Below are 72,089 nucleotides of genomic sequence, written 5' to 3'. Positions count from 1 at the left end.
GGAAATGAAAACAATATATGCTAGCAACCACTAACCAAATGGATCATAATTATGATGATTAATTAACAAATCAATGGCTTACAACTTACAAGGCACTTTATATGATGAATGCAATGTCTCTTTTAAATTAAGAACATCTCTATAAGTGATTCTAGGAGAAGTTTCTGCAGTTCTAAAAATTGATACAATGGTTTTGCACAAATGAGATGGTTGGTTTTTGAGCAAATGAGTGGTCCTCCTACAGTGCACTGGTTTTTGGAGATTAATTAAAAAAAATAGTGAGACGCGCAATTGCGTCTCAATGTCCAACTCAGAAGGCGTGTGTGTTACACGCGCCTGCTAGGGTGTTTCAGCTAGTGGCCACTCTGAAATGAAAAGTCATTTGGCAACGGCCAAATTTCTAGTCGGTCCCAATGGCAACGACCATATTTTGGGTCGTTGCCATGAGCAACGGCCAAATAAAAAAAAATTATTATTATTATTATTATTTCCTATAAATACATGTCTTCAATAATTTTTAAACACTTCTCATCCTACTCTCATTTCAATCCTATACTACTCTCAATTCATTCATATCACTCTCTGAATTTATACATTTCAAAGCAATTTCTATTGCATACCACAATGGAAAGAGTCAATTCAAGTAATCAAAATCTCCAACCCAATTTTTCTTCTTCCCAACCATCTAGACAAAATTTTGGTTATAAGGGTGGCTAGATAAGTGGATCACGACACATGTCTCAGATCGGACGGACGGGGAGCCAGCCATAACTGTTGACAGACAAGACGGTTATCTCCTCGAAAAGGTAACCAACGAGAATCAAGGAGACGTTATGATTACGCCGCATTGATGGTGACTGTTGTAGAACCAGTCGGGAAAAGTGAGACCAACCGGGGAAACGTAGCCGATCGGGACGTATGAGCCTATTGGGTTGCGGTCCGACTAAGAAGCGATACTGTGTTTAGCTCCATTGCAAGATTGACAAGGTGACTGACTGCCTGCTCGTGAGTAATGCATTTAGAGGAAATCAATTGAATGATTACTTTCCCGAGTCATTGTCTTTCAAGAGCTCGAGAGAGTGAGGGACTAGTGATGGATATACCCCGACTGGGGTACCCGACCCGGGAAGAGCGGTATCTGGAGCCCGTCGACTTACTAGTCCGATGAATATGTAGCCCAAGTTTTACAACTTGTGTGGCTCAGTTCATGCAGGCAGTCGGGAGACCGCGCCCGATCGGGTGCGCCCTAAAAGGCGGTTACCATGCAGAATTTGGAATCTTGGGCGAAATTTGGGGAATCTTGCCTAATGCGAAATTTGGTAAGTTCTATGTCAGTTAGGCAGCTCCAAATTACCTTCCTAAATTATATTTGTTAAGAATTCCACTTATTTCCTTGTGTAAACTCATTATTCTTGTATAAATACCCCATTCAGGTCACACTGTTAGGGGTTCTGATTTGAATACAAGTATAATTGTTCTTTAATTGTGCTTGTACTTTCTCCTTAATATTTTCTCTAAGTTCTACGATAGTGTTAGCCCATCGGTTGTTAGCAGCTGTAAAACCAACAAAGTGAGTTGAGTTTGATTGGGATTTGGCGTCGCTTCTATGCATTTTGATTGACTTAGCTTTTGGAAAATGTACAGTTGGTGAAGACTTTAAAATGTGGACAGAGTCGTTACTTTTGACTGCTTTTATATTTATAGTTTAAACATCGATCAAAATAATTGTATGGCGAGTGTGTAGAATTATTCAACATAACATAATATAATGGAGTTGATGGAGAACATAAGATCAAACTCATCCCGATGAGAACAAGATTATTGTATATTATATTAGAATACAGTCAGGCGTAATGAGCGGCTGTGAAACAGAAATAGCTTCAGAAACAATCCGCTTGGAACTAGCAGAACTGTCATTGGCGGCCGCCATTGAGGAAACCTAGACAACAAATACCAGATGAAAACAAAATTTTGTATATTATATCAAAATACAGTCACGAACAAGAAAGATATAAATAAATAAATAAATATAAATAAATAAATATATATATATAGGGATGCACTTACATGCGAACTGCCGCCCAGGTAAGAAATGAGAACGCTTCACAGCCGTCCACGTGTCTAGATCAACGAATCAGATGCAATTTTAAAAAAATGACGCGGTGGCATTTTCGTAAATAACTGGAACTTTGGTGCACCTAGTTTCACTTACAAGTGCACCTAGTTTCACTTATAAGTGCACCTAGTTTAACTTACAAGTGCACCTATTTTCACTTAAAAGTGCAAGTAATTTACCTTATTAATATTCATGCACCTATTTTCGCAAATACTTTCACTTACAGATGCAAGTAATTTACCTTGTTAATATTCATGCACCTGGGTGCAACCTAGGTGCACCTAGTTATAACATAGGTTGCACCTAGTTATAACATTAGGTGCACCTAGTTATAACATTAGGTGCACTTAGTATTGATGCTCACTATACAATTCACTTGCACATGTAATACATTTTACTTGCATCTGCAATACATTTTACTTGCACTTGTGCAAGTAATTTACTTTGTTAACATTCATGCACCTGGTTGCAACCTATGTGCACCTAGTTATAGCATTAGGTGCACCTAGTTATAACATTAGGTGCACTTAGTATTGATGTTCATTGTACAATTTACTTGCACTTGTAATACATTTTACTTGCACGTGTGCACCTATTTTCACTTACAGGTGCAAGTAATTTACCTTGTTAACATTTATGCACCTGGGTGCACCTATGTGCACCTAGTTATAACATGACGTGCACCTAGTTATAACGTTAGGTGCAACTACATTCCGGACACGTGGCGCGCTGTGATTCGTCCGCATTTCTCTCCTGGCGGCCAGTACGCATTTGAACGCGATCCTATATATATATATATATATATATATATATATGTATGTATATACATACACACACACAAAGGTAGAATCACACTAGACCAAGGGTTGTAGAGTCCTAACAACCCCATGCATTGAATTTTTGGGTCTAGGTAGTGAAAAACTTCAAGTTAGAAAAATTCACATCCATAAAAATGTTAGTCCCGGTCTTACTGCCATTGATTTATTTATGTAGGAGAATTGTAATTAAGTGGCAAGAAACCAATTTATTTATTATATTCTAAACTCTGAATGAAATGCCGGATGTCACTTTCGTATTAATTGTCTCGAAATATAATTTAAACAAAAAAATTCATTCATTCCAATACACAAGTCAACTCTAGTCTAGGTCTTTGCCTCCTCCCCATCACCTTAATTAATTGCTACCTATAATTATTTACCAACTTTTTTAATTTTTTGTCTTAACTGAACCATTGAATCACGTCTACTTAAGGCAACCTCACATTGTCCTCAAAAGAGATTGTGAAATTATATTTAATTTGGGTCAGAATCCTCCCCTCCGTAAACTAATGGGTGTGTTTGATTCGCACAAGAAAATCAGAATCAGAATGAGAATCAAATACTTTGTAATTGTAATAGATTTTGGTGAAAGTATTTTGTATGTTTGGTAGTAGGATGGAATTAGAATAATTGTCAATATTGATGTTTGGTTTTGTATGCCCATATAATGAAAATAAAAGTTTTAAAAATATAAAAATAAAAAATTAAGACAATAATCCTAATATAATGACATCCAAAACACTAATATGAACAAAAATAAAATTAAAAAAATCTTAAAGAACTAATCTAAACTTAAAAATCATATTACCAATAAGATAGAATGATACTCGTTTTTAATTAGGGAATGAGTTTTTAAAAAAAGATGTAATCAAATCTTATAGTTGTGTTTTAAAAAGTTGTCAACTAAAAACACTAACTATGATTTTGATTATCATTCCTAGTGTATAAACTCATGAATCAAACACACCCTAACTTTAATTTTGCAGTAAATTAAAATTAGGATGTTAAATTGAGTGACGTATCACCCGACACCAATACGTATAAATCATACTAGTTTTATACGCGCATTGCGCGAATGGGTTAATGTCCGATGTTTATATTTAAATAAATATTTGAAAGTATATCAATGCAAGATTATATAAGAGAAGTTTATACATGGGTAATTGAATGTCGAATTTTTTTATTTAAATATCTAACTCAAAGTATATGAATCCAAGATAATATAGAAAATTCATTATAATTATTACTAAAATAAATGTTTGCAACCTTGTAAAATCGATAGTCTTAATATTTGGTCTAAAAATGATATAGTCTAAATAAATACTACTTTTAATTTGAATTTTTCTAAGTGTTCTTAATTCTCTTTTGAGTAACATTGTCATTGTCTTCATCTTTACTATTTGTTCTCTTCCTTTTTGTTGGTAGTGTGTTATTTGCAATTCGGATATTGTTGGTAACATAGATGACAACGTCATGCAATGAGATTATGATATAGGAGCTATGGACTTTCCTTTAGATGTTCTGCTCGGGGTTCATTTGGTTCAACCATTATTGTTGAATGAGTTATTGTGGATAAAGAAATCCCTAGTTTAAGAAAAAAGATTAAATTAATTTTAAAAAATTTGAAAATTTAAAACATTATGTATTCCAAAAATATTAAAAGGTAGTTTCTCGCTTCAATTTGCTGGGTAATGGGTTATTTGAGTACTTTCATTGTCAACAAATCCCCAAATAGTTAATATGATTGGTTTCAAACTATTCTTTTTTAATTTTTTCATGGTATTAAAGAAATACATATGTATCATTTTTTTGTGTAACTACTAATTTATTTAATTTAATAAGAGTAAAATAGAGTGATTCCGCTTCAATTTGTTGGGTTATTATTTGAGTACTTTCTTTATCAACCAATCCCCAAGTAGTTAATATAATTAGCTTCAAATTATTTTAAATTTTTTTTCATAGTATTAATAAAATACTTGGTAAATAAATACATAACATTATTTTGTACTATAACTTTGATATTTAATTACAAGATATTGTAAAAATAAGATAATGGACAATGTAATGAATATCAATTGATAAATTTGAATGTAAAGAATCTTTGCATGAGAGTAAATAAAGACAATATGACTAATGAAATTATTTCTCTTATTTAATTTAATTTTTTGATAATGAATAATTTTTTCAAATAAAGGTATTGTAGACACATAATTCTAAATTAAAGAAATACATATGTATAATTTTTGTTGTAGCTAATAATTTATTTAATTTAATAAGAGTAAAATAGAGTGAGAAACTTAATTATGTCAAACTTGATTGAGATGAGGTTCGAACCTAAGATCTTTCTTATAGAAATTAATGGGTAAGTTAAAAGTTAACGGAATATTAACGGAGAAGAGAATATTTAACGGAAAACTTAACGATAATCATAAAAGTAAGGTTAAATTAGGTAATCTCTATTAATAATATTAATCTGAATTATCTTAACCATCTATTTGATTAAATAATTAAATTGAACCATCCATTTGATTAAATAATTTGACCGCCATTTTTTCTACCCATTTTAGACCTAACTCTCTTTGGCTCTTATTAGTATAGTATATAGTATAGTAGATAGTAGATATATGAGACAAGTCGTCTAATTAACATTTTGAATTTATGCAGCCATATACATCACTTCAATATCTAAAATGTAGAATAAAGTTTGTTCATATTGCAGTACGTCTATGGAGCATGAATTTCTTCGTTCACAATTAAAAAATAGTAGTGTGAGATACCCTCATATTTTTCCCTCCAATTCATCCCTCATGGTAGGGCAAGATCTAATTGGTAACTAAATACTATTTTTAATTAATGGTGCTTACTAATTCATGAACGTAAGTACGTAACAATTAATGAATGAAAGTCACATTAGTAGAGAAAATTTATGATAGAAATATAGCATTTTCCATTTTAGAATTTCTTTTATAATACACTGTAGTTTCCTTTCAACACAGTACAACTACAATATCATTTCGATATAACTACAGTTTTATTGGACAATATACACTCAAATATGTGAAACTGTTATTCAGTTTCATTTTATATACAATGCAGTTTTCTTTCAATACAACTACAGTTTCATTTTGATATAACTACAGTTTCATTTGATAATGTCCCTGTTTGGTAAATGGCTATTAGCTGATTGGGTTAGAAGGTATGATTAGTTGATAACATTAGCTAATTGTAAAAAGTTGTTTGGTAATTAGCTATTAGCTTATAACTGTTTGGTATAATTTCTTTTCTCAAAAAGCTAATTGAAAAGACTGTTTTGAGTAGCCTTTTGAATTTTAGTATTTTGGAGTTACAAAAAACTTATTAACCAAACATTTATATTGATTTTTTAACCAAGTCAAACAACTAGTAGTGGTCAAATAAGCCAAAATTGGCTGATAGACTGATTATTTACCAAACAGGACCAATATAAAAACAAATATGAGACAGTATCTTTTGATATGAACTGTAGTATCCTTTACAGAGTTCTGTTAAAACTTACGGCAACTGTTTTTTTTACTTAACGAAACGTCGAGGTCGGCGTTTTGTACCGAATGCATTGTCGTATAATGACTGGTGGACTGCGGGGGAGGCTTACTCTTGCAGCTGTCGATAGATATAAGATATACCATACCCTTCCATTTTGAGAGACTGCGTTTTGTATTTATAGTAATGTGTAATTTGTAGGTGTGGAATGATTCAACAGAATAGGACTTGAGACTTGAGGTCACAAAACTCACCATTTCTATTTAGCTACTCAACCTTCGATCAAATTACTCGTACGTACAATTGTGAAAGTACCCTCTACTATTCATAACAGACACGTAACAGACGTCTTCAATCGTACGCGCATTGAAAATATTTAAAGTGAAGAAAATATAATTTTAGTGTCTCAATTATTTTTTATTAGCGGACTAGCGGTTTTAATTTCTAATTTCTTATTGTTTATATATATATATATATATATATATATATATATATATAACTCTTTAAAAAAGTTACAGTTTTAACCTTGGAGCAAACAAATTATTAAACTATTAAAATTTTATTTAGTATATAGGTATTTTAGTATTTTTAATGTTTTTTCTTTAATTATAATCTTTGTTTAGTCTAAATATTTCATTTGTAAAATAAAAAATGTAATTTTAAAAGGTAATGTAGAGAAAATATACTAACGATGTGCCACAATTGAAAATGAAAATTTAGTAAAAAATGTTGTCAAATCTCTATTTTGCATATGAAATATCAAAATTGACAATGTTATAAGGAACAAAGATAATAAAATTTTTAAATATCCATGTACTAAGTAAAATTTTAATAGTTTGGTTGCTCTAGGTGTTAAAAATGTAATTTTTTTGAAGAATTAGGGGTGTATATTGTCATAGTAAAACGTTAGGGATTAAAATCGCTAGCGACAAACAATTGAGGGGTTAAAATTTTATTTTTTTCAAAATTAAACATGTAAATAGAGCTCATTGATTTTTTATATTTTTTTTTTACTTACAGCATTATTATGATATTCCACTGCTGCGAGACTAATTCGCATCCCATCATGCACACAAAGTTAACTAGCTTAGTTTGATATATTCTTACTCGAGTGAAAGAATGCCAATAAATTGAGTTTGTTCTAATCGAGGTAATGGTCAAATTAGTTATATATACTTGCTTACTATGTAATAATTAATACTTTCTCCTTCATTTGTTTTAATAGTACTTACCTCTTTCATCAAATCTATATATATATATATATATATATATATATATATATATATATATAATTTAAAAGTAATTAATAGATGGTTAGTTAATGAAATTAATAGTTTTACAAAAATACGTCTGAGTTTGAGCAGGAAAAATTGCTCAGACACTTCTGCATTATATATATATATATATATATATATATATATATATATATATATATTATTTATTTATTTATGTATATATACTTATAGGTATAATACTATGGGAACAAAATAAATTATCATTCTTATTCTTTAGTGTAATTACTATGACAATTTTATGGTAATCTCTCTTTATATATTTTTATACTTAAAGTATAAACGTATAATTGTATAATATTAGTATAGTTACATATTAATTATTATGGTAGTTAAAGAATTAATTACACATATATTAGTATAATTAACTAATAATTACTATTTTAATTAAGTTAATAATTAAATAGATATTAGTATATTTACAATTATACACGGGTCATTGAATTTATTTTTATAATAATTACAATTAATTCATTCATACTTAAGGTATAAAAGTATAATTTTCAAATAATAATTGTCTAATAATTATTATGGTAGTTAAGCTCAACATGGATCGTTGGATTTATTTTTATAATAATTACAATTAAATTATTTCTCCATTTTTTCAAATTTATTTTACTAATAATATCATTACATAAATCATATTACATATCGATTTTTCTAAAATAATTGTAGACAAACGAGTCATATATTATTCAATTAATTGAATGATACTTTTTGTACTAATTTTAAAATCAAATAAATGTTCGCTTTCAAATATTAAATTTGTTTATAATTTCATTTTTTATTTAATTATCTAAATATATAATAAATAAATTTTATCCATGCATCGCACGTGTAATTTACTAGTCTTTAGAATATAAATAGTGAAGAGTTTTTAAGTTTGAGATTCAAATTTATCTACTATACTAATAAGAGCCAAAAAAAAAAAAAAAAGTTAAACCTATAATGGGTAGAAAAATGACCATCAAGCTAAGTTATTAAATCAAATGGATGGTTCAGATTGTTTAGATTTATATTTTTCCTTGAGATTTCCTAATTTATCCTTAATTATATGATTATCCGTTAAATATTCTCTTCTCTATTAATATTCCGTTAACTTTTAACTTACACATTCATTTCTATAAGAAATGTCTTAGGTTCGAACCTCATCCCAATCGAAGTTGGCATAATTGTTAAACATATACTACGAATATATAAGAGTATATTATTCAAAAGTAAGTACCCCACTTTATTACTCTTATTAAATTAAATAAATTAGTAGTTACAACAAAAAATAATATGTATGCATTTCTTTAATTTATAATTCGATGTCTACAATGCCTTTATTCAAAAAAAAAATATTCATTCAAAAAATTTAAAAAGAGATATAATTTCATTAGTTATATTGTCTATATTTTCTACAATGCAAAGATTTCTTACCTTCAAATTTATTAATTAATTATATTCACTACATTGTTCATTGTTTTCATTTTAGACTATCTTGTAATTAATAATATCAAAGTTATACTACAAAATAATGTTATATATTTATTTAACAAGTATTATGTTAATAACATGGAAAATTTTTTTTTTATAGTTTGAAGCCAATCATATTAACTACTTGGATATGATTTGTTGTCAAGGAAGACATTTAAATTACCAAATAAATTGAGGCAGGAAACTACCCTGTAATATCTTTGGGCTAGTTCACTTTAAAGTAAATTGTATTTCTTTATTAATATGGTTTAAAATGTATAAATTTTTATTACCTTATCTAATCTTATTTCTTAAATAAAATAGGAATTTCTCTATCCACAAGAATCCATTCACCCATAATGGTTGAACTAAAAGTACCCCGAGCAAAACACCTAAAGAACTGATATGTTTTTATGTTGATAATAATATGTAAATAATAATTTGATCATTATCTTACGTAGCTATATTTAAAAATCATTATTAAAACTGTTAATGTAATGCAATAGAACATTATTCTGCCACACTTACTCATTGGAAAAAAATGCTCAGACTACAACATTGATGGAATTAGTCTTTCAAATCCAGAAAATGAAGAAATTTCAAAAATAGCTACCATTGCAGCATCCATTAATCTTGTATGTAAAATACTTATTGTGCATCCTTTAAATATATTAAAACTAATATAAATTTGCAATTCATTTTATTTTTTACACTCAACCTATTTGGATTAAAGGCAAAATCAGAATCAATTTTCACAATAAAAATAATTGGTATATACTATGTAGGATGTAGCTACTATTTAAAAATGTTTATGCACAAAGTGACAAACTATTTATCTGCATGCATTGTGGTGAAAAGGCGGCAGTGGGTACTCCAAGATTAGTAACAATTCAACAACAAACAATTTACAAAAAAAAAAAAAAAAAAAAAAAAAACACACACACACACACAAAAAAAATCAAATACTACACTTTATATTAATTCAAAAATATGAACGTCAAAATGAACAAGTGTAAAATAGATGTGTAAACTATTGATGAAAATGGACATATTGCGACATCAGTATTCGAATTACCTGCAAAGTCATTGTTATTGAAACTAGAACAAAATGTACTACCCATTAACCTTCTACAAATATAATAAATATTAATATTTTGTTCAATACTTTCACTTGAGAATATAGGACACACATCTCACTAACACATAAAACATATAGGAGCTAGAAAAACTCTTACTGCCAAATATCAACAGACGCTTGCAAGATCAAGAGTTCATAGTACAACTAAGATCTCAGTCATATACATAAACACAACGTAACGATGCAAATTCATAACTTCTTATATTATAATCTAGCTCATTGCATGACGACGTTGCCCTGTATACTACCACCAGTAACCCAATTGCACACGACACATTACTAATAAATAAATAAAAAGAAAACAAGTAATGAAGATGAAGGCAATGACAATTCAATTCGACCTGAAACAAAATTAAAAAGACTTAGAGAAAATTAAACCAAAAGTAGTATTTATTTAGACTATTATTTTTAGACTAAGTATTTAGACTAGCGTCTAAAATTGCAAACATTTATTTTGATGACAATTATAATCAATATCTCATATATTATCTTGTATTCATATACTTTGAATTACCGATTTAAATAAACAAATTTAACATTCAATTACATATGCATGAACATCTTCTATATAATCTTGCATTGATATATTTTGAAGTATTTATTTAAAAATAAATATTAAACATTATCACATTCGTAAAATGTGCGTGAGAAACTAATATTATGATATAAAGTTAAAGTTAGGACTCACAATTTATGTTATCCTCCATGGCTCCATCAACACTCTCATGACTAGTACTAGTATACTTTGATCTAGTAAACACGGTAAGTTAGACACACATACATGCATCCTAGCTACTTAATACGTAGTATTATTGTACAAAGACTAGGTCTTCAGTCTTCGCTACTATGCTCCCCACATAATTAATGTATATTTTATTGCTACCATTTATCAAATGTAAAATTATTTAAGCTTCCTACATTTATTGGGCAAATTATTGTGTGGACCATGGTCACATAATTCTGTGAAACATTAATACAAAATATATTTTTAATATACAAAAAGTACATTATTTTTGTACTAAATGTACATTATTTAATAGTATAAAAAATAATATATTTTCAATACTCAAATAATGTACTTTATTCATGTACACAAATAATGTGCTTTTAGTATATTAAAATATATATATAAATATATATATATATATATATATATATTTTTTTTAACTCAGTGGGGTAGCTCAAGTGGCAAGTGAGTTCTCTTTGTGGGGAGGAATTTCGGGAGAACCCGGGTTCAATTCTCACAAGGCTCCCGTGGACCCCGGACCATTAAACAGACGGAGAGAAAGACCCTATAGATTTACCAAAATATATTATATATATTTTTTATTTATGGTCTACATAACTGTATGGACTATAGTGCATGTAATAATGTTAGCATTTATTGTACGTAGTTACATACTAACAACTCTTCCAAAGTTTTACCCAATGCAACACACACTAAACTAAACTAATTAAATTATGAAGTATTATATATTGGATGATGAAAAGTTACCTTGAAAAGAATCATCTAACACACACACATATATATATACTAGTTTTTCTTATGCGCGATGCGCAAAAAATAGGTGCCCAATATTATTATTTTGTATTAAAATTTTAATAAATTTAAAATTTTAATATAGTAAATAATAATAATAATGTAAAATATTTTTATTTTAAAAATAAATAACATATAACTCTAATATTTAATGTGTATATATTATTATTATTATTATTATTATTATTATTGAAGAAGATAAGAAAATATATGGTGGATGCATATGCATAGTAACAATAGTGGAAAAGATAACGAAAGTTATAATAGTAGGGGTATATTTGTCCAAAATATTATGTAGTACATAAATGGGGGGTATAACCTTCATTCACATTTATTATGTTTTTAGATATGTGTCCTAGCAACCACTAATCAAATAGATCATAATTACGATGATTAACAAATGCAATGCCTTACAACTTACAAGGCACTTTATATGATGAACGCAATGTCTCTTTTAAATTAAGAACATCCCCATTAGCGATTTTAGGGGAGGTTTTGGCAGCACAAATGGGAAGGTTGGTTTTTGAGCAAATGGTCCTAGCACTTACAATACACTAGTTTTTAGATATTAAAAAAAAAATAATAGTGAGGTGTGTATGTTAGACGCGCCTGCTAAGACGTTTCAGAGTGGTCACCAGCTGACGGACACTCTGAAATTAAAAGTCAATGGCAACGGCCAAATTTTTTGTCCCTGCCAAATGGCAAAGACCATATTTTGGACCATTGCCATTGGCAATAATGGCCAAATAAAAAAAAATTATTATTATTATTTTTAAGAAAAATAAAAATAACATGCCATGTCTTCAACAATTTTTAAACACTTTTCATCATATTCTCAATTCATTCATATACTACTCTCAAGTCATTCATGTCACTCTCTCAATTTATATATAGATTTCAAAGCAATTTCTTTTGCATACCACAATGGAAAGAGGCAATTCAAGTAATCAAAATATCCGAGCCAATTTTTCTTCTTCCCAACCTAATTTTTCTACCTCAAGTTTTCTTCCTTCGCAACTATCTACACAAACTTTTGGTTACATACCAAATTTTACATTTATCCCACAAGTCAAAAATTATCAAATTTCACCTAATTTTCAATCTCCACAATTTGCATCTATATTTCAAAATTCTCAAATTGTACAAGCTTCACAATTTCATATCAACATTCAAAGTGTCCATTTTCTGGACAACGTGCAATTTTTCAATTTTTTTTCATTTCTCATACAATCAAGAATGATGTAATAATAATTTCACCACCGACCAACTCAGAAAGTAATCATTAACAAGCACGAAACTTATCCGACTTTTTACTTTTCAAATAAACAATAATACCTTAATTTTAAAAGAACAACTATTACATTAAATATTTGTTAAAATGAAAAACGTAATGGATTTAAAATAATACCTATTACATTTTAGTAAAAGGTAATACTCTTGAAATGACAAATTTTATAGATCGAAAACTTACCTTATCACTTTTAAACCCTTTTAAAAGTGAACAATTTTTTTTTTGAAAGTAAAAAAAATGCTAATCCAACTTTTAGATTTGTCTGACACAAACTTGGGTGAATAACAAGAGATTAGCCGCCAATTATAGCTCCGCTAATTGCATTAGCCGCCAATTATAGCTCCGCTAATTGCATTAGCCGCTATTCCAAGTCCGAGACCTCCCACTATCTGCCCAGCTATTTTCCCTAAGGTAGACGCCTTGTGCGGAGATGATGTCTGAGGTTGATGTGCGCCGGCCGCCGGGTAATAATATGCCTGTGGTGAGGGGTATTGATGATACGGCGGTGGTGGGTGGTGGTGCACGGCAGCCGGTGGCGGAGGATAATATCCGGGCGGGGAAGGATACTGATGCAGCATTGCGGGTTGTTGAAGTGGTTAATAGTATGCGGGTGGCGGCGGAGGATATTGATGTAGCGTTGCCGGTTGTTGATGATACAGCGGCGGCGGCGGCGGCTGATGATAATATCCGGGCGGCGGATGCAGTGGAGGCGGTTGGTTATAATATCCAAACTGATGAGGTTGCTGCGGCGGCGGATAGATATACCCTTCCATTTTGAGCGGTGAAGAAGATTTGTAGGTGTGGAATGATTGTGGACTGCCTTTGTATTTATAGTAATGTGTAATTTGTAGGTGTGGAATGATTCAACGGAATGGGACTTGAACCTTCCATCAAATTACTCGTACGTAAAATCGGCGCCTACTATTCATAGACAGAAACATATATAATTCAAGTGGTAAAAAAGCGTTTTCTGGGAACAATCTTCGAATTATGGAGTTTAATTTTTACAAGTGACGATTCTCACTTTGTCAGGTTACTTCTTTCTCTATTTGTTTTAATGTGATTTATCTCTTCCATCAATCTCTTTAGAATAGAAATAGTTATTGGTTCTTAAATTTATGATTCTAATTTAAGATAAAACTAAGGTAGGATCCACGACGTATGTTAGCCTCCATCAACACTCTCATGACTAGTATTAGTATATTTTGATCTTAATAAAGTGGTTGATTTGGTCTTTCAAGGACTAAAATCGTCCCTCCATGTATAACTTGAGGATTAAAGATGGTCACGCATATAACTCAAGAACTAAGGGTGTGTTTGGTTGGCAGGTTTAGGTATCAGGAATGTTTATCAAAGTCATTGTTATTGTTTGGTAGACTGCAGGTTTTTAGAACACTACTTTGGGTTTTGATTACCCCCATTAATTACAAAACACATTTCCTAATAAAATAAGGGTTTCATTTCCCTTCATCCTCCGTTTTTCCAATTATTAATAATCATTCTCATTCCACCCTACTGCCAAACATGCAAAATACTTTCACCAAAACCCATTATTACTATTACTAAGTATTTGATACTCATTCCGATTTCGATTCCCATGTGCAAATTAAACACACCCTAAGTTTGTACCGCAAGTATTACTAATGGACTAAAACTGTAATATTCATATATATTGCTACAATTTATCAAATAGAAAATTTAAGCTTCCTACATTTACTGTACGCACTAACTACTCTTACAAAGTTTTACCCAACTAACACACACTAAACTAAACTAACTAAATTATATATATATGAAGAATTTATTCGATGAAAGTTTTGCAAAATAGCAACCTATGAATGTATATATGATGAATACTTTTTAATGAGAACACTGTACATGCTAGCAACCAGTCAACCACTAACCAAATGGATCATAATTATGAGAGTTAATACCTAATTTGGTCCCTCGATTATTAAAATTTCACTACTTTGATCTTCGACTTTTAAACTTGTTCAATTTCATTCTCAACTATGCAATTTTTACCTAAAATAGTCCTTTGTCCAAACCAAAATAGTCATGATTAAGATCATTTTTTATTAACAATTGTATACTTAAATTAAACAAGTTTGAAAGTCGAAGGCCAAAGTAATGAAATCCTAATAGTTGTGGGACGAAATGAAGTGTTAAGTCTAATTATGATGATTAACAAATGCAATGGATTACATTTTACAAGGCACTTTATATGATAAATGCAATGTCTCTTTTAAATTAACTGTCTTAAATTTGGGAGAAAAAAATCATTCATTCTAAATTAACTGTCTTAAATTTGGGAAAAAATAAAAATAAAAATCATCCATTCTAATACACAAGTCAACACTGGTCTAGGTATTCGCCTCTTTCCCACCACCTTAATTAATTGCTACCTATAATTATTTACCAACCCTTCATTGTCTCTCTCATCTACCAAATGACAGCTACGTAATACATCACATTGTCTTCTAAGAGACTGTTAGGTTATATTTAAGTTGAGTCAAACCCCACCCATTTTGTAGTAAATTAAAAGAGTAAATACCATCTAAGGTCTCTCGAGTTTAGTGATTTCACCATTAATAGTTCCTAACTTCCGTAATTACCATTCGTGATCCTCCGAATTGCTAAAAGTTAGCTGCTACAATTCTGTCGTTACTCCCGGCCGTCTAAAGTGTCAAATGCGAGGATATTTTGGACATTTCACATTTACCTTTCAATTTTATAAAGGAAAATGGCATTTTATTGACAACGAACAATTCCTATCTTCTCTCCCTCTCACGCTAGGTTTCAGATTAGCTCAATCCAAACCCTAAGAAGATCCTTTCTTCAACAAATTTGTTATGTTCTTCAATTAATTGCATCATCAATGTCAGTTTCTTCAAGCAGTTCAAGGAGGAGATATAATTTTGGTGACTCTATAGACATCTGTGAGTGTGAATGTGGGAATCAATTGATTATTCGAACTTCTTGGACAAATCACAATCCAGGCAGGAGGTTTTGGCGTTGTTCTTCTTCATCAGTGAGACTGAACCTTTTGTATTTTTGTATGTATTTAATTTTTTTTATTTGCAGCACTGTTCGAGTACATGGTGTTTTATTATGTTTTTTTTTTTTTGTTTTGTTTTAGAGTGGCGGCCGGCCGGCGGGTAATAATATGCGTGTGGTGAGGGGTATTGATGATACGGCGGTGGCGGGTGGTGGTGCACGGCAGCCGGTGGCTGAGGATAATATCCGGGCGGGGAAGGATACTGATGCGGTTGATAATATGCGGGTGGCGGCGGAGGATATTGATGATGTAGCGTTGCCGGGTGTTGATGATACGGCGGCGGCGGTGGTGGGTTATAATATCCAAACTGATGAGGTTGCTGCGGCGGCGGATAGATATACCCTTCCATTTTGAGAGACTGCGTTTTGCATTTATAGTAATGTGTAATTTGTAGGTGTGGAATGATTCAACGGAATGGGACTTGAGAGTTGAGATCATAAAACTCACCATTTTTATTTAGCTACTCAACCTTCCATCAAATTACTCGTACGTAAAAGTCCCCTCTTACTATTCATAGACAGAAACGTAACTGACGTCTTTAATTCCACGCGCATTCGATTTTTTTTTTTTTTTTTGTTTTAAAAGTAATTTAGTCTCTCAATTATTTGTTACTAACTATTTTAGTTTCTAACTTTTTATCGTTGTGATATATATATACACTCCTAACTATACTTTTTTTAAAAAATTACAGTTTTAATTAACTCCAGAAACAACAAAACTATTAAACTATTAAAATTTTATTTAGTACATGAATATTTAGTATTTTAATGTTTTTTCTTTAATTTATTATAATCTTGTTTAGTCTCGATATTTCATTTGTAAAATAAAAAGCATGATTTTAACAGGGTCATGTAGTAGGAAATGTAGTGACGATGTGCCACAATTAAAAATGAAAAATTTAACAAAAAATGTTGTCAAATCTCTATTTTTCAAATGAAATACCAAAACTGACAATGTTATAAAGAACAAAGATAGGATAGTGAAATTTTTAAATATTCATGTACTAAGTAAAATTTTAATTGAGTTTAATAGTTTGGTTGCTCTCTAGGTGTTAAAAATGTAACTTTTTTGAAAAGTTAGGGGTGTATATTGCCATGGTAAAAAATTATGAGCAAAATCGCTAACAACAAATAATTGAGGGGCTAAAATTACATTTTTCTCTAAATTAAACATGTACATACAGCTCCTTGATTTTATTTTTATTACATACAACATTATGTTATTCCACTGCTATGAGACTAATTTGCATCTCATCATGCACACAAAGTTAATTAGCTTAGTTTGATTCATACTCTAGTGAAGGCATGCCAAGAAATTAAGTGTGTTCTAATCGGGATAAAGATCATGGTCACATTAGTCATACTCTCTCACCATGTCATAATTAATATTTTCTCCTTCATTTGTTCAATGTGACTTACCTCTTTCACCAATATAATTTTTAAAATAGAAATGGTGAAGAATTTTTAAGTTTGAGATTCAAACTTATTAAGATAAAAGTTAAAAGTTAGGACCCACGATGTATGTTAGCCTCCATCAACACTCTTATGACTAGTACTAGTATACTTTGATCTAGTAAACACGGTAAGTTACGCACGCATACATACATCCTAGCTACTTAATATTATATATTGTACAAAGACTAGGTAGTCTTCCGTCTTCGCTCCTTTGCTCCCCACATGATTAGTGAACATTATATTGCTACCATTTATCAAATGTGAAATTTAAGGGTCCGTTTATTAACTGGAAATTTTTTCTAGTTTTCTGGAAATTTGAAAAACTGAAAAATCAGAAAACAGAAAACATGTTTATTAGCACAGTTTTTCATTTTCAAAACAGAAAACAATTTCCAATTTTCTAGAAAACTGAAACACTATAAAAAACTGTTTTGTAAATGGAAAACAGAACAACTATTGTCTATTAGATTATATGTCACTAAGCTATAACCACATTCTCACCAATATCTACTTACATATTTATTCATTATTATGATTACATTTATTATCATCTTCTTTTACTTATCATCATCTTCTATATTTTCTACTTGCATTACTTATTTAAACATAACTTATTTGATTATGCTTAAAATTATACATCATTCACATTATCAAAATTAAAAATTGAAATCTATACCACATTTTATATTTGGATTGAACTCAATTGATTATTGATTTGGATATTTTTAATTATGTTATATTGGATACAAGTTTGGTCCAGATATCGGATATCGATATTTCACATATATTACTATATTAGAATTCAAAATAAAAATTATATATTATATACATGTCATTCAAATGAATATATCCAGACATATTTTAAATATTAGTAAATATTAGCTCAAAAAATATTAATATTATCTAAACTAAATTTTATGTGAACTTAATAAGTTATTGGTTCAAATATATTTTTATTTATGTTATATACATATATAAATTTGGTTCGGATATCAAATGTAAAATTTTTACATATATTGGACTTAAAAGTAAAAAATATATTTATTCTATTTAAACCAAATATATTTTAAAATATTTTAAATATAAGGTTTAAAAATCACTCGAAAGTAAACTTATTGTTAATTTTATAACGTTAATCTAAAAAAATAAATTTGAAAAAATAAGTGTCAGTAAACAAATTTTCTAAACAAAAAACAAAAAATGGAAAACAGAGAATGCAAATTGGAAAATTAGAAAACAGAAAACAGAAAATAGTTTTCTGTTAGTAAAAAGGTCATCAGCTTCCTACATTTACTGTACATACTAACAACCCTTCCAAAGTTTTACCCAAGACACACTAATAAACTAACTAAATTTTGAATAAATTATATATTCTAGGAAAACTTACCTTGTAACAAATCATTAGCATTTCTAATATATATATTCGATGAAAATTTTGCAAAATAGCAACTTATGAATATATATATATATATATATATATATATATATATATATATATATATAATGAATACATTTTAATGAGAAAACTATATATGCTAGCAACAACTAACCAAGTGGACGATCATAATTATGATGATTAACAAATGCAATGGTACAACTTACAAGGCACTTTATATGATGTGTTGATCACGAAAGAATAGGGGCACGAGTCTAGAGTGGGAGGTGAATAGACTCACAAGCATTTTGAAAAATTCTTCACAAATAATCAATACTCTTCCACAAGGGATATGAGTAAGGATTTGGTCAGAGTTGATTTGCACAACAGAATAAAGACTTGATTTCTTTTAGGGTGTGTTTGGTTCACACATGAGAATCGGAATCGGAATGGGTATCAAATACTTGGTAAGGGTAATGGGTTTTGGTGAAAGTATTTAGCATGTTTGATAGTTGGGTGGAATGAAAATGATTATTAATAGTTGGAGAAGAAAGGAGGAAGGGAAATGAAACCCTTATTTAATAAGGGTATGAGTTTTCTCATTAATGGAGTATTCCAAACCCATAATAACATTCTCAAACCCTATCAACCAAACACTAACAATCACTTTGATACCCATACCTTATGCCTAAACCCACCAACCAAACACACCCTTAGATTAACTTCGCATGTTTGTTTTGATTTCGTAAAATGATATGGTTTGGTCGATATGATAAGATGCAAGCAGTAAGTAATGCATGTAAGACCGAAGTATCAGTTAATGGCTCAAATCTCGCAGCGGAAGCGTGGTGGGATTTTTTGCAAAATAGTAGGAGATACCGAGGGAAACGATGCCAACACGTGACAAAGAGAAAACTCTCCAATAACCAAATTAACTCAAACACTTTCAAAATTATATTCAAAACTAAAGTTCCAGAATACAAAGTCTGTTTAAATAGGTAACTAGAAAAGCTGAAGAGTTGCAAAATTTAAAAGCATGCATGGAAACTATAAAATGAACACAATGATAATTGGAAATATAAATAGCATTTAAAACTAATCCAAATTTCCAATAAAAGTAGCCACCAAAACTCCATGTCTCTTAGACTTCCTGCATGTGACCATTGTACTGTTGTTTTCTCAAATCATGTTCCGCATCATTCTCCCTTGGTTGCGAAAGACTCGTCCCGAGTCGTCAAATACAATGTTACTTCATCGGAGTAATATAAAGTCATGATGAGTGCCTTCAATTCTCCTTTTTTTTTTCGAACCTTAAAATACCCATATCTCTTAGGACTCAATCTGTGAGATATTTTTGCAGGCACATGTTCCTTTTTAAAAATAATCATAGCCTCCCCGTTAATTGTAAACTCTTCTTTGCAATGATAGGTCCGAGCCTTATGTTTAGAGTTGGCAGATTTTACCTTGGCTTTGGTTTCCCCTTGTATAATAACATTTTCTACAAATGCTTCTGACGAGATTGGAAGCAGAGAGTGTTTAGGGGAGAGAAGTTGAGTTCAGTTGCTCATTGAAGAAGAAGAAAGAAGATACTCATTTACAGAAGGGAGATACAAGCTTATATATGGTTTGCATGGCGGTAAAGGTTGTTATAACAAACTGGATACTTGAAGTTACCACACTACCCTTCTTCTAACCGCCTAGTGTATGCTAATACCCCCCGTAAGCTAGCGCATGCAAATCTTGCGTGCCCAACTTAGACTTGAAGTGTTGGAACATCGGGGTAGGAAGGGATTTTGTAAAGCCATTAGCCACTTGGTTTGCAGAAGAAACTGAGAGAAGCTTGATCAACCCTTGAGCTAATTTTTCACGGACAATATGGCAGTCGATTTCGATATGCTTTGTGCGCTCGTGAAAGACGTGATTTTCAGCTATGGCAACCGCCGATTTATTGTCACAAAATATGGTTGCTGGCTTGGCTGGTTTGATCTGTAAATCATGGAGGAGATAGGTGAGCCATTGGACTTCGCATGCAGCAGAGGCCAAGGCATGATACTCTGCCTCGGACAACGACCGTGAGACTGTAGCTTGCTTTTTGGATCGCCAAGAGATCAAAGCAGAGCCTAAGAAAGCACAGTAGCCTGTGATGGACTTTCGGGTCTCAGAACACGAGGCCCAGTCTGAATCGGAGAACATTTGGAGGTGTAGTTCTGTATTACTCGGATAAAATAGGCCTTGTCCTGGTGAAGCTTTAATGTATCTCAAAACCCGATGAGCTGCTGACAAATGAGTGTTCGTAGGGGCATCAACAAACTGGCTTAGTTGTTGAACCGCATAGGCGATATCCAGTCGTGTGGCGGTGAGGTATAATAGTCTGCCCACCAATCGTCTGTAACTGCTAGGATCATCGACCGGTGTACCATCACCATGAGCCAACTTCAGTCCTTGCGCCATGGGCGTATGAGCAGGCTTGCATTCGAGAAATCCGGTTTCGCTTAGAATTTCCAAGGCATACTTGCGCTGACAAATGTTTAACCCTTCTGCTGATCGATGAGCTTCAATCCCTAAGAAATAGCTCAAGTTGCCAAGATCTTTGATCTTAAAAGTATCATCCATAAACTGTTTGAGTTCATGAATCAAATCCAACTGTGCACTGGCCACTATAATGTCATCAACGTATACTAATAAGGCAATGAACTGAGCATTAGTCCCTCTGGTGAACAATGATGGATCAGATTTGGACTGCACAAAACCAATGCGAAGTAAGGCTGCATTCAATTTCGCGTTCCACTGTCGGCTCGCCTGCTTGAGGCCATATAAGGATCTTAGTAATCGACAGACTTGGTTCGGTTTGTCACTCTGGAATCCCGGTGGGAGGGCCATGTACACTTCTTCATTTAAATCACCGTGTAGAAAAGCGTTATTGACGTCCATCTGATGAATATGCCAAGCCTTAGAAGCAGCCACACTTAGAAATGTCCGAATTGTTGTTATCCTGGCCACTGGTGAAAACGTCTCAAGATAGTCCACACCCAATTGTTGTGTAAAACCCTTAGCCACAAGTCTTGCCTTGCATCGTTCAACGGTACCATCTGCTTTAAGCTTGGTTTTGTATACCCACTTGCAACCTATAGGTGCCTTTCCGGGAGGAAGCTCGGTTAGTTCCCAGGTGTTATTTTCTTGAAGAGCTTTGATTTCTACTTGCATCGCTTCTTTCCAACAATCATGTTTGATAGCTTGATTGTAGGTCCGTGGGTCATGAATGGTAGTAACTGCCATGGCAAATAACTTGTGTGCTGGAGTGAGACAGTTGTAAGAAATCACTTTTGAGATGGCATGAGGGGATGTTCTGTTCTGAACCACAGCATCACAATAGTAATCAGTCAGCTTGTTTGGCAGTTTTCGCTGTCTGTTTGATCTCCGGGGAGGAGCCTGAGGGGGCGATTGTTCACCGTCATTCACACTATCTGCATTCGTGTTACTTGTTTCATCATGTGCCGGTTCCACTATCAAAGGAACATTACTAATCTGCTGGCCATCATTCCCAGAAAAATCAGCTTCTGGTGTTTCTAAGGGAGTTGGTGGTACTGTGGAATTATCTGTCTGATCACTGCTGTGAAATTGAAGTTCCTCACAGTGTGATATAGGTATGGCAGGTAAGCATGGCTCAGGTATCTGCTCAGGTATCTGTATCTCATCACATGACTGCTCAACTTTGTCAAACAAGAATTGCTTCTCATAGAACGTTACATCCCATGATATGAAAACAGACTTATCATGAATATCATAAATCAAATAACCTTTTGTATGTGCAGGTATTCCAAGAAAGATACCTTTTCTGCTTCGTGCAGCCATTTTGTGTCTTGAATGTGGTAGAGTCGAAGCAAAGCACAGGCAACTGAAGACTCTTAGATTGCTCAAATCCGGATCAACCCCATGTAATCGTTGATATGGGCTTTGCCACTCAATGACCGGAGATGGAAGTCGGTTGATGAGGAAAGCTGCGTGTAAAACGCACTGACCCCAAAACTCTAATGGAAGTTTGGCCTGAAAGCGAAGAGCTCTAGCTACATTTAATAAGTGTTGGTGTTTGCGTTCCACCACTGCATTCTGCTGGGGTGTATGAACACAAGATCGTTGATGTATAATGCCATTTTCATTGAAAAAATTAGGCATATTAAACTCCCCTCCATTATCACTTCATATCACCTTCACTGTCGCAGCAAATTGAGTGCAGGCAAACTTATGAAAATTATTAATCAACTGTTGGGTGTCAGATTTCTTTTTCATTAAGTGAAGCCATGTATACCTTGAGTAATCATCGACAATAGTAAGAAAATATCGTTCCCCTCCTAACGATTTGATCATGAAAGGTCCCCAAATATCCATGTGCAAAAGCTCAAAACATTTTTCAGACACTGTACTGCTCAAACCAAAGGGAGACCTCTTGTGTTTGGCAAAATGGCAAACATCACAAGCTAATGTCTTATTATTATTCACAGAGAAATCAGGGAAATTATGTAAACGTTGCATCTTATTTATAGGGAAGTGTCCCAATCGTTGATGCCAAGTTTCAATACTACATTGCATAGCAAAATGATTGCAAGATTTGTTATAACCTCCTGGTGGATCATGCAGCACATACAGACCTCTCTGTTGTTTAGCCAAACCAGTCATCTTCCCATTTTTCCCCCGGAGCATACACTAATCAGAATTGAAAACCAGATTATAATGTGAATCTTGAAGCAGTTTTGTAACAGAAACAATATTAAATTGAAAGGTTGGGATATGTAGAACATTTTTCAGCCATAGTTCTTCATTGAGTCTTATATTTCCCACATGCCTTACTTCAGTATGTTTCCCATCTGGCAGATTGACAACAGCCCCCTTTATCTCATGATAATCATCAAACAATTCCAAAGAGAAAGCTATATGATCAGTAGCCCCTGAGTCTAGAATCCAAGCAGAAGGTTCTAAGGTTAAAGCATTAATATGAGTGTGAGAAGAGTACTTGCCTTCACTTTGAGAGCTCTCTTCGTTGAAGGTAGGCATGAGGGAAACTGCTGCTGTAGTGGATGTCTGTTTCTGTCCAAACTGTGTTTGTAAGAGGGACATGAACTTCTGAATTTGATCATGAGAGAAGCTGTCAGAGTTGCTTGCAGGGGCTGTGATAGCAGGCTGTTTTCCTCTGGATTTGAAACCTTGCACCCATCCAGGTGGATAGCCGTGCTTCTTGTAGCACTTCTCCACTGTGTGACCATTCATACCGCAAAAGGTACATTTAGCAATTTTGTTCCCAACATTGTTTGTGTTCCTCCGATTGTTAAAGTAATTAACCGCAGCAGCTACAATATCCTCATCAGTGAGAGTTTTATTAGTTTGAGTTGCATTAGCATGAGCAATTTCCAGGCTACTCGGATTTGTGATATGCAGTTGCCTCTCAAACTTTTCAGCCATAACATACACCCTGTGTATATCAGGAAGGGGATCGAGAACCAGTATATTTGATCGGAGCGAATTATATTCATCGCTCAAGCTTTGGAGAAATCGGATAATATGATCCGTTTCTCGTTCGCTCCTTATTTCCTTAATCAGACCGCACGAGCATTTTGGATTACATTTACACATTGGCAATGGCCTTAATTCATTCATCTGTTCCCAAAGACCACGACATTTAGTGTAGTAATCATTGACGGAAAGGTTACCTTGCTTAAGATCATATATCTGACTTTTCAGAATTGAGATCCGATGAGGATCACGCTGAGAGAAACGTTCCTTCAAGTCGTTCCAGACTTCAGTAGCGTTCTGCATGTACATGACAGTTTGAGCGATCGACGGATGCACAGATCTGCATAGCCAAGAACAGACCATTAAGTTGCACCTCCTCCATGCCGGATATTGTCGGTGTATTTCCTCCGGTGCAATGATGCTTCCGTCGACTATTCCCCACTTGTTTTTCACCTCAAGTGCGACGCGCATCGAAATACTCCACGTGCCGTAGTTATCGCTGCCGGCAAGCAAAGGAGTCACTAGAACTGCATTTGAGTGATCGTTGTTGCCTAGATGTAGAGGATTCTCGCCCTCTTTTGAATCGATGTTCCTCTGCGGAGCATGGTTTCTTTGCGGAACGGGTGTGCGAGCAGGAGATCGGATGACCGGTGTGGATGGCGATCTCTGGTTGGACTCTCCAGTGCCAGAAACAGCCGCAGCATATGTGTATTGTCTCCGCTCTGATACCATGACGAGATTGGAAGCAGAGAGTGTTTAGGGGAGAGAAGTTGAGTTCAGTTGCTCATTGAAGAAGAAGAAAGAAGATACTCATTAACAGAAGGGAGATACAAGCTTATATATGGTTTGCATGGCGGTAAAGGTTGTTACAACAAACTGGATACTTGAAGTTACCACACTACCCTTCTTCTAACCGCCTAGTGTATGCTAATAGCTTCACCATTCAAATCTCTAGAATCCACTCCCAGTAGCCAGTAAAATTCATTTGCAGGCATGAATGGGTTTGGGTACACAACCGGACCTGCATATCTCACAATGTCTTCACAATCATTTTCTCCCTCTTTGATATTTTCATCTCCAGGATTAATAAACCTTCGAACCCAACCTTCATCCGAATAGTAGTCAGGTTCCTTTCTCTTCAAACACTTCTTAGTCCTTGCCTCTTGTGTGAGTGGTTGATGTTGAGATTTATGAAAGTGAGTAGCCTTGACTCCATACTCAGGTTGGCTTTTAATCTCAACAAGTGTTTTTGTAGGAAGGAGGGAGTGTTTATTTGGAGTAGCTTCAGTCAATAGATTTTCAACTTGAAAGTTCATATTAAAAGCTTTACCTTGTGTCCACAATGGAGCTACTGATGTTATTAGTTGTTCTTGAACTTTGATGACAATCTGTTGCTTGGGAGTTTCTTGAAGTTGATTGTAGCATGCTGGAATTTCACACGATCTCATCCCTAACATGTCCTCTGCATATCTACTAACATTATGATATTTTTGAAAGAAATGTATCTGGTAATCCCAAGGTAAAAACTGTTCCATCAGAAGTTTTCTCATTTTCCTCCATGTTTTCACTGAGCATTTACCTTGTCTTGTTCTATTGGTCTGAATAGTCTTCCACCATGCCAGAGCTCTTCCACGCAGCATACTTGCAATAAATTTTGCTTGCTTATTTTCAAGAACTTCAAACATGCCAAGGTAGTTATCAACTTCTGAACACCAATCCAAGAAGGCCTCCAAATCTAAATATCCATTAAAGGTTGGTAGATCATGCTTTGGATGGTACTGGCTTTGCATGGGAAATTTTTGATGTTGAGTTTCATTCTCAGAATCATCACTATTATTATTTTGAAGTGATGGTTCTGTCTGCCGACATTGTCGAAGAGGAACTTGGTTTGCATGATTTACAAGTGGGTCTCGTTCATGGTTGGTAGCTTGACAAACTCCATTACCATTTATACGAAGACTAATATCAACAAGAAGATTACGTATATCGAGTAGCTCACGATTTACCTTTTCTTCTTGCCTTAGAAAATCTGCCCAAAGGGCATCCACTCCATGGTCACCGCCGTTGAATGGGTTGTTACCCTTGTTGTTGATACTGCCTTGCACCATATTGGGTCGTGACAAGTGGAGAGGGCTATGCCGCTATCTCGGTTGTCGCCTAGGAACTTGGCTCTGAATACCAACTGATGTAGGACAAGGGAAACGATGCCAACACGTGACAAAGAGAAAACTCTCCAATAACCAAATTAACTCAAACGCTTTCAAAATTATATTCAAAACTAAAGTTCCAGAATACAAAGTCTGTTTAAATAGGCAACTAGAAAAGCTGAAGAGTTGCAAAATTTAAAAGCATGCATGGAAACTATAAAATGAACACAATGATAATTGGAAATATAAATAGCATTTAAAACTAATCCAAATTTCCAATAAAAGTAGCCACCAAAACTCCATGTCTCTTAGACTTCCTGCATGTGACCATTGTACTGTTGTTTTCTCAAATCATGTTCCGCATCATTAATCTAACCACTACATATCAAACAAGAAATGCTAACTAACTAATCACAACTTGCCAAACTATTTATTCAATCATGTTATGAATTTCAGGAAAGGAAAATATAATATTTTTTTGTCAAAATAATACTTATTTTGCATAAAATAGTAGTAGAATATTTTTGAAAATTTTGACATAAACAAAAACAAACAAATAATATAATAAAACTAAATTCACTCCCCCACACTTATTATCAACATTGTCCCCAATTTGGGGGTGACCCCAGCCCAGGTGGTAAGAGAGATCCACCTACAACTGAGAGGTCGTAGGTTCGAACCTCAAACCCCTGGGTTTGAGCCGGTCAGCTATGGGTAACCTAGGCTGGTTTACCCCCTGTGATCCTTTGCCGGCTAGGGTCACAGGGTGAGGAATAAACCTCATAAAAAAAAAAAAACATTGTCCCCAATTTTGAGTAAAAGTGCACACAAAATGATTATTAAATATAATACAAAGATTAAGAAGGAACTCCCCTTTCAGTTGCTCCTATTATTCAAAATAATAAACTGGATCTTCAAGAAGTACTTCTGCAATGTTTTCAACCCGAAATCCTTCATGGTAAGGTTTAAGCATATGGTCATTCACCTTAAATATCTTGAAAGTTTGCAAACTTTGAACCTCTACTGCACCATTAGGAAAAATATTAATAACAATAAATGGACCAACCCAACGAGAACGTAACTTACCTGGGAATAGACGAAGCCGTGACTGGAAGAGTAGGACTTTTTGTCCAATTGAAAATTCCTTTCTCAAAATCATCTTGTCATGGAATGCTTTCGTCTTATCTTTGTAAATTCTTGAATTCTCGTAGGCCTCAAAGCAATTTCTATTGCATACCACAATAGAAAGAGTCAATTCAAGTAATCAAAATTCCCAACCCAATTTTTCTTCTTCACAACCATTTACACAAAATTTTGGTTATAAGGGTGGTCGGATAAGTGGATCGCGACACGGGTCTCAGATCGGACGAACGGGGAGCCAGCCATAATGGCTAACAAACAAGACGATTATCGCCTCGAAAAGGTAAATGGCGAGAATCAAGGAGACGCTATGATTACGCCGCATTGATGGTGACAGTTGCAGAATCAGTCGGGAAAATTGAGACCAGTCCGGGAAACGTAGCCGGTCGGGATGTACGAGCCTATTGGGTTGCGGTCCGACTAAGAAGCAATACTGTGTTTAGTTACATTGCAAAATTGACAAGGTGACTGACTGCATGCCTGCTCGTGAGCAGTGCATTTAGAGGAAATCAATTGAAGGATTACTTTCCCAAGTCATTGTCTTTCAAGAGTTCGAGAGAGTGAAGGACTAATGATGGATACCCCGACTGGGCTATCTGGGGCCCGTCGACTGACCAGTCTGATGAATATGTAGCCCGAGTTTTACAACTTGTGTGGCTCTGTTCATGCAGGCAGTCGGGAGACGGCGCCCGATCAAGTGTGTCCTAAAAGGCGGTTACCATGCAGAATTTGGAATCTCGGGCGAAATTTGGGGAATCTTGCCTAATGCAGAATTTGGTAACTTCTATGTCAGTTAGGCAGCTCCAAATTACCTTCCTGATTTTTTTTGTTAAGAATTTCACTTATTTCTTTGTATAGACTCATTATTCTTGTATAAATACCCCCTTGGGGTCACATTGTTAGGGGGTCTGATTTGAATACAAGTATAATTGTTCTTTAATTGTGCTTGTACTTTCATCTTACTATTTTCTCTAAGTTCTACGGTAGTGTTTGCCAATCGAGATGGTTATTAATTAGCAGCCGTAAAACCAACAAAGTGAGTTGAGTTTGATTGGGATTTAGCGCCGCTTCTATGCATTTTGATTGACTTAGCTTGTTGCAAATGTACAGTTGGTGAAGACTTTAAAATGTGGACAGAGTTGTTAGTTTTGACTGCTTTTATATTTATAGTTTAAACATCTATCAAAATAATTGTATAGTGAGTGTGTAGAATTATTCAACATAATATAGTGGAGTTGATTGAGAGCATAATATCAAACTCACTCCGATGAGAATAGGATTTTTGTATATTATATTAGAATACAGTCAGGCGTAATGAGCGGTGGTGAAACAGAAATAGCTTCAGAAACAATCCGCTTAAAACTAGCAGAACTATTATTGGCGGCCGCTATTGAGGAAACCAGAACCTGACAACAAATACCAGATTAGAACAAAACTTTTGTATATTATATCAAAGTACAGTCAGGAACAAGAAAGATATAAATATATATACAAAGGTAGAATTACACTAGACGAAGGGCTGTAGAGTCCTAACAACCCCATGCATTGAATTTTTGGGTCTAGGTAGTGAAAAACTAAAAGTTAGAAAAAGACACATCCAAAAAAATGTTAGTACCGGTCTCACCGCAATTGATTTATTTATGTTGGTGAATTGTAATTAAGTGGCAAGAAATCAATGTATTTATTATATTCTAAACTCATAATGTGTGAATGAAATGTCGGATGTCACTTTCGAATTAATTGTCTCGAATTATAATTTAACCAAAAAAATTCATTCTATCCAATACACAAGTCAACTCTAGTATAGTCTAGGTCTTTGCCTCCTCCCCATCACCTTAATTAATTGCTACCTATAATTATTTACCAACTTTTTTTTTTTGTCTTAACTCAACTATTGAATCACGTCTACTTAATGCAACCTCACATTGTACTCAAAGAGATTGTGAAATTATATTTAAGTTGGGTCAGAACCCTCCCTCCATAAACTAATGGGTGTGTTTGGTTCGTACAAGAAAATCAGAATCGGAATGAGAATCAAATGCTTAGTAACTGTAATGAATTTTGGTGAAAGTAGTTTGCATCTTTGATAGTAGGGTAGAATTAGAATAATTGTCAATATTAATGTTTGGTTATGTATGCCCATATAATAAAAATAAAGGTTTTAAAAAATATAAAAATAAAAAATTAAGGCAATAATCCTTAGATAATGACATTCAAAGCACTAATATGAACAAAAAAAATTCTAAAAGAACTAATCTAAACTTAAAAATCAGATTACCAATAAGATGGAATGATACTCGTTTTTAATTAGGGAATGCGGTTTTTTTTAAAAGATGTAATCAAATTAATTAAATCTTATAGTTATGTTTTAAAAAGTTGTCAACTAGACACTAACTATGATTTTGATTCTCATTCCTGGTGTATACGCTCATGAATCAAACACACTCTAACTTTAATTTTGCAGTAAATTAAAATTAGGCTGTTAAATTGAGTGACGTATCACCCGACACCAATACTTATAAATCATATATACGAGACAAGTCGTCTAATTAACATTTTGAATTTATGCACCTGCATATACATTGCTTCAATATCTAAAATGTAGAATAAAGTTTGTTCATATGGCAAGATCTAATTGGTAATTAAATACTATTTTTAATTAGTGATGCTTACTAGTTCATGAACAATTAATGAATGAAAGCCACATTAGTGGGGAAAATTTATGATAGAAATAAAGCATTTTTCATTTTACAGTTTTTTATAATACAGGTTCCTTACAACACAACTACAATATCATTTCGATATAACTACAGTTTCATTGGTCAATATACACTCAAATATGTGAAACTGATATTCAGTTTAATTTTATATACAGTGCAGTTTCAATTCAACACAACTACAGTTTCATTTCGATATAACTATTATTTCATTTGATAATATAAAAACAAATGTGAGACAGTATCTTTTGAGATGAACAGTAACTTCCTTTACGGAGTTCCGTTAAAACTTATGACAACCGTTTCTGATCTTTTACTTAACAAAACGGCAGCGCTTTGTAACCATGGTCCACCTTATAATGACTAGTGGACTGCGGGGGAGGTTTACTCTTGCAGCTGTGGATAGATATACCCTTCCATTTTGAGAGACTGCCATTTTGTACTTATAGTAATGTGTAATTTGTAGGTGTGGAATGATTCAACAGATCAATGGGACTCGAGACTTGAGGTCATAATTTCGCAAAAAAAAAAAAAAAAAAGACTTGAGGTCATAAAACTCACCATTTCTGTTTAGCTGCTGAACCTTCCTACTATTCATACACAGAAACGTAACTGACGTCTTCAATCCCACGCGCATTGAAAATATTCCTTCCATCCTATTTTATGTGTTTGGTTCAATTAACGAGGTTTCATTGAAATTATTTTTAATTCAACTTTTTATAATATTAAATTTAGTATTAATATATGAAATTTATATATTTAGAAACTACATTAAAAGTACTATTAAACACAAAAAAATCAAATTTAAAAATAAGTAAAAATAATAAAGAAAATAACCAAAGAAGAAATAGTTGGTTTGACCAATGAATAGTAAGTAAGACAGATAAAATGAGACAGATGGATTATTTAAAATGAAAAAAATATAATTTTAGTCTCTTAATTATTTTTTAGAGTTAATTCCAGAAATGGTCCTTCGACTATTGATTTTTACCAATTTTTGTTCTTGAATTTTAATTTGACCAAAGTTGGTCCCTTAACTATTGATTTTATACCAATTTTGGTGCTTTTGTTAAATATATATTAAATAGGTGTTAAAATTGAGGGTAAAAATGTGAAACTAAATATTTGAGCCTTTTAACATTCTATATTTCAGTTGACGAAATATATTTCAGTGCTATATTTCAATTGACGAAGGGTTGGGATTGATGATATAATTGAAAATCCTAGTATAACATTCTAATTGATCAATATATTTCAATTCTGTTAATTATTATTGATGTACAGGATAATTCGCAATGTTACTGTAAATTACAACTCATCCATCACTTTGATTACCAAATTTTCAACCAGAAAAATGACAAATTAGAACAGTAAAAAGTTGACACAGAATAAAGCAAAAAAAAAATTAAAAAAATTAACATACCGGTGCCATTTTCTACCATTTTTTATATCAAACAAAGAAAAAAAAAAAACCTAATACAACAATAAAATGTACAATGACACTCCACATCCAGTTAGAGAATTTACAAAAAAAAAAAAAGGCTCAAATATTTAGTTTTACATTTTTACCCTCAATTTTAACACCTATTTAACTTAGATTTAACAGAATGACCAAAATTGGTACAAAATCAATAGTTAAGGGACTAACTTTGGTCAAATTAAAAGTTGAGGACAAAAATTGGTAAAATTCAATAGTCAAAGGACCATTTTTAGAATTAACTCTTATTTTTTATTAGTGGTTTTAATATCTAATTTCTTACTATTTTAATATATATATATATATATATATATATATATATATATATATATATATATATATATATATTCTTTTTTAATATATAGCGTTATAATTATAATATAAAACAAAAATTTAGAAAGTGAAAGAAGGATGGTTGAAATTTGTCTTACAACTGAACTTTTCGATTATTGAGGAAAATTTTAAAAAAATTCAGATGCTTTTGTTCCTTTCTTATAAAAAAATTTTAAATTTATTTTATCTAATGCTACTTGAAAAACATTTATCTCGAAGTATAAAAAAGTAATAAAAAACAAATTGAACAGTTAATAGAATCACAACTAACTACTCTGATATGCTCTGATCTACTGTGTGGAATCAAGGTTATGATAAATGAAATTATGTAATGCAAATATATAATATAATATAAAGCAATTTAAGAAATGTCAAAATAAGTACATAGCTGAATTTGATAACGCAGTTGGAGAACACCTCCTAATCTGCAGGGCCACGCCCAAAACTTTTTCACTAAAGCTCAACCCGCTGGTTTTACAATTACAAGGTTCAACGAATTACAAAACTAGGTCTACCAGCTATTTAAACATTAACCTTATAAAACAATTTTATGAAAAAGTTATACGTACAGTTTGAACTAATTTTACCAATTAAACAAACTGTAACCAACCTAGATTTTAACACAGCTTGTACTATATAACTTGGAGCTGATTATATATATATGTGTGTGTGTGTGTGTGTGTGTGTGTACACACACACATACATACACACACACATACATACATACATACATATACATATATATATATAATTGAAACTCTGAAACTTCGATTTTTTAATTGTGAATATGCCTAATTATAGTATTGAGATGCTTCCTTTTCTCCTTGATTCACGTAACCATGATGTCACGTACATATGTTGATGCCATGATCAAGTATTTACGATGCATTTCATTTTTCATTTCCCTTATTTTGCGCCATGATCTCATGCATTTCTATTGCATTTGCCATTTCAATTTCGCTTTTTCTTTTGCCATTTCAATCACGTATGCATGCATTTTCTCTTCATGCTCACATTTCATTCTTTCCTTAATTTATGCATAATTCTCATTCTTCATGTTTGTTTAATCACATCACATATAAACCCACATTTCGTCCCTTCATTGTTTAACATATGACAACTAACATTAGTATATAAAATCATTGTACCAACAATCTCCCCCATTGGCATATGTTGATCAAACAAACATCATTTCTCTCCCTCAATTCATACCAGGTCTCCCCCTCAATGTCACACGCACTCTCCCCCATTAATTCATACGCACTTTCCCCCTTAATCATAGCATGCCTCCCCCTTTTGATAAACATTAGCCAAAGGTAACATAGCCGCAACAGTATGTATTGAATAATGCAAGAAAATTCAACTAAGAACATGTAATTGAAAAAACGTGGATAGATACTGAAAGTTGAGAATTTCACAAAGGGAGGATAAGAGAGGTATATCAACACGAGAGCCCCATAAGTATAATGATCAAGCACATAAATAACAACACTGGAAAGCTTTCACACCATACTCTTCTCAGGTCCTTTTGGATCCATATTAAGTACCGGGTAGCCCTCTTCCAAGTAACCAGCTTAATGCACACTTTTCACTAGATAGTTTTCACTCCGGGCTGTTCTAGGATCCTTTTGAACCGTAACAGACACCAGGTAGCCCTCTTCTAGGTAAGTATGTCAGAAATGTTAATGGAGTGCTTTACACTAGACATCTTCCACTCCGGGCTATTCTAGGGTCCTTTTGAACCGTAGCAGACACTGGGTAGCCCTCTTCTAGGTAATCAAGAAAAGTATGCACTGGTAAGAATGTTAATATATATGTCTGAGAAGATGGAGCAATCATATAATTCATACAGACTTCAAGTGTAATATGTGTAGCAGGAGTAGAAAATCAAGAACTTAGGGCTATTATGATGAGCAGGAAGTTGAGTGGGAAACAAGCAGTAAGCTTTTTGAATCAGTTCAAGTGAACTATCCACAAGCTATCAATAAAATGCTCTAGATGAACTACTTGCAAAAATCAACACTACTATTGAAAGCTAAATATTACCAGTGAACTAACCCTCAATAAAACATGGACTAATCTGTAGAATCAACTGACTGTGCAAAACCTGAGGAAGTGGCAGTTTGATTGTTTGGATTTGGTCCATCGGGAATAACTTTAACAACTCCTCGAAGCTTGAGAGTCTTAGTAGTCTATAATCTTCTTTGATTGGCTCAATTTCTTCCTCAAAGAAATTCATTACCAGTCTTCTAAGAACCCTGCATCACTAGCAAACTATAAATATGAAAAAAAAAATCTCCTTCTTTCTTTCTCATACACCTTTAATCTTTTCTTGTCAATGAATTTCTCTTCATCTAGCGTACAAGGTCTGGTTTTTTCTTCTTTTTGTTTTGTTTTTGATTTTTTATTTTTAAAACAAGTGTTTAATTGAATTTGCAAAACAAACTAACATGATGAAAGTTAAATAATTAGAAAAAAAAAAAGCGAAACAAAAATTAAGTTAAGCATTTTTTTAAATTTTTAACTTTTTTTTTATACCAGACCAAAAAAATAGCATTTTATTGTTAAGCAAGTTTGTTTGGGTTGCCACACTTGCCGTGGTTTGTTTTGTCTACAATGCTTCCATCCATGTCCTTTCATATTACACCTAAAACATGTTTTGTTAAAAAAATAGTTCACATACCTTTTGCCTTCAGTGTATCTCCTTTATCTCTTTTCTAGCACCCATGATTTTTTCTGATTTTCTTCCCTGCCTGTGAATCCTAGACTTGTTTTGTTATGGTTACTCACTCCTGACTGAAGGATTTCATTTAGACTATTGGTGCCTGTGTTCAACATTCTCATACGTTTTTTGAAATTTCCCAATTCCTTTTGTAGGTATTGTTCATTTGAAACCTTCATATCTAAATCAATCTTAAGTTCTTCTACTGAGGTGTTTAGGGCTGAATTTTCCAACGCTAGAGGCTCAACATTCTTAATTAACATAAGGTTCAGCTTACTTACCTTACACCAGTTCTTGTACAGATCTTCATAAGCTTCAGCAAGGTCAAGATCCTCATTGTCAGTCTGTATCTCTTCATTCACCTCATGTGTAAGGTCAACATCATCGTCAGCAGTCTGTATCTCTTCAGCTACCTCATGTGCTCCTATTGTGGTAGGTTGCATCTAATTTGAGTCCCTCATTACCTCATTATCTTCCACAACTTCTTCTATAATTTTGAAGAACTTCTTGTAGTTTGCACGTTTTTCCACATCATCAGAGTGGTACATGTTGCCATGGAATGCAACAAAATTTCCTGTCTGTTGTTCTGCTTGTTCACCATTGTCAAAATCTTCAGAATCACTCCAGGTAAGTGTGTACGATTTCTTATCTTTGTTGTTTCCACAATCCGCTGCAATGTGTCCATAACCTCCACATTCATAGCATTGAACGCCTTTGAGCTTGAAATCTTGATTTTGACCTTTTTGCTTTTGAATATTTCCAGTTCTACCTCCTTTGTTATTTGTTTTCAGCCTTCCTGGTCCTTTAACTTTCTTTAGCATTTTGCCAAATTTCTTAGACAACATGGCCATGACTTCGTTCATTTCCGTATCGGAGTCAACTCTTGCAGGTGCCGCAACACTGAATGCAACTCCTTTGTTGTCCTTGTTCAGGTACCTATCTTCCTCCTCCATTTCCAAGTCAAAAGTCTGTAAATTTCCCATTAAAGCATCTAAAGTTAGAGTTTTTAGATCTGTTGATTGCTTTATAGCAACAGCTTGCATCTTGAACCTCGAGGGTAAGGATCTCAGAGCTTTTCGAATCACTTTTTCTTCCTCAAATGGTTCACCCAAATTTTGTGCACTGTTTACCAAGTTTTTTACCCTTGCACTGAACTCAAATGCTGATTCAATTTCTTCCTTTCTCTGACTTTCATACTTGGTCATGAGCAATTGTAATTTTGAGACTTTGACGGACCTTGTACCTTCGTATTGCTTCATAAGTGTATCCCACGCAACTTTTGCTATATCTGTGGCTGAGATCAATACAAATTGATCTGGTCCAAGTGCACTATGAATAACATTAATAGCCCTATTATTTGCTGATGATCGTTTCTTTTCGTTTGTTGTCCATTGGCTAAGGGGATTTTTCTTCCCTTCGTTCTCGACCGTCATCATGGGTGGAGTCCAAGCATTTTCAATGGCATCCCAACATTCTTCATTCAACGATTTGATAAAGGCTTTCATCCTAGCCTTCCAATAAGCATAGTTGTTTACTCCTTTCAACAATGGTGGTCGTGAAATTGAAGCACCTTCTTCCATTATGCAAAACACACTCGAGTATCTCTAGGATCTCGCTAGCAAATTAAGCGACACTGCTTTGATACCAATTGAAATTATGTAATGAAATATATAATATAATATAAAGCAATTTAAGAAGTGCCAAAATAAATACACAGTTGAATTTGATACGCATTTGATACGTGGTTGTTCACATAAAATGTTCCTAGGAGATGAGAAAATAGAGAGGGGGTGAGCCGCTTCGCTAGGATTCAGGCACCCATTGCACTGTCTTTGAAAAAGCATGGGGCTCCATGTGAAGTCGGGTCGCCTGATGACGTTATCCTATGAAGTGAGAAGAAAAGAGTGATCGCCCAAGCCATGACGATGAGCAGTCCATGTCCCTACCCTCACTTATTTTTGCGTAAAGGGGCTTTGGCGTATGGTCGGAAATTTGACTAGGGTGTGTACATCGTTCCCACTAGTGGATCGGCTTTTAGGCCCTTACAAAATGAAAGGTGAATCCTTATTGATTGCATGCCTGAAAGGTGTGAACACAAATTTTCTTGTTAATCTATCTTTTGAGACCTTCACTTCCTTAGCATATTTCTTACATTTGGTTGGCATGAGCTTAGTGGTCTTGGTAGATAGTGTAGGGAATTTCACCCGCTCAACTCTAAACACCCGCACATCACTTGATTGATCAATGATAAGAGTACGAACTATTCCTGGTGCTTAGATGATTAGAGTTTGATAGTATGCTTGCTTAAAGACAAGCAAGGTTTAAGTGTGGAAACTTTGATAAGCACCAAGAATAGTTCGATTTAAGGGTCAAAAGTAGGATAGAATAGGGAGGTTTTGCCACCCATTTATAACAATTTCGTGCATTTAGACTCAGATGTGATAAAAAACATCTAACACAACTTTAGAAGATGTTTGAAGTTAATTCCGCAGATTGAAGAGGGATTCGAGGCCAAAACGTAGCAGAAAGCAAAGGAGCCGCCAAGCAGGAACCGTCCACGCAGCCAACACGCGTGTGGGAGGCGTGGATCAATTCCAGTAGCCATCCATGCCTCCATTCACGCGTGAAGGTGGCGTGATCAGGCCCTAGGGGCCATTTCGGGATTTTTAACTCCATGTTGCCTATTTAAACCCTCCTTCCAAATAGAAAAACACTAAGTAGTTTTAGATCTGAATTTCTCTATTTGTTTTCTCCCCTCTTGGGGGAAATCTTCATTTCCTTATATTAGATTGAAGAAACAATAGTAGAAGGGTAGAAGATTGGAGGCAAAAAATGTAATAGAATCCATTCTCTATGGATGGTAACTCTTCTTTCCACTATCTATTTCAATTTCATTTTTGTTTCCTTTGAATCTTCTATTGTTTTTTCTTGTTTCCTTATTTTAATGTTTGCTTAGATTAGATAGGGGATTGGTGGCCCCGAAACTAGCTATGTGGTTGAATTGTTGAAGTATTGCTTTAAAATTGTGAGCTTTATGTTCTTGGATTTAAATACTTGTGTGGTTGATGTTTGATATGCTTTGTTCCTAAGTGTGGCCACATTAGGTAGCAAACCGTGTGAAAGTGAGTGTGTGCGCGATAGCGGCCTCTCAGGAGTCCAACTCATCCACATCCCCGCCCTTAGTCCGAAAGGAAGAGGTCTGGGAGGAGTGGTAGACAAGGTGTTCGATGAAATGCCCCAACCAAATGAGGATGTGAGAGTCCAAGTGTGATGCCACTTGGTGAAATGCCATGAACTCCCGAGTTGAATTCGAATCATTTTCTTGCCAAATCATTAGATAGTAGACCGCTTATGCTAGCCACGAGCCCCAATCTCCATTTTACCTTTTCCTAAACCACCGTTTCAAAACATAAACTTTTGTATAAATGCCTTGGAGTTTAGTCATTCACATAACTCTTTTCCTTCAACCTCCTAAATGCCAACATTAACTCTACTCCAAACCTGCCTTCCTTGAGAGAACGACACTCGGGGAGTCTTGACTCTTCGTTTTAACACATTCCATACCAGACATACACCTCACCACAAACGAACTACCACCAAATAGATTTTGAACAAACATACTCTCTTGTCTTAGATGGCACATCGTTCCATTATCTAATATCATTGGCGGTAAAAATGAATCTAGAAATGCAGTTAATGGATGTTGTGACCGCATATTTATATGGGTCACTAGACACTGACATATATATGAAAGTACCCGAAGGTATCCAAAATCCTTTATGTAAAGAAAAAACAAATCTAAATATGTTCAGTGTTAAATTACAAAAGTCATTATATGGCTTAAAACAATCAGGAAGAATGTGGTTTCGAAGATTGAGTGAATTCCTATTAAAACAAGGATTTGAAAATAAAGATATTAGTCCTTACATATTCACTAAGAAATCTCCTGATGGATTCTGTATTATATCCATCTATGTAGATGACATAAATGTTATAGGAACATGCAAGGATGCCAAAAGGGCTTGTTTTTGTTTAAAGAAAGAATTCGAAATGAAAGACTTTGGGAAAACCAAATTTTGTCTCGGCCTGCAGATCGAGCACCTCCCTGAAAGAATATTCATACATCAATCAAAATATACAAGAAAGTTATTGGAAAGATTCTACATTGAAAAATCCCATCCACTTAGTACCCAAATGGGAGTCCGATCACTTGAAGTTGATAAGGACCCATACAGACCTAAGGAGGATAATGAGGATATTCTAGGACCAGAAATTCCTTACTTAAGTTCCATAGGAGCACTTTTATATCTTGCCAACTGCACTAGGCCCGATATTGCATTTTCAGTAAATATGTTGGCTCGTTTTAGTGCTGCTCCAACTAGAAGACATTGGAATGGCATAAAGCATATCCTCAGATATTTGCAAGGCACAGAGGATCTTGGGCTTCTGTTTAAAAGATCAGGATACCACACTAGTGGGATATTCGGATGCTGGTTATATGTCTGATCCTCATAATGCTAGATCCCAAACCGGATATGTATTCTTTTGAGGAGGTACTGCTATCTCATGGAAATCAGTTAAACAAACACTGATAGCTACCTCAACAAACCACTCTGAAATCATTGCTCTATACGAGACCTCAAAAGAATGTGTATGGTTGAGGTCACTAATACATAATATTCAAGACTCGTGTGGAATAATGGGTATTAGAAAGGCCCCCACTGTCCTGTATGAGGACAATGCAGCATGTGTTGCACAAATGAGTAATGGGTATGTTAAAGGTAATCTCACTAAACATATTGCACCAAAATTCTTTTATCCACATGAGCTCCAGAAGAGTGGTGAAATACAAATTCAAAAGATTCAATCTAGTGAAAATCTACTAGCAAATTTATTCACTAAGTCCTTGCCTACATCTACTTTTGAAAAATATGTACATAAAATTGGCATGCGTAGGTTTGGAAGGTTGTTGTCTTCAGGGGGAGCAACGACATCTCGATGCACATAAATTATCAGTCCAGAATACCAATAACTCCTAAGAATAAACCCAGAAGGTTAACGGTTGTACTCTTTTTCCCTTAACTGAGTTTTTTCCCACAGGATTTTCTCAGTGTAAGGTTTTTAATGAGGCAACCAAAGCAACACATGCATTACCCATATATCATGTACTCTTTTCTCACCTAGGTTTTTTCCACATGGTTTTTCTAGTGCGTTTTTAACGAGGCATGAATATGGCGGAATAATGTCCAAGGGGGAGTGTTATAAAAGATAGATTGAATGGACATTATGATATGATTTGTAACGGTCATCCTGATTTTGTAACAGCTAATCATTGATTTGTAGCAGCCACTTTAATTGTGGCATTACGTTGTAATAGTTGTACTATTTATACTGTGGAATGAAAGGATGAAACCTAAGCTATTTTTGCTCCTGCATACTTTGTCTCTGTACTTTCTTATTGTTCATATACTGTCTCTATACTCTCTTAATATTCATATTGCAATCTACTGGTTAAAGGACGTTGAAGAGCTAACGGGCAATACTTTTTCAACATACACAAAATTTTGGTTACACACCAAATTTTACATTTATCCCACAAGTCCAAAATTATCAAATTTCACCTAATTTTCAATCTCCACAATTTGCATCTATTTTTCAAAATTCTCAAATTGCACCAGCTTCACAATTTCATATCAACATTTAAAGTGCCCTATTTTTGGGCAACGTGCAATTTTCTCAATTTTCCACACAATCGGAGAATGATGTAATAATAGTTCCACCACCTGCTAACTCGAGAACTAATCATCGACAAGCATGTAACTCGTTCGAACCAAAAGAAATATTACTTTTCACTTTTCAAATAAACAATAATACCTTAATTTTAAAAGAACAACTATTACATTAAATATTTGTTAAAATGAAAAACATAATGCATTTAAAATAATACCTCACTCTTTAGTAAAAGGTAATACTCTTTGAAATGACAAATTTTAAAGAAAACTTACCTTATCACTTTCAAACCCTTTTAAAAGTGAACATATTTTAAAAACTCAAATCCAACTTTTAGATTTGTCTGACACAAACTTGGGTGAAGAACAAGAGATTAAATAGCTCCGCTGATTGCATTAGCCGCTATTCCAAGTCCGAGGCCTCCCACTATCTGCCCAGCTATTTTCCCTAAGGCAGACGCCTTGTTCGGAGATGTCTGAGGTTGATGTGCGCCGGCCGGCGGGTAATAATATGCGTGTGGTGAGGGGTATTGATGATACGGCGGTGGCGGGTGGTGGTGCACGGCAGCCGGTGGCGGAGGATAATATCCGGGCGGGGAAGGATACTGATGCAGCATTGCGGGTTGTTGAAGTGGTTGATAGTATGCGGGTGGCGGCGGAGGATATTGATGTAGCGTTGCCGGTTGTTGATGATACGGCGGCGGTGGCGGTGGGTGATAATAATATCCGGGCGGCGGATGCAGTGGAGGCGGTGGGGTATAATATCCAAACTGATTTTTAATGATTTTTAAATTTGTGATTCAATTTTAAGATAAAACTAAGATAAGACCCACAACATATGTTAGTCTCCATCAACACTCTCATGACTAGTACTAGTATACTTTGATCTAGTAAACACGGTAAGGTACACACACACACATATATATATACACACACATATATATATGCATCCTAGCTACTTAATTTTATGGCAAAAACTTGTGTGATGAATTGAGATCCTCTCGCACAAGCGTTACCCCAATATTATTGGTCCTTCAGTTACACATGTACGTGGTACAAACTTAATTCCTGAATTATATGTGTGACCATTTTAACCCCTAAGTTATGTACGAAGTGACGATTTTAGCCCTCAAGAACTATTTGTACCATCAATTTATCACTTAATAAAATGATTGATTTGGTCATTCAAGGACTAAAATCGTCACTCCATGTATAACTTGAAGATTAAAGATGATCACACATATAACTCAAGAACTAAGTTTGTACAGCGAGTATTACTGAAGGACTAAAATTGCAATTTGCCAATATATATGTTGCTACCATTTATCAAATGGAAAAATTTAAGCTTCCTACATTACTGTCCGCACTAACTACTCTTACAAAGTTTTACCCAACTAACACACACTAAACTAAACTAACTAAATTATATATGAAGAATTTATTCGATGAAAATTTTGCAAAATAGCAACCTATGAATGTATATATTTTTTGAGAACTCCTATGAATGTATATATGGTGAATACTTTTTAATGAGAAAACTGTATATGCTAGCAACCAGTCAACCACTAACCAAATGGATCAATAATTATGAGTTAATACTCGATTTGGTCCCTCGATTATTAAAATTTTATCACTTTGATATTTGACTTCTAAATTTGTTCAATTTCAATTCATTCTCAATTATGCAATTTTTATCTAAATAGTCCGTTGTCCAAATTAAAATAGTCATGATTAGGACCATTTTTTGTTAACAATTGCATAGTTAGAGATGAAATTAAGCAAGTTTGAAAGTCGAAGGTCAAAGTAATGAAATCTTAATAGTTGAGGGACCAAATGGAGTGTTAAGTCTAATTATGATGATTAACAAATGCAATGGATTACATATTACAAGGCACTTTATATGATAAATGCAATGTCTCTTTTAAATTAATAACTGTCTTAAATTTGGGGAAAAAATCATTCATTCTAAATTAACTGTCTTAAATTTGGGAAAATTAAAATAAAATCATCCATTCTAATACACAAGTCAACACTGGTCTAGGTCTTCGCCTCTTTCAATTCCCACCACCTCAATTAATTGCTACCTATAATTATTTACCAACCCTTCATTGTCTCTCTCATCTACTAAATGACAGCTACTTAATACATCACATTGTCTTCTAAGAAATTGTTAGGTTATATTTAAGGTGAGTCAAACCCCCACCCCTTTAGAAATTAACTTTTGTAGTAAATTAAAATTAAGATGTTAATTTGAGTGACATATATATCACCAATACTTATAAATTATATATATAACCACGACGACCGTCTAACTAACATGTTGAATGTATGCCATATATATCACTTCACTTCTATATCTAAAATGTAGAATAAAGTTTGCTCATGTTACCGTCTAAGGAGCATGAACTTTTGATGGATAGAGCTAATGCAAAAGCTCCCCCCACGCATACACTTCCTATGATCAAATCATCTAGTTCAATGATATGATCATAGAAAAGGTTGTCTTCGTTAATCTATTGGGGGAAGAAGTGCCCAATTAGGCTATAGGACTCAGCACACCTTGCCAGGGTCATCCATAGATCAGAGAAGTACGGAACCGTACAAGCTAAGAAATGTCTTTTGTCTTATTGTGATAAGAGATGTTCGACATACTCTTCAAGGGAAATTAACAAGATTTCTTCTTATAGTAAGTAAACATGCCTTTGGCCCCTGCACCAATTAGAAAATCCCTTGTTAAAAGTAAGGAAGTGATTTTTAACGAGTTAATTCCAGCAATAATGGTCCTCCGACTATGTTGATCTTCCAAAATTAGTCCCCGACTTTTAATTTGGACAATTTTAATCCATTGATTTTCAAATTCTTTCCAATGTCGGTCCTTTAGTCAAATTTTGATTAAGTTGAGGTCAAATGAAGGGGTAAAATTGTCCGTGCACCTATTACTCGTATTTCTCCTGTCCTATACGCTATATATATGAATATAATCTCAGTCGAAGAGACTTTGACTGAGATTAATGGTTCCGATTTAGACTTCGACTGAGATTATATTAATATATACAGCGTATAAGACAGAAGAATATGAGTAATAATACATTAAACATGTGAACAGATAATTTTACCCCTTCATTTGATCTCAACTTAACCAAAATTTGATGAAAGGACCAACATTGGAAAGAATTTGAAAGTCAAGGGACCTAAATTGTCCAAATTAAAAGTCGGAGACTAATTTTGGAAAATCAACATAGTTGGAGGACCATTGGTAGAATTAACTCGATTTTTAACCCATGGTTAATATCATGTAGCCCACCATTTACTTGTAACCTCATAATAATATAGTGAAACCTCCTTTGGCGCATTGCCAAATATGGCTTGTGACTTTTTCATTATGGGTTTTTACATATAATGATCCTAATTGTTTAAACTTTATGCTCTTATATTGTTGTCAATTGAGTTTTGGGCTCGAGTGTGAGTGCCTAATCTTGATACTTGGGTTAAAACCCCAACATAAATAATATCTAAAGTGAATAAAAATTATTAAAGTAAATGTAAACAATATATGCAATTTACAATAAATGACAATTTAATTGAGCCTAATAATAGCAATAAATTACAATTTCAATTTTATTTTAAGTGATTGTACTTTAACGAAATAGATATTGAAGAGTTCTAAATTAAATAATCAAAACTCTTATATTTCATCACTACATATAGTAGCATTCGATTTGAGAAAAGAAACAATTGGAAGGGGATTTGAAAGTTGGAATACATGAGTTTCCTAATTAGATAAAATTTCTATTTAAAAAATGAGTGTTGATAAATATTTTTTCTTTTAATTAGAAAACAGAAAGTAAAACGAAAAAATAATAATTTAAAAATATAGAATTAAAGTAACACAACTTAAATATTTAGATATTCGTTCATTGTGAAACTATAAATACTTGTATTTGTGAAGTGGTGAAAATTCAATTACAATTTTTCAAAAATATTTAATGGTTTATTTGACCATCATTCTTATATTAACAAAGAAATAAAAAAGATTATTGTGCTTGGAGAATGATTAGAGGCAAGTTATATCGTGGACCAGGGTGCATTGTGCACCCCGTACCAAAACGATGTCGTTTTGGTTATTTTAATTAATGATTTATTTTTTTGGAAATCACGTTTTCTGTTTCGGCCGGTCTGTGTATTTGTGTTAATATTCTGTGTATTCTTTGAAGACATTATGTGTATTGTAGACTATGATTCTGTGTATTCATGTTAGGGGTACTTAAACATAGGTTGTGACGTGTTTTGTGTATTCAAATATTAGGAGGATGATTTCTGTGTAGTTGTATCAATATTATGTGTATCCCTCAAGTCATTCTGTGTATTCATGTTAGTGGTACTCAAATACAGGGGTGACGTGTTTGTGTATTTTGGTGTTTTCATATTCTGTGTATTCTTTGAAGGCATTTTGTGTATTGTAGACTACGATTCTGTGTATTCATGTTAGTGATACTTAAACATAGTTTGTGACGTGTTTTGTGTATTCGAATGTTAGGAAGATGATTTATGTGTAGTTGTGTCAATATTCTGTGTATTCACTCAAATCATTTTGTGTATTATAGACAAGGATTCTGTGTATTCTAGACAATGAATTCCATGAAATTATTCGCGTCCGCGTCCACTAACATCGAAACGACGTCGTTTTGGACTAGGGTTCACAGTGCACTGCGGATCTTGGCCCACGATATAAGGATTGATGATTAATTAGAGGGGTGTTGTCCATCTCTCTCCAAATGATCATTTGGATATATAAATTATTAGAGCAATCCAATACTTCAATCACAAAAGTTTCAATTGAAAGAACAAGAATCTACTAGATGCAACGTCTTTGAAATGATCCAACCATCCATATTTTATCACCACCACTCTAGTCTAACTATACTTCTAAACGGAGCCTAAAAAATTTATTAGAGTTTTATAGGAGGTAAAAGAAAAATTAGTGACAATTTCATCTAAGTTAGTTAGACTACTTGTCTACTTAGGTTATGTTTAGCAAACCTAGCTGAAAAGATAGCTGAAAGTTGAAAAGTAGTTGAAAATTGAAAAGCTATATGCTCGAAACTGAAATTTGAAGGGCTATTAAGTTAGTTGTTATGCTTAAAAGTGTTTGGTAAAATTAATTTTTTGATAAGCTGATAAATGTAAAAGGACTAAAAAGGACATCTTCATACAATTTAAATAGTTTTAAATTTAAATAGGTTTGTTTATATATTAAAATATAAAATAATGAAATCAATATATTTTAATAAAATATAAAGTAAAAACATATATTTGAAAATATATAAAGTAAAACAAAATGTCTATAATTTATAGTTCATACAAACATTAATGTTTAAACATAAATGTCAAATTCAAATTACAACCAAACATATTGAAAATGCCAAAAGGGTTTTAATTGAGAGGGGTAAATGATGTCATTTATTTAAAATAATAAGAATAAAGATGAAAAAAGTTAAAAAGTTACTAGCTTATTTTCAAAATAAACTCTTATTTTAAACTACTAGCTTATTTTGAAAACATTACTAAATAGAACTTATAACTTATTAGTAGCTTAGAATAAGCTATAAGCTCCTAAATAAGCTCGGTCAAACAGAGTCTTAGTAATCACAATGTTACAAATTTAATTGTCGATGAACGCGACGTATTGACTTTTTTTAATTTGAACCAATTAACTATGAGCAACTTGAAGAACTTAGTCTAATTACCTCATTGTTGTCATTGTTCTCATTTATTCAGCTAGGATCACCACTAGGTGACCGCAGAATTCTTTTGTCAGCCAAAAAGAAAAGAGTAAAAAAGGATAGCATTGTTTTCTCCCAAATGCCCTATTTTAATTTTTAGAGAAAATTGTCAAATTGGCCCCCTAAGTCGAATGGATAGTGTAATTATGGCCTCCTAACTGAAAAAAGCTCCATTCAAGCCTCCTAAACCGGCAAAAAAGTGCAATTGAGTCCTAAATGACTTGTTTATCAGGTCAAATTCAGTTAGGGGGCCAAATTGCCTATCCACACAGTTTAGGGGGCTAATTTGACACTTTTCATTTTTTATTTTATTTTTCAAAACAAATATTTTTATTTATTTCAGTTCAAAAAAAATATTTTTATTTATTAAAAATATTATTTATTATAAATAAAAAAAATTTAAAAAAAAATTAAAAAACAGCCACCGGCCGTTTAATAATTTGGTCGTATTGTCAAATTAATTTGTAGAATTCGTTCCTAAGTGTTGACCATACGCATTTTTCGTTCCTAAGTTATAATTGATGTTGCACTTTTTGTGCCTTTATTAATAAACCATTAGGGACGAAATTTACAATTTTAGTATAACTCACGGACGAATATGTTGACATTGAATTTTTCGTTCTTTTGTGCTCACTTCTCCTTTAGAGACGAAAAATGTAATTTTCTATTTTTTGTTTTTTAAAATTATTTAAAATAAATATTTTAAAATAATTTTACAAAACTTTTTTAATAATATAAAAACAATTATTTAAATAATATTTTTGAAAAAAAAAAAGAAAAAAAAAGTCGGCAGTCCCCAGTTGGGATTCCCGACTTTTGTTTTTTTTTTTTTTTTGGTTTTTTTTGTTTAAAAAAATTAAAAAGTATTAAAATTATTTATAGAATACAAATTAATTTGACATTATGACTAAATGTGATACAAATTACAAAGTTTTGCACTTAATTTCAGTCCAAGGAGTAGTAACCTGATAAACAAGTCATTTAAGACCCAATTGCACCTTTTTACCGGTTTAGGGGGCCAATTTGACACTTTTCCCTAATTTTTATGTATGCCATTTGGGAATGATGGGACAAAATCTGTTAGGAAACTATTCGGGTCGGGTTAAAAATCTAAAACTGCCACTCTATCGATTCAAGTCTAGGGTTTAGAATGGCTCTGTTTTGCTCACCCTCTACAACCCCCATTTGTTCATCCCAAGTCCGTAAACCATTGGCAATCGTATCATTATCAGTGTCAAAATCCCTAAACCAATATACATCCAACCCCAAATTTTCAAGCAATTCATTTTTCAGCCCACCAGTTACCAAATCATCTTTACAAAATCCCCAGCTTTGCTTGAGCTCTACCTCCTCATTGGACTCAGAAGATAATGCTTCACCAAACACAATAATCTTCATAAAAGGTAAATCCTTTATGCCTTTTTAAGTTGTAATCACATGTTCTAATTGTTGCCGTGGTTCTGCATTAGTTTTAGATAATTTTTTATTAAGTGTTCTAATTGCATTTTTGGTTCTCGACCCGTGGTACAAACTTAATCCTTGAGTTATATGCGTGACCGTAACCCTGCATGGAGTTGTAATTTTAGTCCTTCAAGGACCAAATCAGCCACTTTATTAAGTGGCAAATTGGTGGTAGAAATAGTCCCAACTCCCAAGGGACTAAAATGGCTACTTTGTGCATAACTTAGGGGTTAATGGTCATGCATTTAATGTACCATGAGTATAACTGAAGGACCAAAAATGCAATTTTCCTTTGTTGATTGCTTAATGAATTTTGAGATATTGAAATGTATAGTGATTGGGATATAGCTCTGTTAAATAACTTAATTCAAGTCCTATTCTTTTGGTTTAACTGTGGGTGTGATATTTATTCCATCTATATATGCATAGTTGCATATATTTTCACCCAATGCCCTGTGTATTTTATCATCTATGATAAATGAATGTACAATAATGCAAAAAATTCTTTCTTGTTTAAGGCTAAGCTGAGATGATGGTCATTCTGTAGTGCTGCATAATGGGGGTCTGTGTTTTGTTTATATAAATTTTAGAAAATGGTCCATTCTCTTTGTTTAAACTATTATAATTCACATCTGTGGGTGGTAATTTAACTTCTTGTCAACCAATACATGATTTAGCCAATACATTATAAGATTCCCTTGAAATCCGTGGGAACTATATACCTTTTAGGCAAAATCTCCTATGAGAACTGTGAGACGGGTCGGTTTTTTTCATAAGTATTACAATTTTCCTCATAAGTATTGCAATCTCCCTCATAAATATTACAGTTTTCCTCATAAGTATTACACTTTCTTTCATAAGTAACAATAAATCAATTTATTCCTAATTAATATGGAGTATTACATTTTTTTTTTCATAAGTAACTGTTTAACCCCTAACTATTATTGTACATTTTTTATTTAAAAGTAATACATTTTTCCTCAAAAGTATTACATTTTCCCTTATAAATAACAAATAATGTATTCCTGATTAGTATTACATTTTTCGACATAAGTATTATATTTTAATTTTGACCCAACTCGTCTCACGGATCCTAATCCGTGAGATGGTCTCACAAGAGACTCACCATACCTTTTAAAGTTCATTCTGTGCAAAACAACTTCTCTAATGTTATAAGGTATGCTTGTATGACCTCTTCAATGAGCTTGGTGCACAATGACTTATATAAGACACATGATGATCACAAATGGCCCCTAAAATGAGTTAAGGGGATTCTCTTGACTCCATTTAGGACACAGAAAATTGAATTGCAATTAGAATATCTAATTCCTGTCCTACAGGTCTATTCATTATTTCTTAGGAATACACACTACCTTTACTGAACCCATTGAGATGACCCAAGAATTCCGTCTGCCCCTTTTTTTAATAAAAAAGCCCCGCTCCCTAAGGGGTACCAGCGCCACTTAGGGTGGAGTAAGTGGTTCTTCCGGCAATTGCACTGGACTTTGTGTTATACCCTTTTTACCTTCAAAGCATTGGAGGAATAGTGAGTCACTCAAATTAACTTGTTTAATTACTGCCGATTCCCTTCTGCTATTCCTTTCCCATGGTTCGTTCCATTCCCACATATTGTGATTCTAGGCTTCTAGCATACTAAATGATGCCCATTACTACCTAGTTTAGACTCGGTAAGATGTACAAGACAGATTTCTCTGCAAGAAGATTCAGTATAGATGTATTTGTTTTGTTTATTAATGATAAAAAATTCATGTTCTTCCACTGGACGAGACTAGACTTTTGGACTATTCTACTTTATGGGGCTAGGAATTGTTTTAGATATTTTGGTGAAATATTAAAGCTTAATTGATGATTGGAGTTATAACCTTGTAGACATCATTTGCTCAATGTGAAAGCTTATAAACACAGGACTGCCAAAATCTACATCTGAGGAAAGCTTGAAGGCTGCATTTTCCAAATTTGGGGATGTACTCCGAGGCGAGTTCTCCCCTCTCAATTCATTTTCCCAACTAGTCTATTTGTGGATTATTATCACAACTAGAGTGTTTATTCTGTTCTTGTTATGTTGCAGTTAAAATTTTACTTGATAAGAAGACCAAACAACCTTTGTCTTTTGCTAATGTCTGGTTTTCTAACGAGGAGTCTGCTGTATCAGCTGCAGATGAGATGGATGGGAAGGTAGCACTATTATTATTATTATAATTATAATGTTGCTCATTTTTCCTAATTGCTGCTAACGTGGATATTGACTTATAATCCTGTTCCGTCTTAAGTTTTTCAATGGCAGGTTTATACGTGTGAATGTTGCAAAGCCAGGATCATGCAAAAGTCGTGCTAAGACACCACCTTACAAGTTCTAGTCGAACAAGAATCCTCCTTGATCTCTATTGTAATCTTTGGGATGTGGGCTTGTAGATCTGTGGAGTTTGGGCATTTGTAGATCATTGGAAGGGCTGGCTGCTGTATAGCGAACCTGTAACTTTCAGACTAGTAAGTGCGATATCTTGTATGAAGACTCAAATGCCTTCCTGGTTTGAAAAGATTTTTCCTTGTGCTAAATGGCAAGCTTTTAGAAGAACTGTGTTAGTTTCTTCATGGTGAAAGATTAGTGCATTTTTTCTGTTGAAATTCTGGATGATTTGATCATTTATTTAATGGTCTTGTGGGATGGAATTTTCACCTTCAATGTGTTATGCTAAACTGCAATGCTATGCTTTAACATAAGATAGTAGTTACCCAACATTTGCATGATTTTCAGAGACAGCTCACCATACTAAATATATGCACCAAAGGCATCTCCAATAGTGGTAGGATTTTGAGTTTTTCAGGTGTGATTAAGAAAAAAAATGGGAGGGGAGAGAAAAAGTTAAAAAAAAACACAAAACAAAAACAAAACAAAATCTGAATTTTTTTTTTTAAAAAAGAAGCGGATTAATGTCGAGCGCACCTCTCACATGCACCAGGCGGATTTCTTTTATTTTTCGATGAGGCCCACAAAGCAAACCAAAAATCATTCTACTGCAAGAACCTCTATGTTCTCTTTACTTCTTCTCTCACTTCCACCTAGGATACCATATCTCAAAAAATATGTAAAAACCTTGCTAAAAACACTATTGGGGATGCCCTAAGCATACACTTCATCACTTGAGGAGGCAATAGAAACTCTTCTAAATGCAGTAAAAAAGGCACATTTACTATTTTTTTTTGTTAGAATAAAACCGTAGCATTAAATAAAGTCTGAGGACAACACATTACAAATGATGGGAAGATTGGAAAATCACTCCAAACAATCAGACAAAGAAACAAACTGCATATCTAATAAATGTGCAGCCTGATTCACTAATCGTTTAACAAAAGTGATAAAAGCGTGAGAGAATTCACTCAAAATATCGTGCACTACGTGTAGGGAGTCGATTTCCACATGAACATTGTCCATATTTCTCTCCTTGAGCCAACTTAGTGCTTCCCTAATAGCCATTGCACATTTACTATAAACAAGACAAGATGCTTCTTCTATGAATATTATGAGAAAGGAAAGAAAATGCCATCTTTTGGCATAAAGTTGATGCTAAAATAAGTAATCCATATATATCTCTAGGAGACCAAAAAAATGATAGTTGAGAACTCTAGAAGTCTTCATCCAGCTTGAACTCAAAATTCTTAGAGCTGTCTCGCAAGTTTGACATAACCGAAGCTTTCTGATAGTCACCCACCCGCCTCTCGAAGAAGTTGGCTTTGCCCCTGTTCAAAGTGGGGAGGGATTTTAGGGTAATAACCATAATGCTAGAAACAACTTTCAGACATCTTGTTAATCAGACGCAAATGAGAGTTAAGTGCCATCTGATATCATTTGGCAGAATGTCAAAGGGAAGAATACAAGTTCAGATGACTTCTGGTGCAAGTAGTATACTGCTGGAACTCTTTTTTTTTTTTTTTTTTTTTGGGTAACTACAAACTAACCTATCTATAGTATCTACTCTACATGATTATGCCAACATCCTTGATTGGGATGAGACTCGAACTTGTAACCATCCGTTTGGAAAGGTAACAGTGATGCCATCAAACCACAAGGTACTTGGCCTGTAACTAAAATTTTTGGTGACTGGTTTTTAATCATGATTTCTATGCTCTAGCTTCAAGGAGAAAAAAGGACTCAGCCAATCAAATATCACTAATTATCTTTCAAATGAATAGCATCTCCAAGCTCAAAACAATACTATCAAACAGTGAGAAGTAAAAACCATACTTTGGTCTGAACGAAAAATTGTTATATTTAAAATAACTCCACAGATATGAGAAATGAAGGAATGATCAATTTCTTTTGCATCATTACTTACTGTAAGGAAATAAATTCCATCCAGTCGAAGGGGTTTTCTACATTGTACTTCTTCTGGTACCCTAAGGCAACCTGAGAAATTAAATCGTTACACTTTGCTTAATACAGAAAATAGAAAAGAGAGGAAGCCAGCAAGTTTAGTACCAGGAGGTGGTCAGCAACAAATTTTATATACTGGCTCATTAGTTCAGAATTCATGCCAATCAAGGCACATGGAAGAGCATCACATACAAAATTTGTCTCGATTTCAACAGCTTCATTCACAATTTCATGTACTTTTTCCCATGGCAATTTCTTTCGCACAAAACTGCACAATTCAATGAGATGAGTACTAGGTGTCTTATACCCTTTGCCAAATTTTCCTAATTCAATCAATTAAATTGGGAAGGAGGCACAAAAACAGAAGAAAATGAAAGGGAGACGAGGTTTCATAATACTGTTAGCACAAAGTAATCTGAAACTCTTTGAATGCTTGTAAAAAAGATGTTCTATACCTATATAGTAGACAGGCAAAGTCACAGTGTAGACCCTCATCTCTGGAAATAAGTTCATTTGAGAATGCCAAGCCTGGCATTAGGCACCTCTTTTTAAGCCAAAAAATGGCACAAAAGCTGGGAAGAGAAGAAGTTATAGCATTTAATGTCAATCTTCAGAAAACAATACTTAAACATATGTCATATAATTTATTCCAGCAGATACGCTAGGTTTAACAGAAACATACCTTCCTGAGAAAAAAATTCCTTCCACACAAGCAAAGGCAACAAGCCTCTCTACAAATGAGCTGGAACTGCATGTTCAAGATAGCACTCTAAACATCCATTAAAAGAAAATAATATACATTCAAGGCACATCACTCCAATACAGATGTACCCTAACCGTGACAGTTAAGAATGCCAGCTTTATAGCGTCACTAATTTTGAGTCATTGGAAAACCTGAAGCAGGCCAATAAGAATGGAATGCTAAAGCGTCCTTTAAAAAACATTTTAACCAAATATTTTGTACTTATTGTCATTAACGGCTTTTGAATTATGAATGATACAGCATTTGATGGTAAGAAAACAAAGACTGAGAAAGGCGACTAATAAAGCAACAGGGTTGACAGGATTTTTACTAGTATTAGAAAATGATGTTGAGGAGAGTTCTAAGAAATCCTTAAGAAAGGACAAGTTAAAGTCATGTTGCTTTGTAAATCAAACACTAGAGCATAATTGATTACCTTTCTATCCAATTCAAAGACCACTTGGCCTTTTCGGCAACGCAGGGAATAGTTTCAATTGCAGTAAACAATTTGCTTTTCTGACTGGAATCCTTAATGTAGGTCTCCAGAAGTAAGCTGTACATCTCTACACATGGACAGAAAAAGCTCAGAATAATATGTACTGAATAATATTTTCCAAGTATCACACAAGTAGTTACAAAGCCAGACCAGAATGTACATTCTCCATTGCAATTTGAAAACCATAAAATGCACGTGCCTGCGCAATGTAAGTAAAACAAATGTTACTAAGCACCAGCTTTTAGGCATATCTCCTTTGCAATCACCTGGTTTGAATCTTTACTCAATAAATTCAGAGGTAGAAACTAAAGAACATTAGAGCAAGGAGATGAAACCAAACCAAAAGAAAACATTTATATTTCTCAAAATTAACACCGAAATTACTAAATAGAAGTCCCGTTAACACCTAAATCACATGAATGCTCTGTCATATTTCCATGATAAATTAGAGGAAAATATATCCAACTACTGAAATTGGCAGTTAATTAATTCATTAATCCATAAAAAATTCTTTTCAAAATATTAGTGCAAACCTATGGATTATGCATCAACTAATTTTGTGAATGATGTTCAGTTTATCTTTGTGTATTTCCTGCCACTTACAAACAACATCATCATAGGCTTCTGCTGATTATTTTAAGTATTTATTACTTCTAGTTTAAACAATTTATTTTTAATTTGTTATGGGTAATTTTAAGTAAGATTTGCACTCTATATATGTACCAGAAAATATTGAATTCCCACTGCAACAGCTTATATAAACTCAAACTATAAACAACAACTACTTTGAAACACATTGAACATAATGTACTAAAAATTTAAAAATAGACAACAGTAAGTTTTTAAAATGTTGGTCTAAGTACTCCATCATACCCAACAGTAAACCATTTCTTCAGCATGTTTAGATTTTCCAGGTTCTAAGTGCTGTTAAAAACTACAGTATATTGTTTGCAGAACTAGAGTAATGATCTAAAATAAAATGCTATTTTTTTTTTTTTACATCACTGCAAAACAATTCAATAGAGATACCAAAGAGAAAGGCATCCATTCACCTCAGGAATTTGAACATCATTCAAGAACCTGGCTGCCAAATTTTCCAAAACGATTCCATCTGATGCAGCAAAAAAGGCTAGAACATGACTTATAAAGTGCTTTTCAGAATCAGACAGAGTTTCCCACTGCTGCACATCGAGAGATAGATCAACCTCCTCAGCTGAACCCCAAATTCAGGGGAAGGAAGAAAGATTATGCATCAGTATTAAGCCAAATTAAAGATGCAAAAGGAGACAAATAGGACTAACTGCAAAGGGTATTATTCCAAAATGAGACATTAAACAGTTCTGTATTGCAATTTAACATTAGAGTTGATGCAGTGAATGATTTTGTTTTGTCCACTCAACACATTCTGTATAGTTTCCAACTTTCCATAGTTGATTGCTTCCTAAATTCAGATGGAAAAGGAGCTCTCCAAAACAGATCACCCACCAGTCAACAGTGATGGGGTTAGAAGAAATTGTCCTGTTTATAGCACTAGTGCAAGTGTCAGTGCCCTCCATTAGCTCAAGTACACAACATTTTCTCATATAATATGGAGGATGCTTAAAAGATAAAAGGTCACTACAAGGTCCCCACATTGTTCAGATGGTGCAGTAAAGGATAAGGTGCACAATGTCACACAGATGGTGCTTAATCTTTAGAAATTCTCAAATGTTACTGCTTGTGAACCTAGGGGTTTAGAGACAAAGCTTATTTCCTCCAATTGCATGATGGTACTTTGAATTTTGAAACTTCCAAAAAAAAACTTCCAAATGTCACTGCACTTCAAACAGGGATTTGACCCCTTCAAATTCCAAAAGGGATTCTAGGCCCCACCAAAATGAAACCACAATGCACATGCCACACCATCACCCCAAAAAATCCATTTGTACAACTAATGTAACAGACTACAGAGCATATCAAATAATTCCCATTCTTTCAACTATCCCCAAAATGGCAGAGGCAAGAAATGAACGAAACAAAAATTTCCAATATCAATTAAACAGCCTATACTGCTACTACCAAGAAAAATCCCATGCGTGACAAAGAAAAAGCATCATAATTACACAAACAATTCGAATTACACAGAAACGAAGCAATCAAATAGGCAGAAGAAATAAAAATTTTGAACCAAATTCGAAGAAAAATTAAAAATTGAGACCCCACACACACTCGTGTACACATATTACCAGTCCAGAAACTGGCCTGAGCCTTCTTGTACATCTCCCATAATTGTGGGTATCTAATGGGAAACATGCAGAATCTCTGGGACTGTACCATCAGTATTGGCTCGTCTTTTTCGTTTTCTTCATGCACGCCTCTCTCTGCTCCATTTCTCAACGAACCCATTGTTGAAGTTCTCTCTCTTTCTTATCTCTGCCTCTCTCTCTAAATATACGCATATATCTTTATATTTATTATAATATTTGTATACACATACAGAACGGGAAACATTGAAAGTAGAGCCGTAGAAGTTGTAACTTGAGTCGTAGAGGTTGTAACTTGTAGGAGAGAAGTGAGTGAAACCCTACAAAAACCCTTCAGAAACTGACAGGTTTTGGTAGTTGAGATATTGGCCATAGATTTTCTCATCTCCTTTTTTTTTTTCAAAAAAAAAATTCTAAAAAATTGTGTTGTATCTGTTCATAACTACTTTCTCAACTTACTGAAATATAAAAAGTGAATATCACTCTTATTAGAGCTCGATGATCGTCAATTCGTGCCACTAGACCACAAAGTCTTTGCAGTAAGTTAACAACTTTCATGTATAAAAAACGAGCAAATACCAATTTTGGTTTCATGTCTATTAGCAAAATAACAATTTTGGTCCACATGTTTAATTTCTACCAATTTGTTTTAGTACCAATTTTGGTCCCACAACTACTGTTTTAGTGCCAAAATTCATCGCGTCAATCACCCATCTGTTTAAAACGTGCTGAAATCTAAAAATTTTAAAGGTATTTTCATCCTTTTCAACTCAATATCTCAATTTGAGCATGAATCAAGAGATTTAAACCCTAAGATCGATCACAATTCACAGTTTTCCTACTCAAATTAAGGTAAAATGAGGAGGAAAACTGTGAATTTTGATTGATTTTAGGACTTAAATCTATTTATTCATTCTCAAATTGAGATATTAAGTTGAAAATGACGAAAATATCCTTAACAATTTTAGATTTTTGCACGTTTTAAACGGGCGGGTCATCGACGCGATGAATTTTGGTACTAAAACAATAGTCGTGGATGAAAATTGGTACTAAAACAATAGTCATTGGACCAAAATTGGTAGAAATTTAACATGTGGACCAAAATTGTCATTTTGCTAATAGTCGTGAAACCAAAATTGGTATTTGTTCTATAAAATACAATTAAAATAATGCTAGTAATTCTCTATTTAAGATGATAAATGATTCTAAATTAAAGAAATAATACAATAATATTTTTGATAGGGAATATTCCCCGGGTTTGACATCCCTTTACGGTCTTTGCCCTCGCTTTGTAGTCAGGTCGGGATCAAACGTTCGGGTCAAAGGTCATATATTCAAAGTCGATTTTCTAGGCCTATAAAAAGGCCATCAGACCCAAGTTAAAGGGGGCTCCTATACTCTCTCTCTAAATTCTCTCAAGAATTAATAACAAAGGCTCTTAAGCTAATTTGCTGCTATCTTCTCTCTGTATTTTTTACAAGCAATTTCATACACTTTTCATAGTTCTTGCTATGTGCTCTATACCTACAAAGGAGATTGAAGGAATTAACATTATTAATTTTTTCAAGGGAAAATGACACTTTTTCCCCATATGTTATGTGCATATAGTACTTTTTCCCCCTGTATTATTAAAGTGGCTATTTTTCCCCCTGAAATGTTAAATTGGTATTTTTACCTTTAAAAATAATTATTTCATTTATTTTTCTTCTCCAACAAATTATTACTTATATGTATGAATGATCACGATTGGGTTCGAACCTAACCAAACACTGTAGCAATCATACTGAAATAGTATGGACGGTTCTGGTTAGATTCAGAACCGAAAAAAATAAAATTAAATAATTGTTGAACCGTGAACTGGAACTGAACCACAGTCATATATAGTGAAAATGATCAAACACTTATTTTGATAAATCGGTACGGTTCAATTCCAATTTCGATTTTGAACCGCCAATCAAAACTTATTTATTTATTTTTAATTTTATTTATTATTTAAAAATAGTCTAAATTCAACAAATTTTATTTTATTTTTTCGGTTCTGAATCGTAACCGTAACCGTCCATACTATTTAAGTTCAATTGCTACAGTGTTCGATTAGGTTCGTATTGAACCATGATCTTCCATACATATTAGTAATACTTGGTTGGAGAATAAAAATAAATGAAATAATTATTTAAGGGTAAAAATGTCAATTTAACATTACAGGGGGAAAAGCTACCACTTTTAAAATAACTGAGGGGGGTAAAACTGCCACTTTAATAACACAGGGGGAAAAAGTGCTATATGCACATAACATAGGGGAAAAAGTGTCATTTTTCCTTTTTTTAATTATTGCAAATTCTAAACGTGCATTTTGCAAAGCTTCAAATTACATTTGTTAATATGTAACAATGCATTCATGATTGGTAAAACTGCATTATATTAAAGTCAGATGTACATTAACATATTAGTGGATGGAGCATATATAAAATTTGCAATAATTGTTAAATATCATCAAATTTTTTCCATTTTTTCTTGTTTTAGAATATTAGTCATTTCAGATCGATGACTAACATTATTCCACATTTTTAGGTATACACATGTAATTTGACTAACATTATTCCACATTTTTAGGTATACACATGTAATTGAAAATTGTACAAGTAAACATTTTTTTAAGTTATAATTTTGATTAACAAAAAAGTATGTATAAATTACTTCAACTCATTAAATTACTCCATGCATTTACCCATAAGACATGATGCCCTATTACTTCATGTGAATTAAATCATTTTTTTAAAAAGTCATAAATTTTTATTTCAATAAAATAAAACTAGTATATTACAGTGTGATGCTTAAAAATATACATAGTACTTAATATTAAAATAATGACCACTTGAAATTATTTTTTAAAATTTAATTCATATATACAATATTTTGCAATTTATTAGAGTAGTAAATTATAATTATCATTAGATTTGAAAATTAAAATATAAAGGAAAGAATGAATTTATATTTTCTGTCTAACAATAATGTAAACTAATTTTATAAAATTTAATACTTACTTTTTAAACATTTATTTAATTACTATTATTATAATTATAATTTGTATAAGTACAAAAAACTCTAAAAATAAATAAATAATCTACAATACAAAGTTAACACGAAAAAATATATATACCGGCATATATGGATTTCACAGTTCACACACGCACATAGAGGCTGGCCTACATTATGCATGCATATATAGTTTTTTTTTTTTTTTTTTTNATATATAGTTTTTTTTTTTTTTTTTTTGAATACATGGATATATAGTTTAAGTGTTCAACATCCATAATATTTAATTAAAATATAATATACATCTAATGATGATTTAAATCAAATTTAATAAACATTTAATTCAAAAAGAGGAGAAAAAAATATGGTAGATATAAATGGATAATCTATATCTATCTATACTATTAATAAAAACAAAATTCCCATTTAATTTTCTGTTTAAAAACACTCCTACACTATTAAGCAGTGCATAATATTGTAAAGTATTGTAATAAAATTTATAATTGTACATTAAAATGTGGCAATACAATTCCAAATACAATATATTCTGTTTTACTTTCCTATTCATAATACAATTCTAGATTAAAATTACTAATCGTAATAATATAGTACATATGTTTCCCAGCAACGTAATCTATCTATACTATTAATAAAAATAAAATCCTTCATTTAATTTCTCGCTCAAAAACACTTCTATATTATTAAGATTTGCGTAATATTGTAAAATATGCTAATACAATTCATATTCGTACTACAATTGTACATAAAAATGTGGTACTACAATTTCTAATACAATATATTTTTTTTACAATCGTATTCGTAATACAATTTTAGATTAAAATTACTAATCGTAATAATACAATACATATATTTTCTTGCAATGTAATCTATACTATTAATAAAAGAAAATCCTCCATTTTAATTTCCCGCCCAAAACACTGATATACTATTAATGTTTGCGTAATATTGTAAAATATGATAATACATTTGCAATTCGTACTACAACTGTGCCTTAAAATGTGGCAAAACAATCTCTAATACAATATATATATATATATATATATATATATATATGTATATGTATGTATATGTATATGTATATGTATGTATATGTATATGTATATATATGTATATGTATATGTATGTATACATATATATATACATATACATATACATATACATACATATACATATACATATATACATATATATATATATATATATGTATATGTATATATATATGTATATGTATATATATATATATATATATATATATATATATATATATAGGGTCATAATCAGGTGTGGCCACCCCTTAACGTGCGGTCAATGCGGCCGCACCACAATGTATACAAATATACACCACTCACTGTTAGAAAATGTACCACACAAATATGCATCATTAGATACACATCACTAAAAAACACACCACTAGGTATGCAAATATCAGTGTTGCAAAAATCCCGCTTAGGCGCCGATTAATCCCCGCCTTGGCGCTAGGCGCTGATCGACCGCCTAGCGTATCACATTAAATGGTGGTCTCGGCGGCTGGCCGGCTAGGCAACCGCCTAGGCCGCCTAAGCTCCGCCTAGGCCGCCATAGCACTGCCTAGGCCGCTTAGTCGCTGACCGCCTAGGCGTCGACTAGACCGACTAGGCCTTCTAGTCGGTCGATTAACTATTGTTTTTTTTATGGGTTACTTCACTCAAAACAACATCGTTGTGAGCGAAATAATCCTAAATTGTACAAACTTTAGATATTTGTTAGGTTAATATTTAATATTTTAGTATTAACTATTAAAGTATTATATAATTTATAATTATTACTCTTTAAGAAATTAAAAATACTTAAACAAATTTTTAAAAAATAAAAAATAAAATAAAAAAAATACACGGACGCCTAGCGATTTTTTCAACCATGGCAAATATACACCACAGAGTGTTAGCAAATGCACCATTAGGGTAGGGGAGTTATGGTGCATTATTTTGGGTGCGTGGTGTGTATTTTCATTGTGGTGCGAATCGCACGGGAAGGCTCGACCACATTTGAACAGCACAAGAGTCAGTATTGACTCGACTGAGGCTCGAACCCACCACCTCCCGTATAAAAGGAAGGGTTTGATGCCACTGGACTACAAGGTCCTTGGCGATTTATATATATATATATATATATATATATATATATATATATATATATATATATATAGGAAGTGGCTTATGTACATTATGTTCCTTAGGTGAGAAATAAGATGGACTTATAGCCATAGATCTAATTTAATCCAACGTATGAAATTGCCTTCTAGATTTAAAAACACGTGCATCATTAAGGGTACTATCATAATTACCTCATATTATTTTTCATAGTTACTTGTAGTGCATAATTTTCACTCGTGTAGTGCACATTTTTGTGCCTAGTAGTGCACATTTTTATACCTAACAATGCACATTTTCTGTCTTAGAGTCATGCTATTAACCATCTAGGAAGTTAGTTTTATACTCTGTAGTGCATGTTTTTGTGTCATATAGAGCAAAAGTTTGTGCCTACTAGTGCACATTCTTATGGTTACTCAAATAAAATTGCACAAAACACACTATTTATTCATAAATACTTGCAGTGCATAATTTTCAACCGTATAGTGCAAATTTTTGTGCCTAGTAGTGCACATTTTCTCAACTAACAGTGCACGTTGTTCAGTCATAGAGTTCAAGCTATCATCTATATTTTAGGTTAGTTTTATGCTCTGTAGTGCATGTTTTTGTGCCATACAAAGCAAAGGTTTGTGCCTACTAGTGCACATTCTTATGGTTAATCAAATAAAAATGCACAAATCACACTATTTTTTCATAAATACTTGCATGCAACGTAATCTATACTATTGATAAAAAGAAAGTTCCACATTTTAACTTTCCGCCCAAAACACTCCCATACTATTAAGGTGTGCATAATATTTTAAAATATAGTAATACAATTTTTATTCGTACTACAATTGTACATAAAAATGTGGGAATACAATTCCTAATACAATATATTCTTTCCTACTTTAATATTTGTAATACAATTATAGATTAAAATTACTAATCGTAATAATACAGTACATATATTTCCCTGCAACGTAATCTATACTATGAATAAAAACAAAATCTTCCATTTTAATTTCGCGCCCAAAACACTCCTATACTATTAAGGTATGGGTAATATTGTAAAATATAATAATACAATTTTTATTGGTACTACAATTGTACATTAAAATATGGTAGTACAAATCGTAATACAATATATTCTTTCATATTCTGCTATTCGTAATACAATTATAGATTAAAATTACTAATCTATACTATTAATAAAAACAAAATCCTCTATTTTAACTTTCCGCCCAAAACACTTCTATACTATTATGGTTTGCTTAATATTGTAAAATACGAAAATACAAATCCTATTCGTTCCACAATTGTACATTAAAATATGGTAATACAATTCGTAATATAATATAGGCTAAAGTGTCATCCCGCACCATGAACTATATTGGATTTTTCATGGTGCACCCTGACCTTTCTGAACATATATTTCGATCCACTTACCAATTATTTTTTTTTCCATCTAGAAGTCTTCACAGGTTTTCTAGGTAACAAGATGACATGGCACTAGTTGTTAGCTGATGTGGAGCTTCTTTCTTGTTAACGTCCTTAATTTTATTGTTGACCAGTTGACATGACACCTTGAACTTCTTTCTTCTTCGGGCGAGAGTTTCGTTTCTTCAATTCCCATCTTCGGATAAAATTTTCCCTTGAAAAGACTTCCCAACCTCTCGCTAAACCTCCCCAGCTTCAAATTCTCGGCGGCGAACATGTAACCCCCGACGAGGAGTTCATCTAAAGGAAGAAATTGCAGACGGCGAAAACAACACCAAGAATTGCAGCATAGTAGTTGCTCCAGTTGGATTTATTTTTCCTTCTCTTCCTTTCGTTTCTTTACAGAATGTGTCGTTAATTCATTCTTAAATTATCATTTGACTTAGGAGTAGCATACTTCGGAATATGTGATGCAAACCTTTGCAATATTTAATGGACGAGTTGCGTGAGTTTTTAAGGAGAAATGGAGAATCTGTAGTATGTTGAGGAGCTAGTCAGAGAATTATTTCTTGTGTTCAGAGGGTTTACAAAAGCCCTTCAGGCTTTTGAGAAAGAATTAGGCACTGATATCGGGAAAGGGTTCCAAGTTGATAGTTTGTTAGTGATGCGGCTCAGCATAATGAAGATCCATTAAGTGTATCAATTGGGCCAATCACAAGGCCCAAGTCCAAACAATCAAGGCAACTCTTCATTGGTTATGTTCAAAGATGGTGGAAATTCAAGTCAAGCCCAATTGCAAAAGATGAAGAAGAACTCAAGACTTTTTATAATTGTTTAAGTGCTGATTTTGGGAATTAAATTAGGCCCAAATCAGCCCTATTATTTTTGGTCATCATTATTTTAAATTGTTTGGCATGAAAGAGAAAACACTAGTTTGTATTTAGAAAGGATTCCTTAAATCTCTTTCTAAATAGGACTATATTTACTTGCTTTCTGGATTAGGTTTAGGATTCTTTTTCCCATTGTATTTAGGATTATAATGATGTCCCTATACCTATATATAGGGCACAATCATATCAGTCAAATGCAGGCTTTCATTCAATAAAATTCTTAATTTTTTCTTTACACTTGTGTAAGAAACCTTATGGCTAATTGTGGACTCAATTAGTGGCTAGTTGTGGACTCGACTAGCAAATTGATTCGTGGGCTCGAATCAATCTTCCTTTCTTCAACCTTAGATTTAGGTTCGTGGACTCATTCTTGAATCAAAGGAAACTATACCCGACTCTAATTGATTGAAGATTGCATCATCGAGGTACTTGAAGCTACCATGATTGAAGATTGCATCATCGAGGTACTTTGAGGATTCGAGACTAAGGATTTCTCGTGAGGTCTAAGGTATTTTGATCCATCTCTATCCTTGCATTGATAACTTCCTTGGGACAATACTCCATCTTTATTTGAACCTTGGACTAGGTTCATATCAGTTAGACTTGATTTTCTCTGTGTACATTCCAAAATGTTAAGCTCAGAACTTGGTTAATCTACTTCACCTTTTCAAGCCATGCTTTGGTTCTTTCGAGGCCGAGCTTATATCTACTTCGTCAAAATTGGAAGTCTCTATTAAACGGTATTATATCATCCATGCCTTGCAAACAGGACGGAAGGAGAAAAGAATTGAATTTTTTAATTTCCATTGCAATGTGTTGCTGCAAAAATATGAAGACTAGGGCTTATGGTTTGGTTGACTCTCTTTTTCATTCTTATTGTGACTTTGGTGATTTCTCATTCTCATCTTTAATCATCTTTTAAAAAATTTTGCAGCCCTCCCATACCATAAGAATCCTCATTTGAATCAATACCTTGCATCTTTCTGTTAGGAACTTTATGAGCAAGATGCTTAACAGTACTCATATCCTTGAGCATAGATTTTTATTACGTTTCTTTGACAATATTTGCTTTGCTTTAATTTTATCACCTTTAACTATCAACAAGATGGTTTTGAGTGATATTTATCTGAACATTAGTTCTTTTATTAGTAAGTTTACCGCTTTCCTTGGTTGCATGCTTTTAGTTTACTTGTATTTCAGAGCAGCTATATTGTAATCTATGGCATCTAATCATGAAATTATTGACAAAATTGTGATTGATGGAATGGATCAGCAGTGGATGATTCCTCACATCAATTAAGACTTTGAGAGCCTCTGTTATGGCACTCATGGGGATAGCAGATGGCTCCTTAATGCTTGAGTAGGTATGAATCAGTGTAGTATTTCAAGGAACTAAAGCGCTGACAGTCTTTTTCCCTGATCTCCAAAGTTTGCTTACTATTATAAAATATGGTAATACAATTCTTGATTAAAATTACTAATATATTGATTCGACTTTGTTATTAGCTTATCATTATTTCTAAATAAACTAATTTGTTGATTTCTTTGTTTCTTTTTTGGCCTATTTAGAGTTGGTGTTATCGAATTCAGATAAAAAACATTTCGCTATAGTGGAGTTACAGAAGTTTCTATCTTTCTAGAGGAAAAGCCTAATGGACTTTCCAGAAATGCAATTTCCGATAAAAGCAACATGGGTTTGAAGGAAAACATGTTGATAGCCGAAGAGTTAGCGTATGACTACGAATTGTTGAAGACAAAGAATGAAAAAGTTGGTAACTCAATTGACGGACGAGCAAAAAAATGTCTACAACTCTATCGTGAATGATATTGATTCCAATGGAGGTAGATTGTTCTTTGTGTATGGTTACCGAGGTTCGAGTGCAAGACGTTCGTGTGGAGAACGTTATTGTCAAAGATAAAGAGCTATGATGATATTGTTTTCAACGTTGCTTAGAGCGGAATAACATCTTTGCTTTTGTCAGGAGGCAGGACGACGCATTCCAGATTTTCTATACCACTCTCTATGAACGAAGATTCCACGTGCAATATATCGCAAGGTAGTGACTTTGCTCAGCTTATAATATGGAGCAAATTGATTTTTTTGGACGAGGCACCGATGACGCACAAACACTAGTTTGAAGCTTTGGACAAAACCATGAGGGATCTATTAAGATTTGTTATACCGGGTAGTGCTGAAAATACATTTAGTGGAAACATAATAGTTTTGGGCGGTGATTTTAGACATATTCTTCCCGTTATTCCAAAAGCAACTAAACCAATATTTGTCATAACCACTATTAATTTTTCCTACCTTTGGACGAATTGCAAGGTATTGAGGCTCACAAAGAAAATGAGACTACGGAGCTTAGCTTCAAAGGAAGATAGATAGACACACGGTTGATTGGTTTTCAAGAAGTATTGCAAACATTGGAGATGAAATTGTAGCGGTTTTTATACAACGGGTTGCTTGAGATCGATATTCCGGCACAATTTTTGTTGAAGTATGGACATAATCACATTGCAACTATAGTGGAAAGCACATTCCCAAGCGCGAGATATGGCATGCTTGATGAGTCGCACCTAGAAGGCCAAACAATCCTCTCTCTGACTTTAGATGTCGTTGATCAAATTAATCAGTATATGTGCGACATGAACACTGTAGACGGACGAACATATATAAGTTGTGACTTTTGTGTAAGGTAGAATCAGATGGTGAAAATCTATTAGAAGTACAGACTCCTGAATTCCTAAATAGTTTGAGATTGTCTGGACTTCCTAATCATTCATTGATTTAAAGGTTAGTGCACCTGCTATTGCGGAACATATACCACTCTCTTGGTCTTTGCAACGGTACGCATCTCATCGTCAAAAGATTGTCATTCACATTGTCGAAGCAATAATAGTTAATGGGACACATGAAGGAACCAAAGTTTTTATCCCCCGAATATCTCTCACTCATTCTAATACGAGATTTCCTGTCAAGTTCCAGCGTAAACAATACCCATCGATGCTCGCATATGCCATGACTATCAACAAAATCTAGGGCCAAACATTAACTCATGTTGGGTTATTGCTGAAAAAACCGGTGTTTAATCACAATCAATTGTATGCGGCTTTTTCCTGAGTTACCCATCCTGATGGCATGAAGGTGTTAGCTCTAGACGAGGATGTACAAGATTCTGTTACTACTATCAATGTTGTTTACAAAGAGGTTGCTATATAAAATCCTCAAAGTTTCAGCGGATGCTTACATCTACACATTACCTATTAATTCAGCTATTATTCGGTCGAATTCAAGCAAGGATAACATCACAAAACATAATTGATCTAAACCATCTTTTCAATTGCACTATTTAATATTTGATGTTATAATTTATCTAATTATATATTGATCTAAATATTTTTAAAATATTATAGAAAATTCATTCCGTGCATTGCACGGATGGAAATACTAGTAATAAGAATAATAATAATAATAATCATAACAACAACAACAACAACAAAGGATAATTAAAAGGTCAACCCAATATTTACTCTTTTTTATAAAGATTTTAGATTAAATAATTGCACACTATAATTAAATATTCATATATGAGTAAGTCCGAATCGTCTCACGAATTCTTATCTGTGAGACGAATTAGATTATGATGAAAATGTAATATTTATGTTAAAATATATAATACTAATTAAAAATAAATTATTTGTTACTTATAAGAAAAAATTTAATACTTTAATTGTAAATCAAAATATAATATTTAGTGTTGAATAATTTTATTAGAAAAATGTAATATATACTAATCATAGGTAAGTTGTTTAATTATTACTTATGAGAGAATATTTAGTACTTATGCATGACAAAAAATGTAACACTTTTTGATGAAAAATATAATACTTTTAAATCAAAATGTAATATTAAGAGTTGAAAATTACTTATGATGAAAATTGTAATACTTATGTGAGTAAATGTAATAATTATAAAAAAATCTAACTATCGTCTCATTGATCATCATCCGTTGAAATGGTCTTATAGGAGAATTTTCCTTCATATATGACATGTCAATATCAAATAAAAATCTCCAAACACATGAAAGCAAAGCAATATTACGTTCCAAACAAAACCAACGAATTAAAACATAGCATAATCTCCAAACAAAGCTAGCAAACTACTACTAATTAAAACACAACCGGTCCATACACATCCATTAAAACTTGGAATGTTATACTAATTGAATATTAGTTCTAGACTTCTAGCTTGGTTATAACTCTATAGTTTGTATATATTTATTCTTTGTAATTTTGTACAGATGATTGATTAATAATACAATTTTTAATCTGGTATCAGTTGCTAGGTTTTCTCCCATGGCCACTAACAATGGATCAGTCGGAGTACAATTCTCCGAGCGAACTGTCTCCGATGTGGCCACTGTTCCTTGGTCTATGTTACCACACTCTCTGTCTACTGCTCATCATTTTATGAGCATCAAGCTAACAAATCGCAATTTTTTGTTTTGGAGAACTCAACTTGTTCATTTCCTCCCTGGCTATAACCAATTAGGATATGTTGGCGGCTCTATCCCTTGTCCTTCGGCGACGCTGCCTCTGGCTACTGATGAAGCCTCCTTTGCCACTGCTGTTACAGTGAATCTGGCGTATGGTTTCTAGGTTTAGAAGGACCATGTCATACTCTCCATGCTCATATCCTCTCTCGGAGGAAGAAGTGATGCATCTGGCCGTAGGGAAGTGTACCTAAATGGCTGTCTGGAAAGCTATCAAAATGGCGTTGTCTTCGTCATCCCGTGCTCGAGCTTTGAATTTACTTGGGCAACTGCAATCACTGAGGCACGGCGGTGCGTCAATCGCAGATTACCTTAGTAAGACGCGCAAGATCGTGGTAATTGCCGGAAGACCTGTCTCCATTGATGAACAAAACTTGTATATTTTAGAGGTCTTCGCCTGGAGTTCAAGTCCTTGACAGCCTCTCTCTCTCTCTCTCTCTACTCGTGAGACACCGGTGACTTTATAGGAGTTGGTCGACTTTTTAGGCGCTCAGGAGTTTTTGCTGACAGATGATTTTTCGGCAGCGACTAGTGGTTTTTCGTTGCAGCCTGTTGCTATTGTTGCTTAGCAAGGCGGTGGTGATACTAGACGCGATTTTGGATAGATTTATAAAGGAGGTGGTAGTCAGTGTTCTGGCGGTGGTTCTGGACAGCATTATAGAGGAGGCGATTCTGGTAATTACCGCGGTGGTAGACAACAATTTCGAGGTCACGGTTGAGGTGGACAAAAGCGGTCTCGAGGTTGTCCTCACTATCATATTTGTGACTTATAGTGTTATACAGCTGTGACGTGTTATCGTCGCTATTCAGGTGGTTCTGATGCTTAAGAAAACTTGGTTTTTCAGGATGATCATAGCCCGGGTGCATCGTTGAGGTCTTAGAGTTGGTTCCCTAGCATGGGTGCCACTGATCATGCCACTCCTGATGTTAATGCTCTCACTACATCGGAATAATACATTGGTAATGAGGCTTTACGTGTCGGTAACGATAAGGCCTTGTCTATTTCTAGTGTTGGCCAAACATCATTTTCTACCTTGTCTCGGTATTTTTCTATGTCACGTGTTCTTCATGTTCCTGGATTATCTGTGTCCTTACTATCTGTTCAAAAATTTGCGTCTAAAAATAATGTGTTCTTTGAATTTCACCCCTCATATTTTGTTGTCAAGGGTAGTGGGTTTGCTTGATATATGCCTATTCGGGTATTGGTCCCACCCTCTTGTGTGGGACTAAAACATGATGATGGCACTTTTGAGTAGGGATGGCAATTCTACTCGCACCCAATGGGTTCCCCGCATCCCCGCCCCTATGGGTTTTCAAATACCCGCACAATATGGGTAATGGGTGCGGGTATAGGGGAAATTTTTTATACTCGCGCGGGTATGGGGGCGGGTGCGGGGGGAAGTATCCCCGCCCCGCCCATATATATATACCCATATATATATATATATATATATATATATATATATATATATATATATATATATATATATATATTTATTTATTTATTTATTTATTTATTTATTTATTTATTTATATTTATATATATACTTGTGTTATTTTAATATATTTATTATATAAGTTTATATATCTTTTATAATTAAAAATGCATAATGAATTAAACTTCTTTATATGCTAGTGCCTCAAGGATTCAATTGAATTATCATCTTATTGTTTTAGTGTTTTGTTTATGAAAATTGAAAATGAACAACACAAATAACATAATGAGCAAACACAATACAATTTATAATACCAACCCAATTTTAGTTCCAATTAATGAGTAACGTCATTGACTCTTATTAAATTTTAGAGTTATGTTCAAACTTATAAAAAGAATTAGATTTAAATATAAAATTTTTATTATATTTAAATCTAATTTAATAATTAGAGTTGCGGGTTGGGTATTACCCGCACCCGCAAAATTCCCACGGGGGCGGGGATGGGTAGGAAATTCATTACCCGCACGGGTGCAGGTAGTGGGTAGGGAATGCGGGTGCGGGGGCGGGGGATATATCCCCTGCACCCACCCCGCCCCATTGCCATTCCTACTTTTGAGATTGATAATTGGTTGAGGAGATTAGGACTTATGCTTATAGAACTTGCTTTGCTGATAGTCTTTTGACCTTAGTTGTACATAGGAGTTTAGCATATTTGTAAGGCATTAGCCTCATTTCCTGGCCATGGTCACTTTTGGGCCTTGCTTGTACAGAAACCTTTTGTTATGATCAATAGAAGTCTTGGTTTTGTAAAAAAAAAAAAAAAAAAAAGGATATCATCACCAAAGCGGTCCTTCTACGGGGTAAGAGCTCGGGTGGCTTATATTCTCTACCAATGTCTTCTTCATCTCTGTTTGCGTTTCTTTCTGCTCGTCTGTCTACTTTTGCCTGGCATGGGTGCTTGGGTCATCCACATCATCGAGTTCGGAGTCATATTTTGAAGTTTTGTTCCCTAATTGCACGACTTGAAGCAATCCAAATTTTCCTAGCCTATGCAGCATACAAAAATTTCACGGTCTACCAAATGAACATGAAAAGTGCATTCCTAAATGGCCTACTTGAAGAGGAAGTCTATGTTAAACAACCACCCGATTTTGAGGTAAATTGTGATATTGATAAGGTCTATAAACTAAAGAAGGCATTATATGGGTTAAACAAGCACCCCGAGCGTGGTATGATACCCTATCAATGTTTCTAATTAGTTGTGGATTTACCAAAGGCCTTGTTGACAAAACCTTATTTAGAATTCAAGAAAATAATCATATTTTATTGGTACAAATTTATGTTGATGATATTATATTTGGAAGTACTGATAAATCATTGTGTGAGAAATTCTCTAAGCTTATGTAGAACAGATTCGAAATGAGCATGATGGGTGAATTAAATTACTTCCTTGGACTACAAGTCAAACAATTAAAGGAAGGTATCTTTATCAACCAGGCCAAGTATACAAAAGATCTCATCAGAAAGTTTGGAATGGAAGGAAAGGGTTCAGTCAAAATTCCAATGAGTACTGCACTTTGACTGGACAAAGACGAAGAAGGCAAAGAAGTTGATCAAACAAAATATTGAGGAATGATTGGACCTCTACTATATATATACCTCACTGCAAGTAGACCCGATATATCATACTCAGTGGGTGTATGCGCTAGATTTCAATCACAACCAAAAGAAAGTCATTATCAAGCAACCAAGAAGATTATCCGTTATCTCAATGGAACTATCAATGTGGGATTATGGTATCCCAAGGAAGGAATTTTGAACTAACAGGATTTTCAGATGCAAATTTTGCAGGATACAAAATAGACAGAAAATGTACCTCAGGAACGTGCCAGTTCTTAGGAGGAAGATTAGTCTCTTGGTTCAGCAAGAAACAAAACTCAATTGTTACAAGCACAGCCGAAGCATAATATATCGTAGCAGGGAGTTGTTGTGCGCAAATTTTATGGATGAAGCAACAATTAAAAGATTACGAGATTAATTGCGATGACGTTAGTATTTTCTATGATAATTCTAGTGCAATTGCGATTACCCAAAATCCAGTGCTTCACTCACGTACCAAGCACATAGACGTGAGACACCATTTTATTCGAGATCACATCGAAAAGAAGGATTTAAAGATCGAGTACATACTCACGGAAAATCAAATTGCTAACATTCTCGTGAAACCTTTATGCGAATCGAGATTTATCACTTTAAGGCACGAGATGGGTATGATCGAAATGAGCTAAGTATCAAATTCTTTATCTCTTAAGCTCATAAATTGTATTAATTATTTACGTTTATGCACGTCCTATAATGTTGTGAGCATATTGCTGTATTAATTATTTACATTTATGTGTGTTTTCAAATGTTTTTTGTGACCATATTATATTTTTTATGTGATTAATTGTTTAAGTTTGTTTTACATAAGTATAACATTTTTTTTATCTTAATTCTTACGCATACTAGCTCTTGGTTTAATTCATGTGTCATGTTACTGATATTAGATAGATAAAATTTGTTTTGCATTTAAAATCATCCTACTTGCCATGCATGACTCATGTGAAACTAGTTTACGTGTATCCTTTCCATGCATTAGAAATTTAGATAACTTCT

The 72,089-nt window shown here is 33.4% G+C and overlaps 3 protein-coding genes across 3 annotated transcripts; 1 reads left to right on the top strand and 2 right to left on the bottom strand.

Moving 5' to 3' along the window:
- Positions 1 to 27,600: 27,600 nt before the first annotated feature.
- On the bottom strand, positions 27,601 to 35,543 carry LOC116010952. The gene is made up of 5 exons (XM_031250447.1): positions 35,382 to 35,543; positions 29,155 to 29,257; positions 28,377 to 28,470; positions 27,798 to 27,937; positions 27,601 to 27,734 (listed from the first exon to the last, which is right to left on the bottom strand). The coding sequence occupies exons 1-5, from the start codon at positions 35,541 to 35,543 to the stop codon at positions 27,601 to 27,603; spliced, it is 633 nt and encodes a 210-aa protein (XP_031106307.1).
- Positions 35,544 to 47,730: 12,187 nt separating this feature from the next.
- Positions 47,731 to 50,777, top strand: LOC116033614 (glycine-rich RNA-binding protein 2, mitochondrial-like). Its single transcript, XM_031276372.1, has 4 exons — positions 47,731 to 48,015; positions 50,000 to 50,068; positions 50,163 to 50,269; positions 50,365 to 50,777. Exons 1-4 carry the CDS (start codon positions 47,763 to 47,765, stop codon positions 50,449 to 50,451), a joined length of 516 nt encoding a protein of 171 aa, XP_031132232.1. The 5' UTR covers positions 47,731 to 47,762; the 3' UTR covers positions 50,452 to 50,777.
- Positions 50,778 to 51,342: 565 nt separating this feature from the next.
- Positions 51,343 to 56,187, bottom strand: LOC116017517 (ribonucleoside-diphosphate reductase small chain A). The gene is made up of 9 exons (XM_031258129.1): positions 55,930 to 56,187; positions 54,757 to 54,917; positions 53,855 to 53,903; positions 53,645 to 53,771; positions 53,149 to 53,214; positions 52,922 to 53,038; positions 52,572 to 52,734; positions 52,429 to 52,499; positions 51,343 to 51,832 (listed from the first exon to the last, which is right to left on the bottom strand). Exons 1-9 carry the CDS (start codon positions 56,087 to 56,089, stop codon positions 51,718 to 51,720), a joined length of 1,029 nt encoding a protein of 342 aa, XP_031113989.1. The 5' UTR covers positions 56,090 to 56,187; the 3' UTR covers positions 51,343 to 51,717.
- Positions 56,188 to 72,089: the final 15,902 nt, after the last annotated feature.

This window comes from Ipomoea triloba, chromosome 1, assembly GCF_003576645.1.
Source record: "Ipomoea triloba cultivar NCNSP0323 chromosome 1, ASM357664v1".
Taxonomy (NCBI): Eukaryota; Viridiplantae; Streptophyta; class Magnoliopsida; order Solanales; family Convolvulaceae; genus Ipomoea; species Ipomoea triloba.
The sequence above is the reverse complement of the archived record's forward strand: the minus strand, read 5'-3'. Positions and strand labels throughout refer to the sequence as shown.

What these genes read in the sequence shown, in the direction of transcription:
- LOC116010952 (XM_031250447.1), bottom strand. Translation starts at nt 35,543, where the DNA reads ATGCAACCTACCACAATAGGAGCACATGAGGTAGCTGAAGAGATACAG. An exon ending in AAAGACAATGACTTGGGAAA is followed by an intron (nt 27,938 to 28,376) that starts GTAATCCTTCAA and finishes GGTATGCAATAG; the next exon opens with AAATTGCTTTGAGGCCTACG. An exon ending in ACGGCTTCGTCTATTCCCAG is followed by an intron (nt 27,735 to 27,797) that starts GTAAGTTACGTT and finishes CTAATGGTGCAG; the next exon opens with TAGAGGTTCAAAGTTTGCAA.
- LOC116017517 (XM_031258129.1), bottom strand. Translation starts at nt 56,089, where the DNA reads ATGGGTTCGTTGAGAAATGGAGCAGAGAGAGGCGTGCATGAAGAAAAC. An exon ending in ATGATGTTCAAATTCCTGAG is followed by an intron (nt 53,904 to 54,756) that starts GTGAATGGATGC and finishes TACATTGCGCAG; the next exon opens with GCACGTGCATTTTATGGTTT. An exon ending in ATGGAATTTATTTCCTTACA is followed by an intron (nt 51,833 to 52,428) that starts GTAAGTAATGAT and finishes CACTTTGAACAG; the next exon opens with GGGCAAAGCCAACTTCTTCG.
- LOC116033614 (XM_031276372.1), top strand. Translation starts at nt 47,763, where the DNA reads ATGGCTCTGTTTTGCTCACCCTCTACAACCCCCATTTGTTCATCCCAA. An exon ending in CACAATAATCTTCATAAAAG is followed by an intron (nt 48,016 to 49,999) that starts GTAAATCCTTTA and finishes TTATAAACACAG; the next exon opens with GACTGCCAAAATCTACATCT. An exon ending in ATTTGGGGATGTACTCCGAG is followed by an intron (nt 50,069 to 50,162) that starts GCGAGTTCTCCC and finishes GTTATGTTGCAG; the next exon opens with TTAAAATTTTACTTGATAAG.